This window comes from Glycine soja, chromosome 6 (genome assembly GCF_004193775.1).
Source record: "Glycine soja cultivar W05 chromosome 6, ASM419377v2, whole genome shotgun sequence".
Lineage (NCBI taxonomy): Eukaryota > Viridiplantae > Streptophyta > Magnoliopsida > Fabales > Fabaceae > Glycine > Glycine soja.
In genome coordinates this window covers 4,401,948-4,473,481 of record NC_041007.1, presented here as the reverse complement: position 1 = coordinate 4,473,481, position 71,534 = coordinate 4,401,948, and the positions used below count along the sequence as shown (strand labels likewise).

At 31.8% G+C, this 71,534-nt stretch overlaps 7 protein-coding genes and 1 pseudogene across 9 annotated transcripts in view; 6 read left to right on the top strand and 2 right to left on the bottom strand.

Annotated features, from left to right (window-relative positions):
* Positions 1–1,709, top strand: part of LOC114414893 (ankyrin repeat-containing protein BDA1-like) — a 2,512-nt gene extending 803 nt beyond the window's left edge. The window contains exons 1-3 of the mRNA XM_028379339.1: positions 1–522; positions 923–1,280; positions 1,359–1,709. The exon at positions 1–522 is cut by the window's left edge and continues 803 nt beyond it. Of these exons, the coding sequence (XP_028235140.1) occupies positions 1–522; positions 923–1,280; positions 1,359–1,693 (1,215 nt within the window). The 3' untranslated portion in view covers positions 1,694–1,709. The remainder of the gene's footprint in view (positions 523–922; positions 1,281–1,358) is intronic.
* Positions 1,710–3,911: 2,202 nt separating this feature from the next.
* On the top strand, positions 3,912–9,789 carry LOC114414887 (uncharacterized protein At1g32220, chloroplastic-like). The gene is made up of 10 exons (XM_028379332.1): positions 3,912–4,166; positions 4,559–4,652; positions 4,734–4,822; positions 4,975–5,030; positions 5,132–5,187; positions 5,769–5,829; positions 8,056–8,135; positions 8,535–8,577; positions 8,888–8,967; positions 9,449–9,789. Exons 1-10 carry the CDS (start codon positions 4,111–4,113, stop codon positions 9,623–9,625), a joined length of 792 nt encoding a protein of 263 aa, XP_028235133.1. The 5' UTR covers positions 3,912–4,110; the 3' UTR covers positions 9,626–9,789.
* Positions 9,790–9,914: 125 nt separating this feature from the next.
* LOC114414883 lies at positions 9,915–14,212 on the top strand (annotated as a pseudogene).
* A 1,375-nt stretch (positions 14,213–15,587) lies between these two features.
* On the bottom strand, positions 15,588–21,556 carry LOC114414882 (histidine kinase 5-like). Its single transcript, XM_028379323.1, has 12 exons — positions 20,248–21,556; positions 20,018–20,074; positions 19,593–19,820; positions 19,310–19,403; positions 19,009–19,215; positions 18,692–18,822; positions 18,400–18,449; positions 17,856–18,220; positions 17,604–17,707; positions 16,724–17,530; positions 16,454–16,621; positions 15,588–15,830 (listed from the first exon to the last, which is right to left on the bottom strand). Exons 1-12 carry the CDS (start codon positions 20,968–20,970, stop codon positions 15,699–15,701), a joined length of 3,066 nt encoding a protein of 1,021 aa, XP_028235124.1. The 5' UTR covers positions 20,971–21,556; the 3' UTR covers positions 15,588–15,698.
* Positions 21,557–32,451: 10,895 nt separating this feature from the next.
* Positions 32,452–38,194, top strand: LOC114414881 (ubiquitin carboxyl-terminal hydrolase 18-like). Its single transcript, XM_028379322.1, has 11 exons — positions 32,452–33,014; positions 33,225–33,438; positions 33,793–33,881; positions 33,967–34,052; positions 34,136–34,298; positions 34,439–34,562; positions 35,044–35,201; positions 35,801–35,885; positions 36,148–36,360; positions 36,476–36,537; positions 37,188–38,194. Exons 1-11 carry the CDS (start codon positions 32,785–32,787, stop codon positions 37,966–37,968), a joined length of 2,205 nt encoding a protein of 734 aa, XP_028235123.1. The 5' UTR covers positions 32,452–32,784; the 3' UTR covers positions 37,969–38,194.
* A 3,422-nt stretch (positions 38,195–41,616) lies between these two features.
* Positions 41,617–44,004, top strand: LOC114414879 (F-box only protein 13-like). The gene is made up of 2 exons (XM_028379321.1): positions 41,617–41,887; positions 42,432–44,004. Exon 2 carries the CDS (start codon positions 42,443–42,445, stop codon positions 43,682–43,684), a length of 1,242 nt encoding a protein of 413 aa, XP_028235122.1. The 5' UTR covers positions 41,617–41,887; positions 42,432–42,442; the 3' UTR covers positions 43,685–44,004.
* A 10,944-nt stretch (positions 44,005–54,948) lies between these two features.
* LOC114414878 lies at positions 54,949–61,609 on the top strand. Of its 3 annotated transcripts, none has more exons than XM_028379320.1 (3): positions 54,949–58,869; positions 59,003–60,313; positions 61,224–61,609. In XM_028379320.1, the coding sequence occupies exons 2-3, from the start codon at positions 59,196–59,198 to the stop codon at positions 61,270–61,272; spliced, it is 1,167 nt and encodes a 388-aa protein (XP_028235121.1). In that variant the 5' UTR covers positions 54,949–58,869; positions 59,003–59,195; the 3' UTR covers positions 61,273–61,609. The 3 variants fall into 3 exon arrangements, with proteins under 3 accessions (XP_028235121.1, XP_028235120.1, XP_028235119.1); XM_028379319.1 differs by having other exon boundaries at positions 58,956–60,313; XM_028379318.1 differs by having other exon boundaries at positions 54,949–60,313.
* Positions 61,610–64,378: 2,769 nt separating this feature from the next.
* On the bottom strand, positions 64,379–69,363 carry LOC114414877 (3-ketoacyl-CoA synthase 10-like). The gene is made up of 3 exons (XM_028379317.1): positions 68,856–69,363; positions 66,760–67,388; positions 64,379–65,209 (listed from the first exon to the last, which is right to left on the bottom strand). The coding sequence occupies exons 1-3, from the start codon at positions 69,264–69,266 to the stop codon at positions 64,642–64,644; spliced, it is 1,608 nt and encodes a 535-aa protein (XP_028235118.1). The 5' UTR covers positions 69,267–69,363; the 3' UTR covers positions 64,379–64,641.
* Positions 69,364–71,534: the final 2,171 nt, after the last annotated feature.

Below are 71,534 nucleotides of genomic sequence, written 5' to 3'. Positions count from 1 at the left end.
TATGTGTTGGAGCACACAGATTTCATGCCATTTGTTGATACTCCTTTGCATGTTGCAGCCGCAGCTGGGCATGCAAGTTTCGCCACTGAGATCATGAGACTCAAGCCTTCATCTGTATGGAAGCTGAATCAATGTGGCCTTAGCCCCATGCACCTTGCCTTGCAGAACAAGCATTACAGAATGGTGTGTCGCTTTGTGAACATCAACAAGGACCTTGTTAGAGTCAAAGGGAGGGAAGGTCTCACTCCTTTGCATATTGCTACTCAAACTGGGAGAACTGATCTTGTGGCTAAGTTCTTGTCGGCTTGCCCTGGTTCCATTGAAGATGTGACCGTCCGAAGTGAGACTGCGTTACACATTGCTGTGAAATATGATCAGTTTAAGGCCTTGGAGGTCTTGGTTGGATGGCTTCAGAGAAATTGCCAAAGACTTGCTGAGGACCGGGAAAAAAGGGTTTTAAATTGGCAAGATGAAGCAGGCAACACCGCTCTCCATCTTTCAGTTCTCAAAGGCTTCCCACAGGCATGAGGCATATCTTTCGATTCTTATATTTTACTTCAAAGAAAAAAAGAATGTTTTCAAAAGACCTGAGCTTATTTAATTTGGATTTACAAAATTAGCTTTAATGACCCTTTTTATAAGCTTTAGATTATTTTTTTCATTATGACATTGGTGTCAAATACCACCGGTTTTACTGATAATTATCTCCGTTGGAGAATCTGACTGTTTAGTAGGATTTTTCTTTTTAATCATATTTTTTCTATTCAAAAGACTCAAATTTAAAATTTTATTTAAAGAGACGAAACCTAGTTCCACTTGGATTAACAATTTCTAGGTTAGTTTATTTAATCATGGTTTAATATGAACCAAAAAAAAATCATAGGTTAATTTCAATATGGTGCTTTTGATATGCTTTGTACAGGCAGTTAGGTTGTTGATAGACCGCAACATAGACAAAAAAGTCAAGAACTTTGAGGACTCAACAGCGTTGGACATAGTGGAGATCAATCAAACTCAGGCTCACTGTGCATTGATCAGAAATGAGTTGGTTAGAGGAGGAGCTTTACGTGGGTTTTCACTAGCCAATGTTCCACTCCTAGAAGAAGAGCTAAGAGCAAAAATCACATTCAATGAGCGAATACCAATCTATGTTACTCGTCTCAGAAAGCGAATATCAAACGATACACGCAATGCTTTGTTGGTGATTGCTATTCTCTTCGTAACGAGCACGTACGAAGAAGCACTTAGCCCCCCCGGTGGAGTTTACCAAGGTGAGGCTAGTAGTGTCACAACCTCAAAGAAAACTAGGGCATCATTGCATCAGAGGGATTATGCAACACCATAAATTGTAGGGAAAGTGGTGATGAAAATGCAAACGTTCTTCTGGTTTTGGTCCTTCAATGCATGGTCCTTTTATCTATCAATTTTGATGATATGTTTGTTAATGCCACGAGGGCGCATCAGCCTTATAGTTACTTTCTCACTTTCTATCTTTTTTGGGTGCTACGTGTTCTCCAAGATGGTTATATCACCCAGCCTCAAGTTAAACACTGCCACTGCGGTTATGCCATGCATATTTATCGTCTTCTACAGTTGGGGAAGTTCGATATACATTAGGTTAGCCAAAAAACTTAAAATGTACGGTTATAGACAAAAAGACGCGTTGAAGTTTTCCAGAGGAAATAGATGGTAATAATGACGTAATTAAATGTTGTTGTTGTTCTAACACGCATTGATTCAAGTTCGGGGATGCTATTGTATATTGATATTAATTAACAATAATATGTGCGACGACCGTAGTGGGGAGAGTCAGCTTAGATTATGATAAGAAACACTTGTCTTTAATTTGTATATAATAATTATAATTATTTATTGCAATTGACTATTAGTCTATTACTTTAGAAATCAACTTTCATTTGTCCATATTTCGAGAAAGAATAATTTTAATTTTTCATTCTCATTTTACATAAGAATGAATGAATATTATGATTTACATTTTAAACCACCATGAATATGGCATCTATAGGATAATTCTCATCTTGCCATACAAATAAAATAAATGAGAGACTAGGACGTTTAACTCTGATATTATAAAATGATTTTGAATAATCTAACCGGTTGCATTGTTGTTAATATACACGTCTTATTATTACATTTTGCATTGATTTTTAAAATAATGAAACAAGAAAATGTTTATTTTCATATATATTTATATTTTCAATAAAAAAGGTAATAATTATATATAATTTGAAAATTAAAAAAATTAAGAGCTAAATTAAAAATCATAATTAAATGAGGTGATGAGACGAAAGACATTTAAATATTTAAAAATTATAAATATTTACTTATCAGAAAATATAAATATTTAAAATTAAATTATAAATGTCGATTAAATAAATTTAAGTTATCAGTTATAAAAAAATGAGATAAATTAAAAACTTCATTGAATTGATAACTATAAAAAGGAAAATATTACTTTAATTTGATATAATTTTTTTAAAACGTGTATTATAAAAATGAAAAACATATATCTTTTATAGAAGTAAATCATGCTCAAATTGAATAAGATTATTATAGATGATAATCTTCAACAATTGAACATAGTTATATTTCAAAATTTAAACTCAAAATAGTTGGAATTAACTATATTATTTTTATGCTATGAATGTTTTAATTTGTGTGAACAAATAATTAAGTATTTAAGAACTTAACTTATATGGTAAGTACTAATCATTAATATGTTTGTTGCAATTAATTTGATAAGTTTCATTATAATAAGTTAAAAATATTCGTAAAAAAGATTACATCTTCTTATATATACACTTAATTAACCAAATAGGTGTCATTTTTAACTTGTGAATTTATATAATAGGTTGTTGAAATAACATTGTAGAAACTTTTAAAAATGTCTCCTAATTAAATTTTGTGTATCACTCTGATATTAGTAATTAGTATACAAATAACTAATCATTATATATAATCCTAGGTACTAGTTATTAATTATTAGAGGAGATTCCTGCACTCCCTTCATAAATATATACTGAAAATTTTGAGGAGATGAAAAAAATATTGTAAATCTATACAACCTAAGGTAGGGAATAACAAAGTTGGAGAACATCATGCATTCATTACAAAACTTTCCTAGGCTTTTATTTTATATGTTCTTTTATACACTAGCTGAAATTTACAAGGTATTGTTCAATACATTCTTTCAGTTTTTGGAAAGTCACAGGTTTTGACACAAATGAGTCCATACCATTTGCAAAACACTCTTCAGCACTCTCTGACAAAGCATTTTCGAGGAAATTTATTCCAATATTAAATTGAAATCAGCCAAAAGATGGTTTAGCATTAGTTTTGACCAAAAGCAACTATTTGGTAACTAGCAGAATTTGAATTAGTACACAGGAACTTATTAGCAAAATTGAACAAGCAGGAAAATCAAGGCTTCTGAAGAAACTATTAAGGATGGAAATATTTTTGTAATAGTCTAATAATACCTGTATAATTAATTGAATATACAACTTACACATGAAAGTTATTTGCTGACATGAGAAATACTAATAACAAGTAAGAACACAATCTCTAATACACTCTTTTGAACATACTTTTTATCATTAGCTGAAATTTATAGGAAATCATAATTTTGTGGGTTACTTTTCTTATTTAACGAGCCAAATTCATGATTTTGTAGTTTACAATAAATTTGAAACAACAGAAAAGAGTATGTTAGAAATGTGTTGCTACTCATCCTTTTGCTGATATACTTATAGAAGTTTATAATTAAATGAAAGTAGAAATATTTTTACATTATCATGCATAAACTATTTAATTTTAAAATAATATTTAACTGAGATTTTTATTTTTTCACTATGTTTGGGTGCCCCAGCAGAAGTGCTCCTAGCAACACCCGGAACTAGAATGTTTGAACAGAATTGGGCTTACTTGGTTGCGCCTGGTGCCCATTCCAAGTTTGGTCCTGTGTTCTGGGCGAATGCGAAGGCTCATGTCACGCGGCTTCTAGAATAAAGCCACTTTCCAGTGACTTGACTCTCTCTATCTTTCCTTTTCCGCCGTTCCTAACCCTACAAGCTTCGTCTCGTAAAGAAAATGAGGACAGTGCTTTCGCGCTTGATCCATTCCACGCCTTCCATTTCCAGGATCAAGTATGCTTTCTGTCTTTTCACTTTTATTCCCTTTTTTCCTTTTTAACCGTTATGTTCCGTTAGCGTGTAGTTTTTTGTTCTATGCTCAATTCGACGTGTGCTTGTTGTTAAATATGTTGATTTTATATTCATATACTCATATTATGACTTTTTATATATATATTTTTTGATTTTTGGTAACTACAGTGTTGCGCATAATATGCTATGTGGAGGATAGCCGGTGCAAATTAAGTGTGTCATGAGTTTAATATTTAATTATTTATTTATGGAACTCACTGTCAAGTTCAGTACAAATGTGATTTGAATTTTATGTTGATTGTCTTCATGATTTGTAGATTACTCATTAAGTCATTGCATCCTGTTTTCTCTTTTTTCTTTTTCTTATGTTGCAGTGCAGTGTCAATCCGCGGGAGAGATCTCTTCTTTCCAAATGTCTGCTTTAAAGTTGAAGAAGCAGTTAATGTGCCTCCACCCCCAACGGAAAAGGTCTTCTACCAACATAACCGTATGTGAAACATTTTGTATATGCGTTTTCTAACCTATAACTTGTGTTGAATGTTATTAAAGGTTGTTCTGTTTGGAGGCGATTGGTTTGTTGGATCACACTTTTTTAGAGAAGCCCTAGAACGTGGCATGTCTGCTGGGAGTCCTAGCAGGTTTTTTTTTTTTTTGGTATTTGTGCAACTTTCTGTCTATCATGCTTTATGTATTGGAAACACTTCATTGTTACCTGCTTTTCATATTTATTATTTAACACTTTTCTTCTTGTAATGTATCTGCGTTGTCATTCACTGTGTTTTTCTCCCAGGTCTGGTAGGTCATCCCTGCATGATTCCTGGGCTAGGAATTTTGCTTGGTATCAAGGTCTGCCTTTTTTTTTTTTCTTTTTGGCATTTTCTTGTAGACTAAATCTTTCTAGGATATTATAATTGTCTAATATATCTAAACTGTCTTCTAAAAATTAGGGAATCTCTTTTCAACTGCTTCATTGAGAAAACATCTGAATGGGGCCACTGCTGTTGTAAGTTTCCCCTTCTCTTGTTATATTGCCTGGTAAAAATTTAGTTGCTAGTTTCCCTTTAGTTTGTTAAATGCCCGGTTAATATTTTGCAGCTAAGAGAAAGCCCAAAGCAAAGTTGGTTTTACTTTCTTCTTTTTTTATTATGTTTCTTTTGCAGTTACAAGATGTTGCTTTAGATTTTAAAGAACTTGTTTGGTGAGGGTCCATTCTTTTATCAGTTTTCTGTGGCAATATATCTCACAATTTTATGTCCCATCTTGGGGTCAGCTAGGTAAAGGTGGTTCGAGCCTAGCCTCTATCACTGGTGAATTTAGAGAATGTTGATGAGAATGATTATTTAGTTTGGTTTGATAGTCTTGATGCTAACAGATTGAAAGGGAAAAAAGGAAGTGAGTGTTTGTGATACTGTGAGATAATTTGGGTTGAAAGTATTATAGATTTTTAGTAAGCATGCTGCATGCATGGCACTAACTAACCTAATGTGTCTGAATTTTGTCGCTTAGGATACAGAATTTTATATGTAAATATTTGTTCCCTTGTGATGATATGCCTGTGGTGCTAACTTGTGTTTCTTTTATAAGATCTCATTTATGGGTGGTTTTGGCTCCAACATCAAAGCTATTAGAGCAGCTTCAGATCAAGGTAATTGAGGAATTCACATTTCATCCATATTCTTTTGAATCCAATTTTTCAAATGTCACCATCATTATTTTTTAGTTCTACTGCTTAGAGTAGCCAGGGCAATGCCCATACTAATCTTTCTTTTTGAGCTTATAACAACTGCAACTGAGCCTTATTCCACTAAGTGGGATTTGTTGAATAGATCAAATGATAAGACTAGGCTTAACAAAAATTTGGAAAAAAAAATTGTTCAATTGACAGACAGCTTAATTTTGACTTAAATATATAATCCCTTTTAAAGATTAAAAAAATACAAATTTCCATGCTTATGTTAGGCTTGTTGAAATCACAATATCTTGATAGTTGATGGTGTTGCAATTCACAAGTTCTCCACTAATACTAGTCTAGGAGACTGTTATATGCAGCATTAATATAATTTAGTCTTCCACAAACGTATAGGCGACAGGGGTTAACTGTTTAATCCACTTTAGGGGAATCACAGATACAGATTCATACAGTTGTCTTTGAGAAAACATTTTCTTACCAAAAGCATTCTATACTCCCAAAAATTTTCAAATGGAAGTGCCAAAATTGTAAACTCATACTGAAAACTTGTTAATTTTTTGGGATTATTATTTACCTGAGTCAATATATCAGCTCAATATATCCTTACCTGTGTCAGTATTGCAGTGTAAGAGCTTGCAGGAGCAGCAACAAGTCTGTTTTTCCCCTGATAGATTTCTAGCCACCCCTATGCAGATACAGTCATGAGGTAGTTATAGCCATAGAAGTACAAATACAGCACAAATCTTCTATCTGGATAATTTTGAGAACCCCCGAGAAAAAGTAATGAAAGGAGTCAATGCTGTCCTAAACTAAAACATATCTCCTGTTGTCTAATGATTGACACAGGACAATTAATCTATTAAAAGCAATGCTTTTAAAACTGAACCAGTGATTGAACTGGTGATGGCATTGGTTTAAGGTTCGATGGTTCGACTGTAGTTAAACTGTGGTTGAACCGGTTTTATATTTTTCAATATTATATAATATTTTAAGTAATCAAGTAATATATAATTAAAAACTTAGGATCTAAAAATTTATAAATTAGTATAAATGATTAAATTATATGTTTCATAAGATAAAAAATAATAATAATTTGAGAAAATATTTGATACTTATGTGAAATATTTAAGAATGTATTTTTATTTATCTTAAAATATTTTAGATGAATAATAAAAAAAACAAAAAAAACAATTTAAAAAGACCGGTTCAACCCTAGTTTTCTATACCGGTTTAGAGATGTTCCGGTTTTTTAGAGTCTCTGGACCGGTTGAACTGGTCGGTCTGGTCTGGTTTTAAAAACTTTGATTAAAAGTTACTACAAATTATAAGAAATAAACTAACAGTGGCTAAGAGGAATGATGGGAAAAGGATGGATGGTACTGTCAGTGGTGGAAAAGAAGTTTTCTTAGGTTGCTGTCAGCCTGTCACAATTGTCCACCTTATTATAAGAAAGAGTTGGTGTAGCAATTCGGGCCACAACTTCAGGTTTAGTTTTTATATGTTTATGGATTTGATACTTAATCCAGGAATTGCTATACTTGGTTTTAACTTGTCAAATGAGGAAGACTGTTGTCAAGCCATACAAGGCATTGAAATAGGATAATATGCTAGAAATTGTTGTCCCATTAGTTTAACATAATTATAAGCTTTCTGTTCTGTGAAGCCTCTAGCACTTATTATCATGTGTATGAGCTTTTCAGTTATAAATTTCTGTCTCTCTGGCAAAGAAATAGTGCAATATTCAGATGCTATTCTTGTATGTTTTTTGGCATAGTTTTCCAATTTGGGACATGATAGGTGTATAGAATGTTGCTTCATTTCATGTAATTGTAGACCTAATAGGGCAGTTGTCTTGTCTCTGTTATGCTTTTCCTTTGCCAATATGTCTATATATTTATTTTTTGTGGAAAATGGAACGAGTCTATTGACCGAAACTGGTGTTTTGGTTGAATGAATTCTAACATGAATTTATTTTGTCTCCTATTCTAAATTATTGGGGGTGATATTTAGCCAGTGAGTTGATATATTGGAAACTATTTTCTGTTGATCAGTTTACAAGATTTAAAAAAAAAAATAAAAAAACTGGAATTGATTTTGTTGTCCAGCGATGTATTTGTTATTGTTTCCTCCTGTAGAGTTCTTTGGCACTTATTGTTGGATGATTTGTCCTTGGTCCCACAGGTGTTAAAAGATTTGTCTATATCTCTGCTGCTGAATGTGGTGTAGTAAATGACTTACTGCAGGGCTATAATATAGGAAAGGTAATATGTCCAACTCTTTTATCATGAGGGTATTTTGAGGAATGAATCAGTAGTTGATGAACTTTGCCAGGAAATATGTGATGGAGGAGTATCATCAATTTTTAACATCTTGTGGGTACATTCACTCTTCAATAGTTTTGACTTGTTAATCATTTAAAATTTACAGTATTCAATATGTGATTGGCCAGTTTTCTTCTTCTCACTGCTAATAGTTATAATTAACTTCTTCAGTCATCAGTTATTGTCTTTGTGATGTTCTGAATTCTCTCTCTTTGAGCTGCAATCTTTATCATGTATACATGCTTCTACTTCTATGAAAGAAAAAATTGTAAAGTTGACACTGAAATATTTTCTATTATAATCTCGTGAAATTTTTATATAGTGGCTTAATTGATGCAGAGAGCTGCTGAAACAGAGCTTCTGAACAGATTTCCATTTGGAGGTACATATTCAGTCTCTTACATTGATTCCTAGGAGGTCTGAATTAAATCTAGGCTAGTTTTAGAAGTTGGTAAATTTTATCTTTTGGCTTGTAATGTGTTTGCTATCCTAGTTGATAATAGGTGATACTGTTCATTTCGCTTGTTTTTTAATCTCTCTTTACTAGCTATTGCAAAGATGTTTCCATAGTACAAGGGATGAAGAAAGTTAAGTTTTCCATCTAACAAGGAGAAAAAAAGTGAAGTAACTCATTCTTGGAATTATGGAGTATTATGCTCATACATGATTGGACTATCACATACCTTTTTCAGGAGTAATTCTGAGGCCAGGATTTTTATATGGGCCAGGATTTTTTTATGGGCCTCGAAGTGTTGCATCTCCATTGGAAATGGTAATTTGATGTGACTCTCTAATATGACGTTGACATTAGTTTTTTCCATCCAGATTTGCAAATAACTTAGTTCCTTTGATGAATTGACATTAGTTTTTGTATATAACCTGACTGAGCCCAGTATATGTATCTGTAATGTTTTCCCATCTTTTCATTCTTCATTTTTATTATTAGTTTATAGAGGGGATTAGGGATTTTCCTGTTCAATTATGGTTGTCTAAACTGTTTACCAGTTGATTGATTGGTTTTGGGTGCAAGTGTCCTGAAATTGAAGTTTGAATTTCTCTTCCCGGCAATCAAAGTTCTGACTTTTCTTGAGTATTTGTTTGTTTGCGGTATACATTCATGGCATAGCTCATTTTACTTTTATTAGTTTTTTGTTTGAATGTCTAAATATTTGTCCTGAATATCAGCTTAAAAATCGCCCCAAATTTGTCGTTTCCTATGTTTTTTTTTTCTGTAATTCACTTGAGTGTTGTAGGTTCTCCAAGTTGCTAAACCATCGAACCAGATCCCACTTGTTGGGCCTTTGTTGACACCTCCTGTCAGTGTTACTGCGGTGGCAAAAGTTGCTGTTACAGCTGCTACTGCTACTGATCCTGTATTTCCCCCGGGGATCATTGATGCCTATGGAATACGACGTTTACTGTCAGAATAAATCAAACTAGAATTATCTTTCTTTTGTTTTCTGGGTAAATCTAATTTGGGGCGATTTGCTTCTGAATATCCGTGTTTTACTATTATTGTTAAACTGAGAATATTTCTCCATACCAAATCCTTGAAAGAATAAAATCTGAAAGTGCGTGCGTGCATGTAGCCATAGATCTACCTTTCCAATTTTTTTAATTTCACAATACATCAAGAATTTTTTTTTTAGTTGTTAATTTGTTAGTTTTTTTTTAGCCCGAGTCCATTGATTCAACTACTCCATTGAGTAAGGTAGACTACATTTGGTAAAGTGATTGGGAGTTGATTAGTAAATTGATCCGCGTTTCCTAATTCATAAAATCTGACTGGAAGAGCATGGACCCTGAAAGTAAGAACAAATATAAAGCAAGACTGGACCAATTCCAAATAGAACTCTTCCTGTCAACTATTGATTCAACAAGTCTATCAGTAAATGATCAAGACTTAATCTCACTCTTTACATCCAAAAACTTAACCTTAGTTTAGAATTGGGGCATAATTAGGGCACTGTACTACAAGTAACAGTCTTTGGAAGACCCGCATTATGAACACAACAGTGCATATTGCTACTCAAACTGGGAGAACTGATCTTGTGGCTAAGTTCTTGTCGGCTTGCCCTGGTTCCATTGAAGATGTGACCGTCCGAAGTGAGACTGCGTTGCACATTGCTGTGAAATATGATCAGTTTAAGGCCTTGGAGGTCTTGGTTGGATGGCTTCAGAGAAATTGCCAAAGACTTGCTGAGGACCGGGAAAAAAGGGTTTTAAATTGGCAAGATGAAGTAGGCAACACCGCTCTCCATCTTTCAGTTCTCAAAGGCTTCCCACAGTCATGAGGCATATCTTTCGATTCTTATATTTTACTTCAAAGAAAAAAAGAATGTTTTTAAAAGACCTGAGCTTATTTAATTAGGGTTTACAAAATTAGCTTTAATGACCCTTTTTATAAGCTTTAGAATTTTTTTTCATTATGACATTGTGTCAAATGCCACCGATTTTACTGATAATTAAGCTCCGTTGGAAAATCTGACTGTTTAGTAGAATTTTTTTTTTTAATCATATTTTTTCTATTCAAAAGACTCAAATTTAAAATTTTATTTAAAGAGACGAAACCTAATTCCACTTGGATTAACAATTTCTACATTAGTTTATTTAATCATGGTTTAATATGAACCAAAAAAAAAATCATAGGTTAATTTCAATATGGTGCTTTTAATATGCTGCGTTGGACATAGTGGAGATCAATCAAACTCAGGCTCACAGTGCATTGATAAGAGATGAGTTAGTTAGAGGAGGAGCTTTACGTGGGTTTTTGTAACATTCCATTTTATTTTTCGTAAATAAAATTTTAGAGAATAATGATGTTTTATAAGTAAATAAATAAAGAAAAATAGTCATAATAAAATAATGGTTTGAGAGAAAATAAAAAAAAAGTATTTTATTATTCATTTGATCGAGAATAAAATAGTTTCTTTTTTATAAAATAATAAAAATAAATACGGTCTCAGTAAAACTACGATCTCGGTTTTGTTAATTTTCATGAAATTTTTATATGTGGTTCGCGATTCAGTTACACACACCTTCACCGTTGGGATTTGCGAGATAATATTCACGGAGAGAGAAAAAGAAATCGCACCAAGACAGTATAAGTGGAGGCTTCAATTCCTTCTCTGTCTCTCTGACGTTTGGGAACTCTATCGAAATAGTTAGAGGAAAAAACTGAAGAAATCTCAGGGAACCGCTAGAGATGCTCCTATCGCTGGCTGAAGACACGTGAGTCCGTTTAGAGGTAAGGGATGAGTTATTCACAATTGGGGATTAGTGAGAATATGTATATGAATTCTTAGAGTATCAATTGGAATGGGTTGTGGGGTGTTTCCGTCATTTTTTATTCTATCCTTATAGTTTTAATTGTGAATTATATATGTTTGACAAACCAATTGTTGTGAAATTGATATGATATTGTGTTGAGCGTGAACTCTATAAATCAAGCATTTTTCTAATTAACATAAATTAATGAAATAAAGTAACGAGAAATTTAGAGTGAGATATTAATTTTGTATTTTCTCTTTTTCTTGTTTTTTAGTTTTTTATATATAATTTAAAATTAATATCATAATTGAAATTGACCAAAGTGTTCATATAATTATTTAGAATTTGTGCATTGAAAGCTTACTTTGAAATTTGATTCAATATGATGTATGCTAGTTTATATATATAGAAGTAGTTATATATTTATTTATATTAATAATTTATGTAAATAATATTTTAGAGTTGTTATAGTATGATTCCAAAAATTATTCAGTGTTGGAGTTTGAGAATATTATGGTTAAATTTGATGAACATGTGTATGTTGTATCTTATGAATATCATTATAAATGTTATGAGATGATTGATGTGATGTTATGAGATGTTAAAGTGTGGGCATGATATTCGATTTTGAATAAGTGGATGTGTTTAACACTTGATGTTACATTAATTATATTGTGAGCTATGAATTATACCATAACCCAACCAGTGTTTATGCGCAGTGTTAAAGAGAAAGTGTAGGTTCCTAGTTAGGAACCAGTGTTAAATTGTAGCGCAATGTGTTAAACGTGTTTGAAACATGAGTGTGAGGTCGTGGTATTGTGTAATTCATGAGCAGTGTTTATAAATGAAATATGTGATGAATTGTGGAATAACATGTTGCTTTGAGATTATAATATTGTTATTAAGATTGAGTATAAGTGTAAAGTTGAACATGTATTAATTTGTGAGATACGTGTAAACATGTGATGGTGGATTGTGATACTACGAGATCTGAAATTGTGAATGAATTTTGGTTGTGGATAAGTGTGTAGTTAACACTTGATGTGAAATTACTTGTGTTGTAAGCTATGAATTGTACAATAACCCGATCAGTGTTATCTTGAGAAAAGTGTTGATGCGCAGTGTTAAAGAGAAAATGTAGGTTTCCTATTTAGGAACCAGTGTTAAATCGTAGCGCAATTGTGTTGAACGTGTTTAAAACACGAGTGTAAGGTTGTGAGTATTGTACAATTCATGAGCAGTGTCTGTATGCAAAATTATTTTAGGGGTTGGACCCGAATCAGGAGGGAGAGGCCCTGACGGACTCTTCGGAGTGTAGGCCTTGGAGGTCACTGGGTTTGAGTGCTCCTTTAAGCCTATGTTGATCCCATATGGTTGAAGCACTCTCGCAAAACATTGTGACCCTGACTGATCTCCCTATGATCTTACTTAGTGAGAGTGACCTGACAAACTCATTGTGTGGTGTGTCTTGTTATGTACTCCTAAGCGTCCCAGAGTGGTTTTTCACTAACATGGTACCACATTACATATAGGATTGAGTCTTAGCATAACTGTTGCATATGCTTGTTAATTGTTTATTATGAAATTGAGGTGTTATTATATCTTGATCGAAGTGTGAGATTCTTGTGTAATGTGATTGATGATTGAAAAGTGAGTTTTGAATGACAAAGTGATGAAATTATGTGAGCTATGTTTAAGCAAGTGGTATCTCATTTATATAATATGTATATTTAATTGTCTTGTTTCTCTATTAGCTAGGGATGTGATAACTCACTCCCTGTGTGTTGTTGTGTTTGGATCCTGTGATGATCTTGAACTTGTGTTCGGGGGAGCAGATGAATAGGTGGATGATTATGAAGAACCTCATGCTAGAGGACACGGGAACACAACGCTCTAATAGGATGTGACATTAGGATATAGGTTTTATATTAATTGTATGAAGTCTTAGACGGTCTTGTTTGAATCGAGATGACTTTATTATATGATGTAGAAAAAAGTGAATGTGAGACTTTTATCCCTTTGAAAGGCTTGTATTTAATTTTTTTTTTTTTTAAAAATACTTTTAATTAATATTTGAATTTTTATTCCTTTGTTAGTATATATGTGAGGGGTAGAAGGTGTCACAGTTTTCACTAGCCAATGTTCCACTCCTAAAAGAAGAGCTAAGAGCAAAAATCACATTCAATGAGCGAATAGCAATCTATGTTACTCGTCTCAGAAAGCGAATATCAGACGATACACGCAATGCTTTGTTGATGGGTGCTATTCTCTTCGTAACGAGCACGTACGAAGCAGCACTTAGCCCCCCCGGTGGAGTTTACCAAGGTGAGGCTAGTAGTGTCACAACCTCAAAGAAAACTAGGGCATCATTGCTTCAGAGGGATTATGCAACGCCAGAAATTGTAGGGAAAGTGGTGATGAAAATGCAAACGTTCTTCTGGTTTTGGTCCTTCAATACATGGTCCTTTTATCTATCAATTTTGATGATATGTTTGCTAATGCCACGAGGGCGCATCCGCCTTATAGTTATTTTCCCACTTTCTATCTTTTCTGGGTGCTACGTGTTCTCCATGATGGTTATATCACCCAGCCTCAGGTTAAACACTGCCACTGTGGTTATGCCATGCATATTTATCGTCTTCTATTGTTGGGAAAGTTCGATATACATTAGGTTAGCCCAAAAACTTAAAATGTACGGTCATAGACAGAAAGACGCGTTGAAGTTTTCCAGAGGAAATAGATGGTAATAATGACGTAATTAAATGTTGTTACGGTTCTAACACGCATTGATACAAGTTTGGGGATGCTATTGAATATTGATATTAATTAACAATAATATGTGTGACGACCGTAGTGGGGAGAGTCAACTTAGATTATGATAAGAAACACTTGTCTTTAATTTGTATATAATAATTATAATTATTTATTGCAATTGACTATTAGTCTATTACTTTAGAAATCAACTTTCATTTGTCCATATTTCGAGAAAGAATATTTTTAATTTTTCATTCTCATTTTACATAAGAATGAATGAATACTATGATTTACATTTTAAACCACCATGAATATGGCATCTATAGGATAATTCTCATCTTGTCATACAAATAAAAGAAATGAGAGACTAGGACGTTTAACTGTGATATTATAAAATGATTTTGAATAATCTAACCGGTTGCATTGTTGTTAATACACATGTCTTATTATTACATTTTGCATTGATTTTTAAAATAATGAAAAAAGAAAATGTTTATTTTCATATATATTTATATTTTCAATAAAAAAGGTAATAATTATATATAATTTGAAAATTAAAAAAATTAAGAGCTAAATTAAAAATCATAATTAAATGAGGTGATGAGACGGACGAAAGACATTTAAATATTTAAAAATTATAAATATTTACTTATCAGAAAATATAAATATTTAAAATTAAATTATAAATGTCGATTAAATAAATTTAAGTTATCAGTTATAAAAAAAACGAGATAAATTAAAAACTTCATTGAATTAATAACTATAAAAAGGAAAATATTACTTTAATTTGATATAATTTTTTTAAAACGTATATTATAAAAATAAAAAAACATATATCTTTTATAGAAGTAAATCATGCTCAAGTTAAATAAAATTATTATAGATGATAATCTTCAACTATTGAACATAGTTATATTTCAAAATTCAAATTCAAAATAGTTGGAATCAACTATATTATTTTTATACTATGAATGTTTTAATTTGTGTGAACAAATAATTAAGTATTTAAGAACTTAGCTTATATGGTAAGTACTAATGATTAATAAGTTTGTTGCAATTAATTTGATAAGTTTCATTATAATAAGTTAAAAATATTCGTAAAAAAGATTAAATCTTCTTATATATACACTTAATTAACCAAATAGGTGTCATTTTTAACTTGTGGATTTATATAATAGGTTGTTGAAATAACATTTTAGAAACTTTTAAAAATGTCTCCTAATTAAATTTAGTGTATCACTCTGAGATTAGTAATTAGTATACAAATAACTAATCATTATATATAATCCTAGGTACTAGTTATTAATTATTAGAGGAGATTCCTGCACTCCCTTCATAAATATATACTGAAAATTTTGAGGAGATGAAAAAAATATTGTAGATCTATACAACCTAAGGTAGGCAATAACAAAGTTGGAGAACATCATGCATTCATTACAAAACTTTCCTAGGCTTTTATTTTATATGTTCTTTTATACACTAGCTGAAATTTACAAGGTATTGTTCAATACATTCTTTCAGTTTTTGGAAAGTCACAGGTTTTGACACAAATGAGTCCATACCATTTGCAAAACACTCTTCAGCACTCTCTGACAAAGCATTTGCTGTCATCTGCATTAAGATGAGATATGAAGACAATTATCATTTACTTCTCAAAATTACTTTTGTAGAAGAGGAAATTTATTCCAATATTAAATTGAAACCAGCCAAAAGATTGTTTAGCATTAGTTTTGACCAAAAGCAACTATTTGGTAACTAGCAGAATTTGAATTAGTCCATAGGAACTTATTAGCAAAATTGAACAAGCAGGAAAATCAAGGCTTCTGAAGAAACTATTAAGGATGGAAATATTTTTGTAATAGTCTAATAATACCTGTATAATTAATTGAATATACAACTTACACATGAAAGTTATTTGCTGACATGAGAAATACTAATAACAAGTAAGAACACAATCTCTAATACACTCTTTTGAACATACTTTTTATCATTGGCTGAAATCTATAGGAAATCATAATTTTGTGGGTTACTTTTCTTATTTAACGAGCCAAATTCATGATTTTGTAGTTTACAATAAATTTGAAACAACAGAAAAGAGTATGTTAGAAATGTGTTGCTACTCATCCTTTTGCTGATATACTTATAGAAGTTAACGTGCATGTTCAGGGTTATAGTCTAGATAAAGAGTAGTCACACTTGAAGGAATTACAGGAGACAAAGTAGTAAGTACTTACCGCAACAATGGGGACCCGCTTTGTAAATGGTACATAACATTCATAATCTGGATCTGGTAGACTTTCCTCAATTCCCGAACTTCTTGCAGCATCACAATTGCCTGTTTCCTCAAAAGTCCGAATCAGTTTTGTTGCTTGAAGACCATCCATAACTGGCATGCAGACATCCTGTGAAGTGCAAGTACCAAATGATTAGTAGAACTTATACCAAGCTCAGATTTGTATGGCAAAATTGCTACAAGATAGCATTCTGAGATCCCTAGAAATTACCATCAGAATCAGGTCATAAGTGTGGCGCTGAACTGCACGTACTGCTTCCACTCCATTGTTCACAACATCTATGCTATGGCCTAATTGCTTCATCATGGACTGTGTCACCATGACATTAATCTTGTTATCTTCAACAAGAAGGATCTTAGGCTTTATTGTGGATTTGGTTACTTCTGATGTGCTGCTGCTTGTAACACATTGAGTAGTTGTGTTTGCCTTCCCTTGACCCTGACATGTTTGTTGGGGTTCACTTGACTTTGTTGCTCCAGCCATTTCTCCGTTTGACACAGTAACTTCAGAGGAATCTGCATAACCATTAAAGGACCAAGCACGAGCCTTATCTTGATGCTGTTTATCTCTTCTAACCAAACTTTTGTTCTTTGTTTCTAGGCTGTGACCAGATGAACTAGCCAATTCAGACGTCTCCGGAGCATCAACCACAGAAGATGCATCATCAACTGAACATGTCCCTTTTGACATGATATCATTGGAGGGGAATGAATATAAACTCTCAGAAAATCCACCAAGTTTATGTGAGCTGGTGTAGCCAATTTTGTGTGTTAATAACTTCTGTGTCCTGCTAGATCCATTAGAAGAGAAAAGAGAGCCCAAAGTGCGTGGTTGGAATTGGAAGAAACTCTCTATTGTATCATCAGATGCGACATCATTATTCTCCAAATCAGAAAGCTCATCCGGATCATCAGAATGATCACAAGCGATTGAAACCTTGTATGGAAGAATGAAAGTGAAAGTAGAACCATAGTGTTCTTTGCTAGAAACTGTTAGTTGACCCCCCATCAACTCAACCTATTCCAAGTGCAAAAAAACATTAGCAATTTAGTTAGTTAAGAAAACAAATGAAATGTGATTTTCAATTTACCAGTTGTTTGCATATTGCTAGTCCTAGCCCTGTGCCACCATACTTTCGAGTGTGGTCTGCACTGACTTGCATGTACCTTTTAAATAAGGTTGGTATAGCATCTTCTGTCGCATTACAACATGGAAAAAATATTCATCTGATGAGTACTTTTTTTCTGTAAGAAAAATCACACTAGTGAATGCAAAATAGATTTCTAAAACATCAGGGTTTGTGATGAATAAAAGATGAGGTTCACCATATAGTATAATATACCTGGTATTCCTATGCCTGTGTCATATACATCACAACGTATCCACACCGTTGTTTCAGCTGAATAAGGTTGCTCCTCAGTGTCTCCATTCATTGAGCATTCACTTTTGGCCGGAGATCCACATTCGTCATTGAATGCATGGTTTTGACTGGGATGGTCGTCATGTTTTTGACAACCATCAAGAAGATTTCCATCATTGCCACTTTGAGGTTTTGAGAGATGTTTCTCTTCTTTTACACCATTCACTGACATAGTTGATTGGTTTGGAGTCATCATTTGGATGTCTTCTGCTTTTGCAAAATTAGGCTTTGGCACAACGTAAAGGTTTATTCCAACTCTGCCTTCATGGGTAAACTTGATGGCATTGCTGCAAAATATTAGCAATAATGAATGTAGAGCAACAGAACTACTTTCATTATAGATTTTTTCTTTTCCTATTATACTTTATTTGCATCAAAAGAATAAATGGAAATGAAAATTTGGATCATTTACGTGACAAACTAATTGGAAATAAGACTACCCAATTAATCACGTGAAGCTTAGTACCTAATTAAATTTGTGAGAATTTGCCGCATCCTTAAAACATCACCAATGACCTGCAATTATGCAAGAAGCAAATGAGGTGCAAACAGTTAGCACAAATCAGATGAAATCATGCTTTGTATTAAGTCATGGTCTCGAGTGACACATCTTTATGCTACATTGCTACTCATACACCTCGATAGGTAAATATGCTAAATATGTGACAATAGTTATGTTGAAATAGTCCAGCATTTAAGGACAATTAATAATTCTATATATGTGACAGCATAGAATGCAACCATTACCGAGTCCCCACCTCAATAGGTACATCATCTGCTACATGTCCTTCTAAGGTTAATATTTTCTGCAATGAAACCACAGCGGTCTGGAGTACATGCTTGACTACCTCTCTTGGCCGGAATTTTGTAGCTTCCAATTTCATCACTCCTACATAAAAACAGGATTTTGGAGGATGTGTAGAAACTTAAAATATCAGCACCTAAAATGAAACTTAAAAACAGGATTTTGGAGGATGTGTAGCAACTTTTTTGTCTTAATCATAAGCAACTTCCAAGTTGCTCTCCAAATAATTAAAATTAGTCTTTATATAATTCACAAGGATAGATTTGCAACCTGACTCGACCTTGGAAAGATCAAGTATGTCATTTATAATTTGAAGAACCAAATCTCCAGAAGATAGCATGACATCCAGGAGTTGTCTTTGCTCCCAATCGAGTTTTGTGTTAGAAAGAATTTCAGCCATGCTAACAACCCCAGACAATGGAGATCTTATCTCATGAGACATTGTTGCCAACATTTGTTTTGCTCGCATAGTCTCCTCTATTAAAAGGAGGAGGGGAACATAATAAGTTGTCTTGTAGTAAGAACAAATTGAAGTAAATTTGATAAATGAGATTTTACTGAATGATTAAACCTGTAATGTGAATGGTTTTATTCAGTTCTGTTTCCTTGGCTTTCTGAACAGCAATCTCTTCCCGAATCTTTGCCATCCTTTCTCTTTTTCTCACCTGCATTTTATTAAGAAATATAAATATTCTCTATATAAGAACAAGAATGCAATTACTACAACAACAAAGCCTTACCTACTAGGTGAGATTAGCTACATCGATTACATGCCATTTGACTCGGTTTAAAAAAAGAATGCAAGTTAAACTGATTCAAAAAAAAAAGACAACAACAACGACAACAACATTTACCTGATCTGTTATATCCATTCCCATGTAATTTATTCCAATTGTCTCCCCTGCTTTGCTAAACACAGGCTCTACATATATCAAAAATGTCTTTGACCCAAATAGTTCTGTCTCAAAAGTGATTTCCCTTTTTGCAGGTAATCCTTTTTCCAAAACTTCTCTCTTAAATTCTTGAGCTTCCTTAACACCAGCTCCCGTGAATATTTCAACATCGGTTTTTCCTATGATATCCTGAAAAAGATGAGTAAGTTAAAAAGAGCTAAGATATTTCAGCATGCTTAAAAATCCCTTGCAAAACAACTAAAAGAGAGGAAACAAGCTTCTTCTGAGTTTTCAGCAGTTTTTGATAGAAAACAATTAGAACAAAACAAATTGATGCAACGTTAACCATATAACTTTGCAACCAGAGTTTCAACAGCAATCATTACCTCCTCGTGTAAACTTGGAAAATGATTATAGATAAAGCAATAGCGCAACTCTTTGTCCTGGAAGAAAAAATATCAAGCGGATTAAAAGAGCCCTCAGTATGGCAAGCAGTAACTTCATGCTTGTTACTCTACTCAAAAGAGCACTCAAAATCTCTTAATCAAATTCAAGTCGTATAAAATATGCTAAGATTATTCCATAAGAAAAACTCAATATACTCGCAATCATATACCTGATGGCCAATAACAACAGGTGCATTTTGGAGTATAAAATGCAAGAAATTATCTGCTCTCTTCAGGATCTGGGAGAGTTCTTCCACAGGAGAGGACTGCCTTTCAATGTTTGCTATTCTTTCATGCAACTTTTCTTCAAGTATCTCTTCTCTTTGGATACTTGCCTCCAGCTGCTTCTCTGAATGCAACGCTCGCTGTTTCCAGTACATGACAGTGTCATACTCAACATCAATCTCACTCCTCTTGTTTTGAACCACAACATCACTTTTCCTGCAAGGTATATCTTGCCATATACCATCATAAACTTCATCCAATATAGAAACTGGACGCTTATCTCCCCCATATTGTTCTTCCTCGAATCGATGCTCTTCCAATATCTCCAACTTCCTGAGCTCAGCATCCTGCCTTTGCTTGCTTAGGTTGTCAAGTTCTTCTCTGAGAAGACGCACGACATTGGCCTGTTTGTACTCCCATTGCTTCATTAGATATGCCAACTGAGAAGAGCCCTTTTCTGTAAAATCTGTAAGCTCCATGAGACGCTTGAAATCAACTATAGTTGGCTCCTCTATGATTGTAACCTCCTCTAACATGTCTTGGTCCCTTCCAGCCTTTTCTATATTAAACTGCTTCCCAACCTCGGTTCCAATATCTTGAGGCCACATTGAAGGAAGGGCTTCAATGTCCATGTCCTCTATAGAATCATTCTCCATCTCGCCGAGCATGAAAGTACTATTGCAAGTTCAATATCTCTTTGGCCTTTTGCATCATAAGAGACACCAAACAGCACACTCGGATGGAAGCCCAAGCACTGCAATATGTTAGGAGAAGATCTGTCTCACATAAGTTTGATACTGAAGTCCTGGTTGAATAAATTTCTTCATAACCACTTAATTACAGAAGAAAAGAAGATAAAATGAATTGAGTTTCTCTCATAAGCTAAATTGAATTGAGCTTCTCTTGTAAGTTAAAATCAAATTATATGCTTAACTTATATAGAAGTTCTTTCTTCTAACTTCTCCAAAAACTGTGGTGCATAGATTGATTTTAATTTACAGAAATTCAATTCAGTTTGGAATTGGAAGAAACTCTCTATTGTATATAGAGAAGCAGTTAGCATATGGAGGTTGGAGAGGGCAGCATGTGTTTATAAATATGTGAGGTACAAAGGAACAATCTTTAATAAAAAAAGGAATCCCAGAGAGGTATGTGCAAAATGATGGAGAAATTTTTGGCTTTCTTAACTGTGGTTGTGTTTATTTCCTGTCTTGTGAGGCAACAATGTTATGTTATGTTAACAAGGTGGAGAGAGTTTTCTTTCCTATGTAAAAAAAAAAAACAAAGTCTCATCTCAGGTGTTAGTTAATTAAACAACCATATACTAGTAGAATATTTTATGATGTTGTTGTTCTTTTTCCCCAAAAAAATGGATGTCTATGGGGACACAACACGGAGTTTTTTAAAATCCTGACGAAGCCGTTGCTGTTCCCCGCCCTTTCCCAAGTGATGTGAGTGATGCTGCTGCGGCGCGTGGACCCACGCGTTATGGTTTTACAGAAACAACTCACATGTTGGATACACTTTTTTCATGACCTCAAACTCTTTATTAATTCTGCCTCATATTTAAGAAAATTTCAGAGTACAGTTCTCTCGTTAAATATAGATCGTTCTCATTAAACCTTACACCAAATGTCAATTGCGGATTTCTGCCTCATATCCATATAATAAGTTTTAAATTAAATGTATATCTTGATTTTTTTATAAGGTTAAACATAATTTTTCCTTTATTAATTATTTTTTTTTCAAAAATATTTTAAATTAGAGTCAGTTCTAAAATAATGTGACAGTTAAAAAATCATAATTCTTTAATGTTTTTAAAGTTTTTTTAGAATAGTTTAAAATAATAGTTGAGGACAAATTTAATATTTTCAATTAAATTAACTATTTTTCATTTTAACAAATTTGTTAATCATACCTTAATATGAATCGAAGGAAGTAATTAAAAATATTGAGAATTACAAAATTTTATGAATCTTACTCACTATTTTGAACGCTTTGCCTGTCACTAGAATTGTTTTTGTCCATTTAAAGTATATACATATGCGTGTTACATTTCTCAAGCCCTCTAATTATTTAAATATTTTAAATCAGATTTTGAACAATAAAAGTATGAAACCCTCAAAATCTCGTTGTATTCATTTGAGTTAAAATTGACCTTTTGGACGGAATAATTTATATTCAATTTCTAGCGTGTGTAAAAATCTTTTAGATCAGTGAAAAATAAATAATAAAATTATCAATATAGAAATTAAATTAATAAATATTTAATGTTTGAAGAATTATCTATACAATTTTATTAATTTAAAGATCAAATAGGTTATAAACTAATAATTTAAAATAATTTATATTATTATTTAATCATAATTATCATTTATAGTAAGTTTGTTAAATTTTATGATAATTATTTTTTAAAATATATCAACAATAATTTATGATTAAATGATAATGTAAAATTATTTTCATACGAACTGATTATTAAACTCTAATTTAAAACTACTTAGGAAAAAGGATAATATTTGAGAGATCAAATAGATTATTTATTCAATTTCTTGTTGGTGAAAAGTATAGGTTTCATAATTTTTTTCTTTCTTTCCTTTCCATGATGTGTAAGAGAGATAAAGAAAGAATGATGAGCACATTTAACGTGAGAAAGTTTTAGTGAAAAAATTATAGGTAGAGGAGGAAAAATTCATTACATTGAAAATTAATACAAGAAAAATATATAGTAATTTGTATTTTATAGTGTTTCGTTTACTATACTGACACAAGTTGACAACTACATAAGTTGTAGTTAATTCATACCAACAAATGATAATAAAGACAGTTTTCAATTTTAATGAAAACTATTTCATATCAATACCATAAAAATAAAAACTAACTACTAAGATAATTATTGTCATTATTATATTATCATACATGTAAAACCAGACCAAAAGCATAAACCGGTAAACATCCATGCCTCAAAATATTTCTTCACCAAATTGGTCTCATTGCAACCATTACAGGTCAAGTCAAGAATTTGAGTCACCAACTCTAATAATATCCACCTTGGCCTGAATTCTAATGGAAGAAAACAAAAGCAATCTTCGTAATAAATTGTTTTTTTTAAGAAAAAAAAGACCCCAAGGGTGCTAATTTTGTCCAAACAATGCTCAAACATGACCATAAGAAGCAGTGTCTTAGTCATCATACCAATGAGATTATCATGGGTGCTAATTTTGCTGTAACTTTAGATGGGTATGCTTCTCAAGAACAAGCATTTACTTTTTGATGTTTATCACAAAGCAAACCAAGTGACAAATGCCCTAGCCAAGCACAACTTAAACATTAGTGTTGACTCTAAGAATTTTTGAATTTTTGCCAAATTTTTTAATCTTTATGCTTGTTAGCCGACTCTGCTGGAATTTTGTTTAATAGAATTTCTTGCTTGGGGACTTAGGTTCCATTTGTCAAAACAAAAAAACTAGTAACATGTGTATAGGATATAATTTATAAATAGAAAATGTTAACCAATGTCTCAACGAGACACAATTAAAAAAATATTAAAAAGATATTTTTATTAAATTTTAATGTATTGTTAATAACAAATATTATTAATTTGTTAACTAATGTTTTTAATAAGACCCTCTATAAAATCATAGAATACTAGTATAATTTTTATTATAGAATATTTAAATAAGAAAATGAAATGATAAATTTATTTTATTATTAAATGAATCTGTAAACCGAATGACTATTTGTGTTTCGCATATTATGAAAAATAAAACATTTTTTTAGTCATCCCTATTAAGTTCAAAGTTAAAATAAAAAAAAGGTGGAAACGGGCTTTTCTTAATTTTGCCATTAACAATTGAATTTATTGCAAATCAAACACTTTATTAACACTAGTTTAATAACAATTTGTTCATTTTTTGTTTAGAATGTGGCCAATGGGTGTTAGATAATGTCATAGAGACAGGCAAATGATAATATGAAGGAATATATGGGGCCAAAGTACTGCTAAACTGACCAGGCATAATCCAGAAATTCCGGGAACAAAACCTACATCCATCGTGCAAACTTTGGAAGCATTTGTGGCTAAAACAGTTTACAGACAAAATCAAAATATACACATAGCTGTGGCCTCGTATTCTAAAATCAATACAATTTGCTCTTAAAAGTGATATTCAAAATCTAAACCATACTGCTTACATCACTTTATGATAGAGTTTGTGTCTTATTTTTATCAATTTCATCCGAATTACTAGAATTGCACCCCATTCTTACTAGAATTGTTTTAGATAAAAAAAATATTAAAAAAAGACATTTATCTCCCATTTTTATCTATTTAATAACTGACAAAATATTAACTAACTTATATAATCATTTAAAAAAGAAAGCACTAGATTTTTTAATTCAAATTTCTCTCTCTCACTTTTATTTCGATAAACACATTGATTTTGATACAAAATGTATTAAGATAAAATATTAAAAAAATATTTTAATAAATTTTATATTATTTTACTTGTGTTACCATTATTTGTTAAACAATATATAAGATAAAAGAATTATCTTGTAACTTATGTCTTTGTCTAATATTATTCTTTTTGTCATATACAGTACCATAATCTCCATAATCTGGACGAATCCAATGAATCCTAAAGTGTTTTGTGTAATTACACAAACACTCACTTTTTTTACCATTATTTTTGTTTTTTCAGTAAGGGATATAAGTGTAAGATTTAAGGGGATGTAAGTATAATCTTTTCAAATATATAAGGGAGTTCAACTATATTTTAAATCAAATTCAATTAATTAACTGTTTATTTGCAATAGGAGCGTGTAGGTGGTCATGGTTAGCTATCTGGTACCGATGGAGGGGCTCAACTATGCATAACAACTTAATACGAAGAATTTGGTGCAGAAGAAACTAATTAATGGATATATCATATACGTAGTGGAAAACACCATTCCGGTTTTTCATGCATAAACTAGTCAACTTTCCCTTTGTGCACGAAAACGCAAATAATTTATCAGGCTTGTGTCTATCGTTGTCAAAACATAGGAAATAATGCCAATATCATTCTCAGTGAATTCTATTCGTCCTATGCTTAAAAAGGCACAATATATACCATACACGTATAACAGCAACTTGGAGCTAAAGATTGTCCATACACGTGAAAACAATTTGGATTTAATAATAATCCAATTCACTTTGTTTTGGGAATCAGGCGCACTAGCTGGCCTGCGCGAGGGAAAGTAATTTGACCCTAAACTAATGGTTAAGATATACAAGTTTATTTTAATTTATATATATATAAATTTTTTGATTCATTTTAATTTTAAATTTCTTATTGTAACTGTTTTACTTCATATGAAACAACACTCACTAACTCATATGCATATAATTAATTTATTTTGATCAACAAAAATGCATTTCCGTTTTTGTTAAAAGGTGCAAATTCAATACACAATGGAAACGTGATCATGTTGTGTATTTTAATCAACATAATCATATTTTTTGTTTTATATTTCGTTTCAACACAATGGAAACGTAATTTCATTGTGTATTTTAATTATCAAAATTACATTTCTATCAGCATTATTTTTTAAAACTGCATAAACTAAACAAAAAAGGAGGTGGAGAGAGAAAAAACACGAAGTGAGGATAGTAGTTCCCGAATCCTTTTTGCGGTCCTTAGGTGCATTCTGTTTATGCCGAAATATCTGGGCCAAGAAGTCCAATAATATCAGGGGAATTGCTTTGCTAACCCAGCAATTGCTGATGCACCCAGCGCTTTTTCTGTTTCTCCAAAATTACCCCGGAAAATTTACGGATCCATAATCCGTATGGACCCATTATGGATTCGCAATCCATATTGGCAATGCCCATATGGATTTTTTTTAATTAAAAAAATGTTTTATGAATTAATTTAAAATTAATGATCCATGCAAGATTTAAAACTTGTGACTTTCAAGTTATTAACACGATGCTCTAATCAATTAAGTTAATAGGTCAATTATATTATAAAATAATTAATGTCGCTATATATAACACTAAAATTTCTAATTTATAATTAATGCACATGTAAACTTATATAATAATTTTTGTGACAATCTGTATGTTTACGTTATCAATACAACACTCTAACCAACTGAGTTAATAAGTCAGTTATGTTATACAATAATTAATATCGCTATATATAATACTAAAACTTCTAATGTATATTTAACGTACATGTAAATTTACATAATAAATTTTGTGACAATTAATTTTTTTCTAATATATTTAATGTACCAAAATTAATTGTCACGAAAATTTATTATGTAAATTTACATATGCATTAAATATACATTAGAAGTTAATGCACTAGAATTAATTGTTACAAAATTTATTATATAAATTTATATGTGCATTAAACATACATTAGAAATTTTAGTGTTATATATAGCGAGATTAATTATTTTATAAATAATTGGCAGGTCAATTGGTTAGAGTGTTGTATTAATAACCTTAAAATCACAAGTTTGAATCCTGCATGATTCATTAATTTGTAAAACATTTTTTTAAAATTAAAAAAAAATCTATATGGGTCTATATGGATTGTGAATCTATAATGGGTCTATACGTATTACGGATCCATAAATTTGTCAGGGATAATTTTAGAAAAATGTGATGAGTGCACCATTAATTTAATGATTGTGCAAAGCAATTCCCGAATATGGTTTTGCTTCACAAAATGTGGCAAAATGATCTTATAGGGTTGTTTTTAGAAACATATTCCCCAAAGGGGTCTGTTTCCAAACAATTTCATGGGGGTGATGAGAATCCTGAAACTGGCCAAATACAGGCTAAAGGTCTAAGTGGATAAGGATAAAGGCCCAGAGACAAAGGCACTACCAAGACTATTAATTGTTGTTAAAGGCCCATACCAAATATGTTATAATTTTTATTTATTATAATTTTGGCCCAAACTGTTTAGAAGTCTCATTTCTATTTTTATCTTTTTGTTCAGATACACTATAAGTATTGGTTTTTGTTTTCAATAAAGAAAACTTTTAGCATTTTCATAAAATTTGGTGAGAGTTTCTCTCTGGGTTCCTTGTTGAACCAATCTCAGACTTATCAAGGTAATACTCGTGACGTCTACCCTGACTTATCTTCCTTCACCGGAAGTGGCGTCTACCCTGACTTATCTTCCCTCTCCGGAAGTGGCATCATCCAAAAACTCTGCAATCTGTATCAAGCGATCCACTCCTAGTCAAGATCACATCGGGGGGGGGGGGGGGGGGGGGGTCTGTTTTGCAAACGTTTATCGCCAACAGGAATGGCGAAACACGTTATTTCGTCATTTCCATCGACGACATATGTATTTCGCCATTGCCATCAGCGAACTTGTCACGTCGTGTGCAGTGGATTTCGCCAGTCCCATTGGCGAAACACATGGGCGCCATCCTTATTCATGCATGTCATGCATGCATGCACATGCATCAGCGTTGCCATGTGAGTGCCGCCAACACCACTGGCGAGACGCGCCATGTGGACGTGGATGCCGCCAACATGACTGGCGAGACGCGTTGATGCTGCCAGTACCCCTGGCGAGACGCGTCATGTGGGTGCCGCCAGTCCCACTAGCGAGACACAGTCGAAGCATAGCACGGCACAGTTGCTTTTTTGCATGCAGGGGCACAATTGAAGCACAACACGATTGTTTTTTCTTTTCAAAACCTTTGCAGAAGCTTTTCAGATGCAATAAGTGTCCTTTACTTCTTTTGAACGTGGGAGGGTGGAGGAAAATTTAAATTTCGTCTCCAGCCTGTAGCCTGTGCCCTCCCCTTTATATGAGTGTGCAATTCAACATAAATAAGATACACAGACAGACTTAAAAAATGTATTTGGTGGTGAAAAGCTCTTCAAGGGTTCTACATTTTCTAGCTTCAAACCGCTGGTGACCAAGACTTCAATCAGGTAATATAAGTTAAATTTTGATATTATTGTTACTCAACAATAATTTGTTTAATAATTATTTTATAATTGAATAGTTATATTAGTTACTAATTCTGTTTAAAATAAAATATAACTGAATTCAACAGATGAGACTTGTGTTTGATTATAAATTCTAAGCATTAGTAGGTTTATTCTAAACAATATTGTATGTAAATATTTTCGTCTCGAATTTAAGTATATTAGGTAAGTGTGTTTAATTTTTCGTAGTTATTTTTAGTGTAAAAATAAATTAATGTTATATCATAGATAATATATTAGGTAGGTGTGTTTAATTTTTCTTAGTTATTTCTAGTGTAAAAATAAATTAATGTTATTTGTTAATAAAAAATTATAGATAGTATATTAGGTAGGTGTGTTTAACTAATTTGTGTTTAATTTGTCATAATTATTTTAGATATTAATTATGTTTAAAATAAAATATAATTGAATTTAACAGTTAAATCATAGATAACATATTAGGTAGGTGTGTTTAACTAGGTAATATAAAAAGTAAAGTCATTCATTAAATAAAAACTGGAGAATTGACATTTTTATTCTTTTTTATTTGTTACGGGTTGTAGGCTAGCTTGCTTATGTTATGAATGTGCATTTTTTACTAGTTTGGTGACTTATTATTATTATTAAAAGTAATTCATAGATACATAAAAATATCTTTCTTGCTACATCGTGTTTTCTTGTGTTGCTTTTTAATTAAAAGTGAAACTTGATTTCCAAAATTGATGTTTATATTTAATATAAAATTATTATGTTAATTAATGAGATAAAACATTTAATCAAGAATTTAATTCTCACATAAATTATCTTATTTATTATAAATGATGAAACTAATTATACAAAATTTATATTTAAAAAAAGCTAAAAACCAGGGAGCACCCATGGTGGAGATGAAAGGGGCATGCATGCACGGTGGAAAAAATAAATACTTGGAAAGGAAAAAGGGAAGGGGGCACCATGGTGCATGCATGGCATGCATGCATGGAAATAGGAGGGAGTATGTTTTGCTAATGGTACTAGCGAAATACATGTACACTCCACATGTTAAAATAAGGTATTTCGTCATTGACACTGATGAGACATTTTTAAAAACAAGCCCTCAAGAATTTCTTTACAAATATACCACTTTAAGGAAAAAATTATTAAAAATAATCCTCTTACGTCATTTTATCACAAAATATACAATAGGCCGCCAATAATTTTTCATTATTCCTTACCTTTGCTCTTCTTTTTTTTCGCTGAATAATTTTTTTTCATTACTTGTATGGTTAGATTCAATACTTCAAAGTAAGCCATTAACGCTGTGAATTTTAATCTAATAAATTATTGAAACCTATAAAAGCTGGTAAATACCTTTCGTAATAGTATTTTATATCCCCATGTTAAAATTGCTAATTATTAACATTCATTTTAAATTTGAAGCAAAATAATTGACAAAATGTCTAATTTCATTTACAAAAATATCTTGGTTCAAATCTATTTGAGGCGAGTGTGAATCTAATTCAATCAAATATTTAGACCGGATAAAAAACAAGCACTGCTTGCCTCATAAACACTCCTAGGCATTGGATTGTTTCCTCTCTCAATAATAAGTAGATATCATCACAACTAATCTATCCGAGATTTAGGTAGTAATTATATATCTAAGTAGTTGGAGAGTATAGTTTGTCTTATTAATTTTTTTTTTTATTTCTGTCCACCCATAAGATAACAGCTTGTTGGAATTTTCAAAACCATACCTGCCATTTGAAGCTTAGATAAATTTCTATGTCATCCTCAGCATCCACCTTATTAATTATTATGGATTGAAAAATCAGCTAAAATACTATTTTGAAATGCTTGTCTTCTATTTCTTTTACAAACTCACCGAATTATATCTTCTCTAATGCATCTACAAATGCTGTCTTTAAATACATCAATTAGTTTATCTCACACAAGTCACAAACAGGCGTTGGTGTAACTATTGACAAAATATTTTAGTTCATTTTATTATATTTTTAATATTTTAAAAATGAAAAAATATAAATATATGTATAATATGAACTTAATCTTTCTTAAATGTTATTTTATTTTTCATAAATATTATTTTGCAAACGAAAATTAAAGATCTAATCGGTCTTGAGTTTGGTTGAATTGTTTTAGGTTGCATTTGTTTAAAAGTTCAACAAATCCAATCAAATCTAAATTAAATTCAATCGGTTTGTCCGATTCAATTCACCTGCGATTACCATATTTTCAAACACAATTTAATATTATTTTTATTAGTTAAAATTTATTGAAATGCATGCAGTACTATTGAAAGCTAGAGGCAATGCTGTTACTAAATGTTAAATATGGTAAATTTTTCTATGAAAAGTTAATAATGATCCCTCTTTTTTTTTTACAAAAAAAAATAATGATTAAGATAAAAAATTAATTTATAGTTACATGATCACTTAAAATTAAAAATTATCTATATATATTTAAAATAAAAAATCAAATTACACCAATATAATTTTAATCAACTATTATATCATTCAGTAATTTTTAATTATATGATATTTTATTAAATTTGATCCCTCCTCTTCTTTTCATTCACATATATAAATGAAAATTGAAAACATGATACAGTCACTTTTTTAGCTTGAAAGCAAGTAACGAGTTGCTCTTTGTATTCATTTACAATCATTCTCTTTTTCTAAAATTAATTTTTTAGTCTTCTAATTTAATTTTTAATTCAATTAATTATTTTAATTTCTTTATATTTAAATTTATTTTTTAATTTTTTAAATGAATTCAACTTCGTCATTTAATATAAATTATAAAAAATCATATTTTTTAGTGATTCAAAATCATCAGTGATTTTAAATTATTCTAAAATACATAATTTTTTCAAAAAAAAAAATGTGATATTCCGAATCAGTTTAATTGATTAGTTACAGACAGAACTTCAGGCCCAAAAAATTATGAAAAGGCTACCACGACAACATAAACAATATACACATATGACACGAGGATTTGAAGAGGCGTGTGGATGATGAATTCATAATCACAAGCGAACGTGGGAAACTCACGTGTAGCGATTCCATACGCCAAATCTTTAGGGTAGGAACTTGGAATATCTTCCTTTCCTCCCACCTCCGTTATCTTCAAGGAGTACAATTTTTTTTCTTTTGTTTTTCATATTTATTTACTAGTTTTAAAAATTTATTTTTGAATAGTACTATTACTTATTCTTAAGAAAATATTTTTCTCATATTTTATTTAATTGTTATTCTCATAATATGTTATTTTTCAATTTTAATTATTCAAAATTTTATATTTGCTACTGTATTTCGATTTTCACATTAGAATAAGTCCATACACATACCCACGCACACACAATTTACTTCGCCTCTTTCATATGTGCTTGAGTGGATGTGTTAGGAAACTATTTTATTTAAATATTAGAGGGGACGTGAGTTTAAAACACCTCAGCTACCAAATGCATAGATGAAGTGGTGTAAAGTTATTTGAGCCGAATAAGAAATATTGTATCAGGTTCAAATTCTGAAAATATAATTATATCAAATATTTAAATATATAATTATATTAATCTTATTCAATTTATCGAGTATGATTGTCTCCAATATGATATTTATGTCATTTAAACAAAATAAAAACACCTCGAACATATTTGGATATCAAAATTTAACAAAATAACATATTTAATAATATTTTACAAAATGTACTAAATTATAATCTTAATACAGTAGTTTTTTATGGATTATTTTTTTAAAAGTTTATTTTTGATACCTTATATCGTGGAATAATTAAATTTTATTTTAAATGTAATATTTAAAATAATTATCATAAGCATCAAGTGTTTGAATTAAATCAAACTAACGGATAAATTGAGATTATTTTAGCTTATCTCTTGAGTTAAATTTTAGATATATAATTATATTAAATATTTAAAATAAGAATTTTTCTCCTCTACAACGATAAATGTTAACGAGTAAAATACAGTATATTGCAACCAACATTACAACAGTGTGTTTGGAAACACATTCCTAACACAGATTATCAGCTTAAGAAGCTAAACGGCGTACGCAAAAGCTACAATTGAAGATTGAAAGCTTATGTTAAAACGTGGAGTATCCTTTAAAACGAGTATCTAAACAGAAAGCAACGAATATTTTGTGTTTGGAGAAAGGGGAAATAAAAAAGAAAGATTGAAAGAGCCGGCAAAACAAAACAGAAAACCGCAAAGCACGTCACTCACAACGACATAAAAAGACCAAGAAAACTTAAAGAAACAAAAAGCCCAATCCAACCTTATTTATATCGAAAAAACAACTCAATCCCCACTTGTTCTGTTTCGGAACTAAACAAGAAGAAAGAATCTGAACAATAATACTGATACACACAACACTAACACTAACAAGAAGGGAGGAAGAAGCTGAAAACCCTAATCTGCAGAGATGAGATGAGATGAAAATGAAAAGGCGTGGAATCAGCGCGGCAAGGAACATCGTAGATGCTTGTCTTGGGAGTGTGGGATCTCAAATGGCTCCTCCAATTCGTATTCTCCGCGTTCGTCTTGGCGATTGGACTGCACGCGCTGCTCAAGAACACCGCCTCCAAGTACTTCGAGATTGAAGCCACTTTCCACGCTATGCCTGGCCCTCTCACCGACCATTCTCTCTGCGCCGTTTGTCGCAACCCCGCCAACAAGAAATGTTCGCGATGCAAATCCGTTCGATACTGGTTCGTATGTTTGTTTCATTTGCTTTTTGTTTGTTGTCGGGTTTTTTATTCGAGGTTGACCGATTGGGTTGACTGGTTTGGTTTATATTGTCTTTTTATTATTATTATTATTATTTGATGCTGTTGTTTTTTTGTTCAGTGTGTTTGTGTTTCTTTGAGCTGAAGGGAATTGAAAGGAGAATTTACTTTTGGTTGATTTTTATTTTTCAGTTCACAAGCATGTCAGCAGGCGCACTGGAAATCCGAGCATAAGATGAGATGCAAGGAGTTTCAGGGCAGCGCCAGTGTGATGAATTTGGATCAAACTGAAGTAACTAATCGTGTTTTCAAAGCTTCTGCTGCTGTGAATACAAGTACATCTTCAATTGCCCTCATTCCTGAATGCGGTCGCGGAACATCCAGGACTATCAAGCAGCCTAAAACTGTAAGACCCTGTTTGATTACTACTAAAAAAAATTATTTTTTCATTCAAAAATTTGTAAGTAGTGATTTTTTTTTTTCCTAATCAAGTATTTTATAATCCAAAATACAGAAACAATTGGGAGATGTTTTCTCATCCTCTTCTGATTTCTTTTAAGTGCCTTAGTTAGGAGATGACTGATTGTAGTTATATTTTAGAAAATAGAAAACTGTTATTTAAAACAGTAAACAAACAAGGCCGAAGTTTTTCTCTCCTTTTTTTATATTGGTAAAATTACATGATACATTCCCTACCAAGTTGAATCTTTATATATTTTAGTTCCCTTTGTGCCCAAATAATTCGTTTTTGGTTTTCCAGGTTATTTATCCGTATGATGAATTTGTCAAATTGTTTAACTGGGACAAGCCAGGATTTCCTCCTTGTGGGCTCAAAAATTGTGGAAACAGGTTTGCCTTTTATTGCATGCTACCATTGATAGATTGCAATGAGAGGGTTCGGGTGAAATTTAACTTACATTGCAAACTTGTGCAGCTGCTTTGCGAATGTGGTTCTCCAATGTCTCTCATTCACAAGGCCACTTATTGCCTTTCTATTGGAGAAGGGTCATCACGGAGAATGTAATGTCACAAATTAGACCTTTTAATTCTTGCTGGATCTTGGCTATTCCTTGTACTTACCTTGGTTAGATGTGCCTTTTCAGGCTGCCATAGCGATTGGTGCTTTCTGTGTGAATTTGAAACCCATGTTGAAAAAGTAAGGCTAAGTTCTCAGGCATTTTCTCCAATGAATATTCTCTCTCGTTTGCCCAACATCAGTGGCACACTGGGTTATGGAAGACAAGAGGATGCTCATGAGTTCATAAGGTTTATTTGTTGTTGAAGCAATGTTATCTGACTTTCTATAGTGAAATTTGCATTGACTATTTGGAATGTGTCTATCTTATATTTAATTTGGTATGACACTAAAGGTTTCTTCCCCCTCCAATATTTTAATGCTGTTGCAGGTTTGCCATTGATGCTATGCAATCTGTTTGCCTTGATGAATTTGGTGGAGAAAAAGTTGTCCCTCCTAAGCATCAGGAAACAACCCTTATCCAACACATTTTTGGTGGCCACCTTCAATCTGAGGTTAGATGACTAATCAGACTAAAATTGAAGTTTTCTGGTTTGAGTATGGACGCCTTTTTAGTCTGTGGCATTTTGTACATAATAATGAAACATAGTGACAAAATGGTACTGTTGGCAACTTAGCATGAAATGAATAGATGATGCTTTATGTGTTTACTCTTCCAATCTCATGAACTGAAGAAGTTAGTCCATCCTAAGAGTCCCTAAGAATAATGGTTTAAAACTCTTTCTTTAGTCAGGATGGAAAATACAGTATCTGTAAGTTAAATCATACTGTGCTCTTCCAATGAAGGCTGTCTTTTTACCTTTTTTCTATTATCTTTGTTTGGTCCATCTCATACAAATTGTCCAAGAGATTCACTTTTTCTCATCCTTTATCAAATTTAAAAGATAATTTTTAGCTCATTGCTCAATTGGCAATTATTATAGCAACATACTGCCATCTGTCATGTTCTTCTTTTTCCTTCTCAAAAAAAAACAGGTGATTTGCACCGAATGTGAAAAGAATTCAAATCAATATGAAAATATGATGGACTTGAACGTTGAAATTCATGGAGATGCTGCTTCCTTGGAGGAATGTCTAGACCAATTTACTGCCAAGGAGTGGCTTCATGGGGATAATATGTATAAATGTGATGGGTAAGTTTGCTTGGAAAAATATGTATAAATATTGTAAATTAATTATTAATATTATACAGAAACACTGCTCTGGAATTGATCGTTGTTAGAATATTAACATGTAAATTATAATACTAACATGAATGTTAGAATATATAGTCAATCATCCATATTTGTGCTCATTAAACTGGAATTACCAATTATCAACTATTAGGCTAGAGATTAGTTTTTGGTCTGCTGAGATTATGCTCTAGTTGATTGTAAATCAATCAATAAATGACAGAACAAATGTGTAGCCTAACAGATACTTCTTTATTTAACCTTAGTGTTTTTTAACTGAAAAATACTTAAAAAATTAATTTAACAGCTGCTTTTGTCCAGGTTATACCAGAATTCTTAGTCAATTTATTTCCTATTTAAATGTGTCTTAGTTATTTATCTATCTTCATTTTGGTGTGTGTATTATGTGACCAAGGCACTAAATTTGGGAAGGGATTTATATAGGGAACTTGTATGGTAAAAAGTTGCTATGTCATGAATATAGAATTCAAACATTTGCATTTGATAATGTGCTTTTGAGTCAGGCAGGTTCTCTCTTAACCAAGTTATGCTGTTTGCAGGTGCAAGGGTTATGTGAAGGCATGGAAACGTCTCACAGTGAAACGAGCTCCAAATATTCTCACAATTGCGTTGAAAAGATTTCAGGTCTGAGTAATTTGATCTAGATGATCTTGCCAAGTTGTTGAGAGATGTTTTAAGTAATATAAATATCAGTTCGTATGATTTGTTGTAACTTCCCTTGTCTTAATGTGCCTCATGTAAATTGTATGGGTGTTAGTTTACCATAACTATGCACCATACTTTATGATTACGTTATTTTTTTCCTACTAGTACTTGTAAACGCTTGAATGGTTTTTGAATTTGTCAACTTTTCTCATGCTTTTTCTGGGGCATTGTGAACATGCAGAGTGGGAGGTTTGGAAAACTTAACAAGAGAGTAACTTTCCCTGAGACTTTAGATCTTAGCCCTTACATGAGTGAAGCTGGAGATGGATCTGATATTTATAAGCTATATGCTGTTGTAGTACATATTGATATGCTGAATGCTTCATTTTTTGGCCATTACATATGCTTCATCAAAGATTTATGTGGAAACTGGTATAGAATTGATGATTGGAAGGTAAGTCTCATTGTGTCTCCATGTAGCTTTGAACCCTTTCCTTTTTGTTTACTTAAGTCTCTGTGGTGTTCTTGAAGTTTAAGTATCCTTATTTGGGTTGAATTATATTTCTCAGGTCTCGAGTGTGGAATTAGAAGAGGTGCTTTCCCAGGGTGCATACATGTTGTTGTATAGCAGGTATTCTTGTAATCATGAGTTAAATAGGTAGTCACTCAGACATTATTATTCCAAAATATATGTGCTCTCCTATCTTTCATGGGGTGCCTAAATGATGAGATACCCTTTGAACTTAGGCTAACCTGATTTCTGTCATTTAAATTTTCTTTCAATATAATAATATCTGTTTTGGATGTTTATTTTGTTTGACATTTAGCATTTTAGGTTTAATTAAGTTCTCTTTTGGTTAGTATTAGGCTTAATTTTTCAGTGCAATCTGTCTTAGGCTTATTGCTTGTTTTGCATTTCACATGGGAAACCTGTCCGCTCCGCTTTGGTGATGTATTCTGCTTTAACTACTTTGCTTACATGATTTGAGATTGTGTGTATACTTTTGCATTCCCATATGAGTTTAGTTTTACTAGATTGGACATTTTCTTTGCTTACAAGTTACATGATTTTTGTCTTCAATCTTGGAAGCTTGTTTAAAGTAGTTCCATAGCTCTATGCCTTGTCAGATTATTTATACCATCTTTGTCTGAGGTTTGATAAAGAACGGTTCCAATAGTCAAAGCAAGGGCAAATACATTTGGCTTTTGTGCACAATAGTTTGTGCCAAATACTCTCTAATGGAGTGTAACGCCCATGTTACCTCATTGGCTCCTGGACAGGGTTAATGCTCGACCATCAGGACTTCAAAGTATTGAATTGTCAGAGACAGCAGAAGTTCAAACAATCAAATCAAAGGTGCAGCCTGGCTGGACTGAACAAGCTGAATGCCTCTCAGATATGAAAAGCGAGACTTACAGTTACAGTAGAGGATATGAGGCTTTTCCATCTGACAGTAGTCCAGAGTTGAAGGTTTCTTGCTGTGAAAGCGTGACTGAAATGAACTCTGAAATTAAAAGAGAGCAGTCTAAGGATGTGGACATTATTGATGTTGCTAGTGAGTCTTTCTGTAATGGTTTTGAAACATCTCATATGCATGATTCTGAAGCTGTCAAAGATTTGGGGGATATAGATTCGGATGGATCAAATACATGCTCATCTGTTTTAGAAGAGATTTCAGTCTGCATGGAAGAGCAAGATGATAATGATAATGATATGGCTAAGTCCAGTCCTTGTCCACATTTGCCAAATGGCTTTTCTTGCTTTGATAAGGATTCTTCTGTTTCAGTGGATTATCAAAATACAAGGGAAGATTCAGGCCATAAAGATGTGACTAAATGCAAGTTAACATCAAATGGCTTTGCAAATTATAGCAATGGATATGGCAGTGCAAATAAATATGATGATGTCCCAGTGGAAGATGGTGATGGATCTTTTTCCACTGAAACACCCTCAGCTAAAATGCATCAATTGAAGGAGAGATTGGCTTCTGAAAATTCTGAAGTTGACAAAGGAAATGGAGTTAAGAAAGTGGAAATATCAGCGAATAAGTTAATAATTTAGGTGCAGCTGTTTTTGTCATTTGTTCATATCAATTTGATTATCCCATCATCCGAAAGAAAGCGGTGAGGTGGGAAATTTGTCTGGGGTTTCGTTATTTGCTGGAACCTTGGATCTTATCGTGACATTTCTACGTGGATTATCTAATTTTATCAAGTAAGAATATAGCTTCTTACTCCTGATTTCTCTCAACTCATCAAAATTTTCTTAGTGTTTTCCCTTTAAAAAATTATCCTTAGTTTGTTAGTATTTATTAGTTTCTCTTTAACCTCTATTTGCAATTTGGGATCCCAATCTAATTTTTCGCACGCCATGCTACCTCCCCCAAAATATGGCAATTGGTAATGATTGTCGGAATATATTAGTTGTTAATTTTAAAAGTGAATTATGCTTTTTGGACTTGAGGCGCATTTAAATTGTATTTTTTAATTATACAAATGTTATTTTTTGATAGATGAACCATTTGAGTTTTAATGTGAAGGGAAACAATGATCATGAGTCAATTTTAATTTTTTAAAAAATATAAACATGTGTTAAATAATGATAATATTATATATTAAAAAATAATGACTCACCCTTTGTTAACCCAAAAGTTAGGGTTCTTCATTACTAAAAGACTTCATTATTTATTATCAATTTTAGGGTTCTATATTACTAAAAGATAGGAGGTTTTAAACAGTCCTAGTAACGAGTTTAGAAATTTGTTCAACATATATGATTATATTTTAAAAGTTTTAAAATTAAAAATCTATTACAAAGGTTTAAAACTTCCGGTTAATTTTTTTAACAACAAAAGAAAATTCATTAAGAAAGATGATGTAGGGTAAAGAGGCACCCAACCTTACAACATCATCATCCTTTACATACAACTCCCAAACATAAAACAATACCCTTAAATCCTCTAACCCATTTCGTATACTTTCCTAACCAATAACATATGCAAAACTATAAAATGTAAGCCTTCTGTATAAAATAAAATATGCCCCAGAATCTAGCTAAACAAAATATATTACTATATGTCCTCCAAAAACCAAGACCAAAACACGAACGAATTGTGCACCCAAAAGCTGCGATTAAAAGGTGTGACTCGAGTTTACCATCCAGCTCGAGTTTTCCATCCACAAGCTGCACCAAATTATTATGCATCCTATAATCTTTGATATTATCAGCCAAAACATGAACCGAACAAGCATGATCCCGTGTTGACCATCCACTGGGCATAAGAATACTGAAATGATTGTGTCTTACTTTTCAGCCAAAACCAAGACACAAAGGCAATCTCTTGCATCACAGTTTTTCTATCGAATACCCCTTCTTTGAAAATGCATGAGTTTCCATGTTTTCACACTGACCATATAACAGCACACCATATATATAACCCACCATCTCTCCAATTCTGCCTTGGATCCAGCTACTATAAAGAGTGCTTCCAGAAATGTTATTCTATAGAATTTGGTATAACAGTTACAAAATTTCCTCCCTTCCACATAACATCTACCCCCTTGTTAATTATTATATTGAGAATTACAGAGAGAGAAAAACCATATCTACAAATTTTGTCCATCTTAAATTTAAAATAAATTTAAGGTAAATATTTCTTTTTAAGACTGTGGGGAACTGCAATTTCCTTTTTGCTAAAAGCTCCTGAACTCTTCTTATTATAAGTCCACTGTATGGATTATCCGTATTATCTGTATTAACCCAGTTTCACAAAAAACAAATTTTATAAAAAAAATACTGATGATGTTTTATAAAAATAAATAGTTAATATAATTTATATAACCCTGTTTCATTTTATAATATATGTTTGAAGTATATAAAAATACATGAATTAATTAATAAAATATTTGACATTTATGGATTATTACCCGTTCTTCTGGATGAAAATGACAAATACCTGACTAATTTCTATAAAAGTTATGCATAAAAAAAGTCTATATATACAAGTTTATCTTTCTGGTTACATCAAAAGATAATTTGCAAAATAAAACAGAAGATAAAGACACTGTACTATTATTTCAGTTTACTTCGAAAAAGACAAAGAACATAAATTCTGTAAGATATTGAAAGGGACTAATAACTGAAACATGTTTCCGATTGTGAGAAGGCTTTTGTTTCAATTTATCAACATAATATAAAAAAGTTAAAGCTTTTTTACACAACAGTAATATTTTAAAATTACAAAATAAAATCCAAAGAAATAATATAAATGATTTTACATTATTTTTTAATTAAAAATCATTTATAATAAATTTGTTGACTTTAATAAAATTATCTTATAAAGCAGATTAACGATAGCATATCATTAAACTCAAAAACTACTGCTAACTAGACTTATTTTTATAATGTTACTCTAGATTCATTAAAACTTTATTATTTTTTTTATTTGAATGTTGATTGGGGTGAAAAAAGAAAGGGGCCATAGACAAATGAGGATACATCATGTGAGGAATCGAGACAAGTGCATTGCAGGCTTTGGGCGTGTGAGCACACGAGGTGCAAAAGAGAAAGAAAAAGATCCCAATTAACGGCTTTTATTATAGTATTTCGAATCCTCTAATTTGAATTTAATGTAATATAATCGAAACTGGTTACATAGGAGAAAGAGCATTGACTTGCAGGTCCGTCCGATGAGAGGCAAAAGAAGACAAAGATTCGCTTAACGAGGAGGAGCCGGAAATATAGTTAGAGGGTCGCTCGCCACTTTCTTTTTTGCTTTGGGAGCCGAAAAATGAAAAACCAATCACACAGACAAAACAAAACCCACCACCCTCCTTTGACAATTTTCACTTACTCACTCATCCTTTCTCTTTCTTTTAGGCATTGCCTGACCCTCTTTCTCTCTGTAGCCACCAGTTTTTTGTTTGTTTTTTTCTTATGTCTCTGTCATGCCATGTTTGCACTCTACTCACTGTTTCCATTTTCCAACCCCCCCGAATCCAAGGCCTAATTAGATTCCTTGGAGAGTAGAGTCAACGACTTCCCTTCCCAAATGTTTTATTGATATTGAGATCCATATAACATAATACCATACTTATAGGAAATATTAAAAGAAATAACTACTTATGATTTGATTTAGGACACTGATTCAAAAAATTATTATTAGAATGTATAAAAATACATTTTTTATAATTTAATAAAATTTCTCATTTTAATTCCTTAAAGAATTATGTGAGTTATATTAAAGTGAAATTCTAACTCTAACCGAAAAATTACATCAATAGTACTTATGAAATATTTATGACCATAGAAAAACAAATCTTAAGATGATATGTTTTTTTGGTTTTATTCTCTAATTGAGAATAGAGTTTTACTTTAATAATTTATATAATAAATACTTAATCAAAAGGTGAATTGAAGATGTTAAATTTACAAGTTAATTGTGACATTTTTGTTTTTATAAAAGATAGACTAATAATATGATTTATTAGATGATATTAATGTGATGATTGATAATGAACTTTTAACATCTAATAATACTCTTTAGATTGAAAATGGTGTAAATTTACTGCACAAGTTTCCAAAGAAAAACTTAAATTCTAAGTTTAAAATACAGAAGAAATGCGTCTAAATTTTGTCAAGGATTTGATATTATATGTACACGTGTGTACATAGAACACAAGAGATTAGATTTGACGCTGAGGAGACCTGTGTGTGAATGGGTGTGGTGTGTCATCCAATCCACATCTAACGGTGTTAAGTGTCAACCATCCAACTCCAACGAACGAAGCTTCCTACCTTACTTCCTACTGTTTCTGTTTCAGCCTTTTCAATTCCCCCATCTCCCATATTAATATCAATCCAATCCAACCCCATCTCTATCTCTTGATTCTGCAACACTTTCGTTTCGTCACTCTGTTGTTTTCCCATCCACAGTACTCTCTACAATACAAAACCTCCACTTTCAGTTCTACAATATAAGGTACCCTTCTCTTTCTTGCTTGCTTATGCTCATCCTTTCAGTATGTTTGTGTCCTATTGACTGTCATTTACTTCTAGTTCCGGTGTGAAGGTCCATGATTGCCTTTTTTGTTTTAAGTTCAAACGACAGTGTGAAGGAGGGTATTACTATTATACCGATTGAAGGGGTGTTTTCATGCTTAAAAGGTCTTTTTTAACTGGCTGATACATTTATGTAACTGTTTCCTAACTCGGCAGTGTTACAATTTTTGGTAGCAAAGCTGAACAATTGTTATGTTGAATTACTGTCGCTAGAGTGGGGGAGGTTGGGGAGCAAAAGGGTCCTGAATTCCTGATGTTCCTGTTTTTTGGCCTAGCAGATTCCTTTTAGATTATTAAACTAATTCAAGGCCACTTTTTTTTTTTTTAATATATGGTTCAATTTGGAAATCTTCATTCCCTTTTTTTGGCTTCTGAGATTAGTGATTTAGTACTACTATATAGGATTTGGAAATGGAAAAGTTGATTGCTTGGTAACATCTTATTTCTTTGTTGTTTCTCCACAGATTGTTCATCAATGGAATGTAATGATCAGCGTGTAAGTGTAAGCTTGAAGAGAAAATCACCAGAAAATGGAGATCATGTACTCTTCAACACCTTTTCTCTGGATGACCTTAATGAAGATCTCTTTGAAAGGATACTTTCATGGCTCCAAACTTCCACATTCTTTCGCCTCAATTCTGTGTGCAAAAGATGGAAATCAGTAGCTGCTTCTGCCAGTTTCAAGCTTGCCTGCTCTCACATTCCCTCAAGGGAACCTTGGTTTTTAATGGTTGCTCCCAACCTTAACCAATCTGTTATCTTTGACTCTGCTGAAAGCACTTGGAAGAGACTAAATCACCCCTCTCTTCTGCAAGAAGAATCTAACCAAGATTGCATGCCAGTTGCGGCTTCCGGGGGCTTGATTTGCTACCGTAAATCATCAGGAAACTTCATTGTAACCAACCCTGTGACTGGATCTTGTAGAGAACTCCCTCCACTGCAACTTGCCTCACAAAACCAACCACTCGATGCCATCGTGATGAGCACAAGTTCCAAAGACCAAATCTCCTTCAAAATTGTGCTAGTCTTTGGTGAACTTCCAAATCTCTTGTTTAAAGTGTACAATTCAGGTTCTAACTGTTGGGAGGGTGAGACTGCATTGAGGAGAAAGACTGAAGACAATTCCATGGAATATGATTCCACTGATGACAATGTTGTGTACTTCCTCAGCAAGGCTGGAATTGTTGTGGCAAGCAACATGCAGAGAAGCCCCTCCAAGCAATTTTCATCTGTTATTACTAATAAAAATGATCAAGAGATTGTGTATTTTCTTAGTTACTCAGGGAATGTAGTAGCTTGCAATTTGACATGCAAGTGCTTCTCTGAGTACCCCAGGTTGTTGCCTGTTTACAATGAGTATTCCATTGATGTTGTGGAGTGCAATGGGGAGATGCTAGTTGTTTTGCTATCAGAATTCTTGGAAACCACAACCCTTAGGGTGTGGAAATATGATGAGGCTAATAGAGGGTGGCATCAGATTGCAGCAATGCCTGCAGCAAATTCTCATGAGTGGTATGGGAAGAAAGCAGATATTAACTGTGTTGGTGCTGGTAACCAAATCTTCATATGCTTGAACTCCACTGAGCTATGCACTTATGTTATGTGTGATTTGGAGACCAACAAGTGGGTTGAATTGCCAAATTGTTGCATAAATGGACAAGTCATAGACTTTATGTCTGCCTTTTCATTTGAGCCTCGGATAGAGGCTTCAGTGTGACAACAAAATGGCCTTGACTTTGATGATATTACCATCCCTTTTCCGTTCCCTTAGGACAAATTTTCCTGTCGGTTGTATAGTTATTGCTAACTGAGATATTTATTTTCATTGATTATTTAGGTGTATATTGTTTTCAGTGATGTCTTAACAGCATTGCCATGTTGATGATTCTTTTCATTTCTCTTGGCTTTACCTCTGATTTGAAGCATATGTGAGTGAATGAAGTTGACGGGGTACCTGCTTTTCTTCACATGGGAAAACAGCTAGATCTCTATATGTAGCATATATTGTTTGGAATTTTAAGAGTTGATTCAAAATGATAAAGAAAAGTGTAGTTGCAACCAGACGGAACCAAATTTCATACGTTGACTAAATCCGTAGGGAAAAAACAATAGATTACCTGTGTTAAGGAGAGGTCGTAGGATTTTAAGAGAGAAAAAATATTAAATGATACCATTCAATGTGCTTCAACAATTTACGACTATATAGGAAGAAGTTATGCCATTCACAATTTCACACCCGACCCAAATCATTTCCACTGTCTCTGCTAAACAATGTTGGCCGGAATCCAGTTTTCACCAGTATGTGTTATTGTCTTTTTCATTATCTTGATAGTATTGTTACCATACAGTGCGCCGCATTGCTTTTGTTTTTAATTAATTTTTTTCTTCTTTTTCATTAATCTTTTACCTGTTGAAAAAATTTTAAATAAAAATTGATGAAGATAATTTAATAAATTATTTTGTAAAATCATAATAATCTTAATGAATTACTTAATTTAAAAATCTTAAAATTTACTTTAAACTTAAATAAACATTTGGTGGTGCTAAAGTCGTAATAATTGTATTTGTAACAGCACCCAAATTGGATAGTTTTTCATCCCTTACCCTCGTCCACATTGCACGTGCAGAGGGCATCAGGGGTTGAGGTCGCACACGGATCTGGGTTATGGTGTTTGGGTTGCGGTGGTGATGGTAGAAGCGCGCCGACGGCGACGCTGCTTGAGACTCGATGGCAGAGCGAGGTGGGGCATCGAGACTTGGTTTTGGATGGGGGTGGGAAGGCAAGGGTGACAACGGGAAGGGGAGGGGGTGAGAATTTTGTGAGGGGGTAAAAGAGGAATTTCACCAATATTGGTAGTGCCAATAATACTATTGGTAGTGGGAATAGTATTTCTCTAATATTAATATTTGCAGCATTTTGTGAAACTTAGCAGGCAGGCTTTCATTTTAAACCCAATGGGCCTAAAACGCTAAAACCCACAGTTTCGCCAATGATTGAAATTTTTTTATTTACTGGAAACACGATATCAAAGATTTATAATAATTCAACTAAGTTAGATAATTTGGTCTTAAGCTCTCAAAGCTAAATCTAAATAACTATTCTATTTCCAGTAGGGATAAGGCATATCCTATACCAGAACTTATATCCTGTTAAAATTCACAATTCTTCAATTCAAGCGTTTAGATTTTGTCCAAATTCTACTTTACAAAACTTGGAGAACTAGTTGGGCAAGAAATTTAAGACATTCAAATATTCAAAGAATATTTTAAAAAAAATTCCAAGAGCTAGCAAACGTTACTGGTAACAACAAAACGATATAAAAGAATAGGAGGACGAGGGAAGGAACCTTTCAATTGCCCATTGTTGTCAAACGATTGTGTGCATATTTTTTTTATGCTGCTATGTGTGGGTTTAAATGAGCGGTTGTAATCTTTTCCCTAGTGCCGTAGTCTTAGATTACAACATCTTAAAACCAATCAGTGAAAACCAGTACAAAACCAATGTAGAAAACCGATGATTTAGGAAAATAATTAAATTTAAGTTTTTAAATTTAATCTAAAATATTTTTAAGATATTTAAAAACACGTTTAATAAAGGTAACAAGGTTATTTAAACATATAATTTAGTTATTTAAATTAATTTCCTGTTTTTATAAGTTAACTAAAGATGGGAAAAGAAAATTAGTGAGGTCAGCGGGTCAATCAACAGTGCAATACAATCCTCATTGTGCGGATTAATAGAAAAATTTTAAAAAGATGTGCTGAAATTTGAAATTTGGGAAATTTTCCCTTATTTAAAACAATAGAAAATCAAGGAAAGAACAAATTTATTCTAGTTTATTTTTTTACTCCGATTAAATCTTACTAGTATTTTTTAATACTATCAAACATTTAACCTTATATATCCATAATATAAATGGTGTCTCAGAACATAACATAATCTTGTGCAAATCCATATCATTCTAAATCAGCAAAGCTTAGCTAGCTAGGGACGAATATTGATAAAGCAAACAATAACTAAATATCATTAATCAATTAACTAGATAAAAAACATGATGAGCAATACTAGTATGCAATTAAGCACCCATCTAACAGCAACAACAAACTAGACCCACCACCTTGTCTTCCTTGCTAGCTGATTCATCTCCCAACAAAGCAGCAACCTCGTCACGAGACAACCCATCAATCTGCTCGATTCTAGCCAATTCATCATGTCCTCCATACACTTATAGGTTTTTAATAGATTTAGTGAGTGACTATTTACTAGGTTACTATATTAATTAGAATAAATAGTTATTTTGGTTTCTAAATGTGTAATTTAATAATAAATGTATTCTTGAAATATAAAAATATAAAATTTAATCTCTGAAAATATATGAAGTGTGACAAATATATCTAACTATTAACTTTCATTCATCACCGTTAATAAAATAGCATATATGACACAAAGGGGTGAATTTATCACTGAAATAATTGACAACGTGGTTATGTTGATTAGATTGGATGAAAATGTCACTAATATGTCATTTTTTGACATAAATGTCAATAAGATATCATTTTTTATTGGAGAAAAATATCAATAATTTATTTCGGATCTAAATGTCATTATGTTCTGATGGATCAAAATGTCAATAAGTTATCATTATTAGACGAAAATGTCATTAATTTTTTTTTATCTAAATATCAATATGTTTCTATTAGACTAATTTGTTAGACTCAAAATTTTGTTTCATTTAAGAGTAAAATATAATTTTAGGATAATTTTTTGTCATTTTTTATCGTTATAAACATAACATTATAATAATCATTTAAAAAATATATATTGACAAATATAATTTAAAATAAACATAATAATAACGATAATATTGATTATAAGTCATAATTTGTCAGTCACAATAAAAATTATCCAAAATAAATATTCTACCAGTTTACCAAAATAAACATTCTAATATGTACCAATCATGACGCTAGTTATGTATTTTTCATTTCATTTTTATACATGTAGCATATTTTTAAATTAGTCCTTTATACATTTAGTACATTCTTAATTTTATTTCCATGAAAATTAAGAATGTGTTACATATGTATAAAAAGTAAGAATCAAATTAAGAATGTGTTATATTTATAAGGATGAAATTAAGAAAATATAACATAAGATTAGTTTAAAAATGCCTAAATGGCATTTGCTCATTTAGGGATCAATTGACTGAGTTTTTTCGTAATCAAATTCAGAATTCACAATATGCATAAGGACTAAATTATGTGTTTAACCATTTTATTAAATATCTGAAACTATATGAATATATAATTGATTTGAATGGAACTCTATTTGATTTCTTTAAACAAGACGGATTCTAGGGTTGGAAAGGTCATCAAATCCCCCACCACGGCAAACACATATATGGGACGTTAGATAAGTGAATACACATAAAACTACGATGGGAATGCATACACTGAAATATCTATAAAAGAAGAAGAAGAAGAAGAAGAAGGAAAAGACGCTTTTCCTCTTCCCCTTCCTCAACCCCTTCATCTCCGATCCCAATCACTCTACTCTGTCGAAAACAAACATTTTTATTTTCCTCTCAATCAAGGCACTTATTTGTTCTGCACAGAATTGTAATTTTAATTAAAATAAAAACAACAATAAATTTGTCTACACCATTGGAGAACAGAACCATTTGGATGAAGCTGTAAATTTTCGCTGCTCTCCATCTCGGAACAGTACTAGTGCGACGGCAAGGCAAGGCAACCCTAAAAGCACTATACTTACGGCGTCGACAGTGACGCACTACATGGTGTGAAGGATGGATCAGATCAGATGCGGCCGTCAATGCGGTGGCGAAGTCGATGCAGAAGGCGATCCAGAGAGGTGGCCGGTGAGTTGGGACTTGGAACTTCCAAGGGAAGACTAAAGGGAATTTTTTATTTTTAATAAATATTTCAGCGCATTTGTCTTCATGGTGCTCTTCACTTGTCTTAGTCCTTAATTGTAAAAGTTTCATATATGTTTCTCATGGTGGGGTTTGATGAACTTTCCCACCCTATAATTCATCTTTAAACAAATTGAGTTTCCAGTTTAAACTTATGAATGAAAAAAAAGAAAGTATAATTGTTAAGAAAACTTTACTTTAGGTCATCACACAGTTCTTTCTATGGACAAAATCAGTACATATTAATTATATCAATAATATGATAATAAAAAAATATTTAAAAATATAAATACTTTTTCTTTTCAATAAAAAATATTATTTTTAGATGCTGAAAATCAACGTTAAAAATTGAAGTTGACATTTTTTTAACAGCAACTTATTATTATCTATTCAAAACCATAAATTCCTCACTAATGATTTGGGGATTAATTAGAGATGATAACTATATAATAAAAGAGTACTCATTTCAACATAAAAGTTTTTAATAAATTTCTAAACTTTAACACTATGTTTGGTTGATCAAGAAAAACAGAAAGAAATAAAGATATAAAGTAAATAAAAAGAGCAGAAAATGAAATAATTTTCTAGTTGTTTGACGTGGGGAAAGTGAAAAAAAGGAAGAAAAGTATAAGTTTTTTTTTTCTCATGTTTCATTTGATAGAATATAAGAGGAAGAAAAATGCATATTTATAAGAAGATAAACAATCACTACTTTGATTCCTAAAAATATAATTCATTGTCATTCGAGTTTTTGAAAATATTTAAAAAACAGTTTTGAAAAAGTTCCTAAAAGTACAATTTATCTATCAACTCAGTATTGTTGTAAAAAACATTTGTTAAAGTTAATACTCGTACCTAAGTAACATACTACCGTATATAACATATGACAATCAATTATTGTGATATCTAACGATCTATAAGTGACAGTTTAGTCAAAAACCAATATGATGGTAACTGAATCGTACCTCACTTGTCATCCACTTGGTAATAGAGACAATATTTTGTTGTTTATTTTTATTGTCGAAAAAAATATTTTCCTTTCACAGATTATCCACCTTTTTGCCTCCAGAATATAACTGTGACGTAAATGATCAACTACGCATTAGTTTGTTTGTTGGTACATAGAACCATAACACAGAAACAGAATACATACCGCGAAAAAAAGTCGGCTGCTATGTTGTTATCGATCATATATATATCCTTATGTGGAGAGGATGGGGTATCAAAAATCAAATCAATAGCTATCAAGAATGCAAAAGTTACCTTTAATGTTTGTATTTCACATAAAGATGGTTTTTTCTAGAGTTTGATCGGTTGCAACTTGCCATTTAATTTGAAAACCATGGCCTAAGAATATGAAAAGGGAGTTTCAACTTAGTACGTAGCTCACAGTCACACCTCTCTATCAATGTCAATGAACCTTGTTCTCACACCATTCCTCTATTGAGACTCCACTCCCTTTTATTATCATTATGAAAGCAAATGGCATTGCACGGCAGGAGGATACTGCTGGAAGAAGGAAAGGTGGCTGCAGATTAAAACAAAACACATAATTAAGTGGTCCCACCGCCATGCCTGCTTATAGTTGAAAGTGACCCAACAATTTGGGCGGTTAATTGAGGGAGACAAATGGTGTGAGCCTCTGCATTCCAATTCATAAATGACTATTATTTAATCTTTGCTAGCTATCACTCACACCACCATTAATTATAGTAATTGGTATATTTACTCCTTCTCCAACCCAAGTGGAGACCACTTTTTTATTTATGAGAGCTCAAGTTCAAGGGACCTTTCATTTTTGCCCTCCCATTATATTAACCTTTTTTTTTAACGTTATTTCCCCCCTGTTAAGTCTCTATTGTTTGTATCAAATTTATGGAGCTTGATGCCTTGCTGAAAAGTGAAATTTAGTGGAGGAAATTAGCCCATGTAATATTATTCATTAAATTAAAAAGTTGTAATTTTCTGAAGAGAAATATTGTAAACAATTGTTTAAAAACTATATCTATAGAAAAAAAAATCAAATTACACCAAAGTAACTAATTCTTTTAAAGTTATTTTTCATCATCGTCATTCATGTTTTTAAAATTTAATAATGATTATAATAAGTCATCAATCTTATTCGTTAGATCTTATAAAAATAAATGATGATGGAACAATTTTAGAATAATTATTATATATATAGAGAGAGAGAGATAGAGAGAGAGGAACATACCTTATTAGATCAAATATCTTATACGAGAGTAAGATGATTAAATTCAAATCGTATAATCATACCATAAAGGATCAAGATTTAATTTTCAAGTTATCACATTATATTAAATCTTGACCGTTCATGTTTAATTATATAATTCAGATTTAATTCTCTCACTCTCATATAAGATTCATTTCTTTCATATAACATGTCATATATATGTAAATCTTCTTTTATTATGCGGGTTTTTGCAAATTTTAAAAATCTATTTTTCTTTTCCCTTTATTTTCTTCACCTTCCTTCCTCCCCTTCCTTTATTTCTCATTTCATGAAAATCAATCAACCTAAGTTATGAATGTAGGTTGGTGAACTTTATTTCGACATTAGCTTCTGTCAATATAAGATGTGATCATGTTTCACTTTGCCCACAATTACATATCACAATCGCTTGTAATGTGACAAACACATGAGTTCTATCAATGGGATCCAAGATGAGCTATGATATCATTTTATAATATGGTTTTGGAGCCTAACTTAATCTTACAAAATAGACTTCTAAGATAAGTATTAGTCCTCACTTATATATTTTATTTTAACATTGTCTTTAGTTAATGTTGAATAGATATCAACTACAATTTGATACTTCAACATATTTTTTTCACTCAAGAATCATCATAATTAAGGTAAGTTTTCATTGATTAAATTAATTTTTTGGTATTTTGATTATTAAATATAATGTATATAAATCTCCTAAACTAAAAGTAAATTTTTGTCCAAGTATGTGTTTTTGCTACTAATAATAATAAGGATAAATTATCTTTCTAGTCCCTAAACCTTTTTGAATTTATGTTTTTAGTCTTTAAACTTTTTATTTATACTTTTAGGCCCCAATTTTTTTTCCATTCTTATTCTTAGTCGTTAGGTTTTTTTCATAGTTAGTTTTAATTATTTTAATGAACAAAAACTAAAGATAAAAAAAATGAAAGGAATTAAAAATGAGGGAAAAAAATAACAAAAAGATTAAAAGCAGATAAAAAAAATTCAAAACTAAAAACAATTTTTTTTAATAAGTTTAAGAACTAAAAAATAATAAACTTTAATAATAATATTTTAATTGTGCATCAATTTAATATATGTGATAGTTGAATGATTGTGTTTACACGAGACTTCAAGACATGGCCTCTGGTGAGTCCTTTCCTGACGTTCCCACGTGGCAACTTGAATCCGATTGGAGTCTGGAGGCGGAGGCAACGTGGCATTAATCAGTGGCATCACTTTCAGTAAAATAAATAAAAAGAAAAGGATAATTAGCGATTTGGTTTGGATTTGAGCGGTCACATCAATTCTGTCACCACCTGCACTTGGTCCCACCGGACGCACCCTCATTCAGCCAGCGCCCTTATATTTCTTCAATACAATAACATAATTATAAAATATATTAAATTACTTTTTTTCACTTAGATTCAATTTTGTATTTTTTAATTTTTAACTAGATAATTTTATTTTCAGAATTTTTAATTATATATCTTACCTTTTAAAATGGGTTTAACTTAATTTTATTTAAAATAAATTTTAGTCTAATTCAATTAAACTCATTTTAAAAAATAACTGATCTAATTAAATATTTTAAAAACAAAGAAACAAAATGAACAGATTAAACAAATAAAATAATAAAAATTTAAGTTTTTAAATAAGGTTTTTATTATTAGAAACTATAAATAGGGTTTTCTAATTTTTTAAAATAAATTTAGGTTAAAACGATGATTTTAGCTAAAATAAATTTCTTAAGTAAAATAAGAGATTAAATTAATGTATTAAATATGTTCTTGAAATATATCTGTTGACATGATGAAATTGTTCATTTAACTTTTATTTCTAAACCCTACAATTAAGATTAATGAACTTTAATAGTATTTTTTGTATTGTGCAAATTTTATGAACTTAAAATGAGTTTTGGAATTGTTTTATGATTATTGAGAACTGTTAAGAATAAGAAGAATTATATTTGGACCCTTCATTAATTTAAATATATTATTATTATTTTTATTTTTTTAATTCACTCTTTCTATCATATTAAAATATTTATCACACCTATATTTTTCATTTTTCTTTAAATTCTCACTAAGTAGAATAACATTTGAGATATTCAAATATATTTTTTTCTCAGAATAGTTACTTACATAGGTAGCAATTTGTACACAAAAAATATCACATTAATTGCTTCAGAGATAAAATTACATAAATTTGGTCCTTTTTTATCTGGTTCTCAAATTTAAAAACTACATAAATAAACTAATATGCCATTAGAAGTTGGAACTTAATTTCATCAAATGAAAAATATAGCAACTAGTAGAAGAAGAAGAAAGTGGTTTTCAAAATTAGACACACAATAAGGATTAAAACTGCGTTTGGAATAATAGAAAGAAAATAAAAAATGAAATTGAATTTGAAATTAATTTTTTTTATTTTTTTCATTTTTCTTCAATCAAATAAAAATAACGTTATTAATGTTTTTCTCTATATTTTTTTAAAAAAATTATTTTATGATTTAAACAAAACATTTTGAAAAAAAATATTCATATTTCAAGTAAAATATATTTCCGATAAAAACATTTTCAAAAAATAAACTTAAAAATATGAAAATATTGTGATAAATTAGTTCACAACATACCTAGCTTAAAAAAACAATTAGACTAATTTGCCCTTTTATTGGTATAGACTACATTGATCGTCTAAAAAATATAAAAACTACATTGTTAATGAATAAATGCATAATTCATAAGTTGTTTATCCATTTATAATATATTTTTAATTCCTATAAAATGAACATGTTTTGATTTTGATCTTATAAATATATTTTTTTATTTTTTCGTATCTCCAAAAATTTAAAATTATTGACTTTAGTATCTATCAGGAGAAGAGACTTCTAATTTTTTAAATAAAAAATAAAAAATTTAAATACAACTAATAAAAAAGAGTGACAAAATAAAAAAAGTAACAACAATATAGAAGTAGTGAAAAATGAATGTAGGTTAGATTTTCTTAAAAAAGTTTAACAGTAAAATTATCTAATTAAATGTAGATACCAAATGAGAGATATTTCCTTTATTATTGGTATAGATAAAATGAACAAATTTTGATTTTAGTACATAATTAATATATATATATATATATATATATATATATATATATATATATATATATATATATATATTAATTTATCTGAAAATTGAAATAACTATTTTTGGTCTTTACTTTTTTTAAGATAAATAAATAAAGTATTACATGATGACATTGTAGTATAAAAATTAGTGGGAGTTACCTAAGATGATAACTTGACCTTCTATTAAACAGTAAAATCGATAAACTAATAATGAGTGTGATATGGATAAAAAATAATTTAAATTTTATGAGGAATAAAAATCAATGATTTTTTTTTATAAAGAGTAAAACATTAAAAAAATTATTAAATTTTCATCGATTAATAATATTTTATGTAAAATCAAAAGTTATTGGCACATGATTCAACATTTGGGTTTCTAAATTAATGTTTGAGATTCAATCTCAAGTTAATATGTAAACGCAAATGACATACCACTTTATTTTCAAATAGGCCGACCTAATAAAAAGAGATTAATAAGGTGTCAAATCAGAGTATTAGAAACTATTACTATATCTTGTTATACAAAAAAATATTTGTGTAAAAAAAACACTTGAAAGATTGATTTATGTGAAACACCAAACGGGCCTTGACAAGTAAGTGCTTGTTCTGTTTTTATGGGCAACAAATAAAAATGAGAATAGAGAAGAGTCGGGGCGAAGGGGGAAATAGCGGGAATACAGGGGAGTGGTGTGGTGGCTGAAGGTGAAATTAAATGTGAATGGAATCGAAGGCAAGGAAAGTGGGAGCGTATGATTCGTGAAAAAGGCTTTTTTATCTATCTATCTGCTCTGCACCTGCGTCGTGTGCTGGGATTGGCTGAACTTGCCTACTTGCCTTTCCTTTCCTTTCTTTGGTTTTATCTCTGATCACAACTGCAAAAAAAAAAAAAAAAAAAAAGAAGAACGCACGCACCCACAGCCATCCATTTTTCGCTGTTATCCAAACCGCAACAACAGGCCTGTTTCTCTTATCCCTTTCTCTTTTTTATTCTAATAAAGCGAGTGTTAGGATTGGTAATTTTTATTTTTGCCTAATAACAATTTCCTACATCAGCAAGTTATTATTAATATTATTTATATATGAAGGTTATCTTGTGGGATGTATGTATCATGTATGGCGCCGTTGAAGTTGTTGCAACTTGTATTGTATTGTATGATTGTCTTTATGTGAAATGTCATGCCCCCTCCTTGTGATGGAGTTAAGAAGTTGCATTGCATTATTAGAATTTTCAACTAGTCTCTCAGGTGCATGTCTCCTCTCTGTACCAATTACGGGTTTTAACTATTAATACGGGAGTGTGGTCTAGTGTCTAGTGTAGCATAAAGTTCAGTTACACGGTGCTGGACTCGAATAAGAATGTTTAAAAATCTAGTATCCCAATTTGATAAATGTGTTCGGGTGCTTAGGCTTATCTACTATTAGCTTCTTTCCTATTTATAAGAAATAAATTATAGTCCTTTGTAACAAGCTATAACTTTTACCCAGCAGAAATTAAGTAGATTTGTGAGAATTTTATACACCTGACTCGTGGACTCAACTCATAAATTCATAAAAGTTTACTTCATATCAAAATATCTATAAATAATATATCAATTAAGCATTTCAGCAATATAATAAAACAAAATAATAAGTCATAAGTTTCACAATACTTAAATAATTAAATTTAATAATGCATCACTACTAGATAATAAGTTGCAGATGTTATAGTAGTGGTAGATCATTCTGGTTTAGGATTTGATGTTATTAGAGAATAAAAGTTTGATGTTATTAAAAGTGAATTTTTTTTTATTCGGGAACAACACACTAATGAAAGGTATATTAAACACTAGACAGACATAAAACAATCCAAAATGTATTATATTTTAGTCTAATTTTTTTGATTTGATGACTCGTTGATTCGATGGTAAACTTGAGAGTTTATCGAGTTTACTTAGGGTTTATCAAGTTTATCCAGAGTCTGCCAAAAAGAGAGTTTACACTTGAGTCAACTCACATAGGATAGGTGAGATCGTAAACTCATAAGAGTTAGTGAGTTAATTCGAGAGTTTGATAACCATGATTAGTATCATAGTCTCAGACAAGTGCATCACACATAATTAGATTTTATTAACTCATTGTGTAGATTGAAAAACTCGATCATGTATATGGAGAGGAAATCTAATAATTTCTCCTTACCTAGGTTTTTTCTGGTAGGATTTACCTCCTTGAAAGTGAGTAAGGATTAAATATTGTTTGAGAGAAAAAAAATTAACAGATCTAACACTTGCATGATTTGTTATGTATGTATTACACATAATATTTACTATTTTACAGTTGAATTTTTTCTTCAAAAATTAAAGTTATTTATTTTATCATTTAAAGTGATTGTTCACATCCGTTTTGACTAGCCAAATGATATAATGAAAAAATGTAGAAGCCACTGCCATTTTTAGGTAAAATAATGAAACTGAAAATTCTTACTAGGAGAAGGCTGACGTTAGCTAGAAGAGTACACATAGATACAGTTGAAAGGAGGAGGGAAATGGGGATGGAGTGTTTTTGTCTTTAATAAACTATGCGTTTGTCCAAGTACTCTGTTCCCTGAATAAACAGATGCTATTCAACTTGTTTAAACAGAAAATTTGGACTTTCTCTCCTGGCATGCAATATGTAGAAAATATAAGGCAAAGTTGTAACAGTATTATGAAGATTCTTCACTTGTTCTGCTTAGGCTCTTGCTGACGTTTTAGAAGTTTGGTCCCATAATACTTGCAGTTGCAGACAAGGTACCAAAATATCAATAATTGTTCAACGCCATAAGTACTCCCTCTGCCTTTGCCTATCCTCTTCCATTTCACTTTTTATGAAAAACGGTAGCTTTAAGACAGTAACCGTATGCGTTGAACATCTATCGGTATCGGACACAATAATTTGATTACTCCTAACTGTATTTTATATTTTTCATTTATTTTTTTAAACTTATATTAATATAGATGGGAATGTCACAATAATTAGATCGATGATAAATTTTATTATGTCTATAATGATTCTTACTAAAGTTAAATTGGTTTAAAAAGATATTTGGTAGGATTGTTTCGTTTGATTATGAGAGTCGATATTTTTTTGGAATGACAAGTGTGACCGAAGAAGTTTCATATTAGGTATAAATAGGCATGCTGAGAGACTTGTAAGTGAGAGTGAGAGAGAGATTATAAATTTAATGTCTTAAGATTTTGGGTTAGTTGTGGTGTCAAATTTATTAGTGTGGTTTTCTTGTGGTTTGTTGATGGAGATGTCCCTTGTGTTTATGAAACTTTTCCTTAGGAAGGAACAATCATGTGGAAGAGACACTCACTTAAGGGATAGATTCTTGGATGAGAAGTTTTAGTAAAGAAGTTTCACATCAGATAAAAATGGACAAGTTGAAAACTTCTAAGTGAGAGAGATTCACAAACCTAATGTCTTAAGGTTTTGGGTTTGATGTAAAGTCAACTTCACTTGTGTGGCTTGCTTGTGGCTTGTTGATGGAGACCTCTCTTGTGTTTATGAAACTTTCCCTTGAGGTAGAACATATCATGTAGAAGAGACTCATTTAAGGGACAAATTATTGAAGTGACAAGTGTTGAGAAAAAGTCCAGTGTTGAGTAGAAATGAGCAAGTTGATCAACTTATAAATAAGGACCCACAAATCTAATATCTTAAAGTTTTTATGGATTGAATGTGATCTTATGTTCACTTGTGCTGTGATGGAGATCTCTCTCATTCCTTGGCATGTTTTTTAGGATACACGTTGTCACATTGAATAATTCATGCCTATAACTTGCAAGAATAATTCACAAATCCAACTTGTTCCATGCTAGTTCATGTATATAATTTTCTTTTCGGTATGAATGCATGATATTTCTATTTCATACGACAAATACCATATGTTAGATATAAATCATAAATTTATTCATGATTCTTCACCTAACCATTTAAGCTTTTTATAGGGTTGATCTTTAATATTTGATGCTATAAAGGATCTATTGGCCACAGAGTTACATAGCATGCAACTATCCACATTGAATTTGTCTTTTCTGCAGTAAAAATGTGCAGTATTTTGTTCAATAATGTAGAACTGCAAGGAAGCTGAATTTGGCATGCTAAGGTTTGTATTAGGAAATTTGTGTTGTCAATAAATCGTTCGTTTACTATACTAATATTGCATATTTTATAGTAGCAGATCTAAACCCTACCATTCTTATTATTTCAAATATGCTAAATTTTAGTACAAAGTAAATTGTGCTTGAAAAGAGTTTTACTTACTAACATAAGCATTTAAAAGAGTTGGTCTATTAAAAATATATTTATTTTCCTCAAAAAAAATTTACACAAAAAGTTTGAGCTTTCTTAAAAGTTTCACTTTCTTTATGAATTGAAAGATAGGGACTAAAACCAATCAAACCTTCTCCATAAGACAATATATCGAGAGAAATGAATTAAAATCATTTTTCCTTTTACAATATTAACTCATCATCCCGTGAATCACTAAGAGTTTGGAGCCTTGATTCATGTTTTAGTGTTTTTTTTTTTTTCTGTTTCATACACATTTTCCAAATTAAGAGATGTTCTTTCTTGAAATTATATTTGGAAATGTGAAGCGAATATAGTCAAAGCTTTCGTTTGGACAATGGTGCTCCATAAGATTACTATCATCAACACATTGTTGATTCACAAATGTAACACACTTATTGCTTCTAACTCATGATTTTTGTGCAAGGCTCTTTCAAAAATAGGTTCTCATATATTTTGGGGAAGGTTTCTCCATTACTTGTGTTTTTTTTAAAGGATATCATTACCTTATGTAATTAGTAATTAATATTTAACTTGGTCCTGCTTAAACACACAAGGAGGAATGCAACGAATGAGAAATCTTATTATGAGAAATGAGAAATACAAATATAGACTGTTAGATAATATTTGAATGATAGAGATTAAAAGAAAAATACGGATGACTTTTTTAAGTGGTTAGATGACTACCAACTTTTAACTTTGACCATTTATGTATGGATATATGACTCAAACTTATAATTTTCTTTTTTAACCATAAAAAGGATTTTTATTTGAGACACCCCTATGTATATATTTTCAAAATAAAAGTTACATAAGGAATCTCCATTTTTACATTGTTTTGTTTTATTTTAAGATTTTAGAAAATATTAGTGTCTTTCTATTTTGATAGTTTTTCATGATATTTTTCAATAGTTTCTGAGAGAATAATGAAGCTAAAAACTACGGTAATATTATGTTCATGTTATTCTTTTGTGCATCTCGTTAAAAGGAAGGCTTACATTTTTAAGAGCCTTTATTTGTTCTCATACATTGTTATATTCTGTGGAAATGGTTGTTATTTCTCTGTTTATATTTCTCGTGCTGTAAATTTTCTTTGTACTATACAATTTTTCTAACAAATCTTCCAGTGGAATGTGAAAACTCAATTTGTTATGCTGATATGCTATAGAAAGCTATTAGAAAGACCTTGTGGTGTAGAAGAAAAAAGCTATGTAGGTATTCACGAAAGTGAAGCAAGTTAGTGTTACTATTGAAGATATGGCATGGTGAGACCAACACTCAGACGAATTCATTTAAAGCAGGTAATAAATTGGTAACAAACGTAGTTTTCCAAAACAAGGAAAAGTCCAATATTTCTTTGTAGACTAAAGTCCAAAATATTTTAAAGGCCCTAGGCTGTCCCCAACTATTTATAACGCTCATGAGGCCATCCAGGAGGACCAGGACTTCCTTCTGATCACTATCTGGCTCTGCATTGTGTACTTTGTTTGTCCCTCAGAATTGTAGGAGAAGACCCATTTGATTCCACCAACTTATCACCTTTCTGAAATCTTTTTAGAGGGAAGTTGATACCTAGCCACACATAGATGAGGTCGATCCTATTTAAAGTAAGAAGCGAAAAAAAGGAATGGAATTAGATAGGCTCAGTAAGCTTGAAGAACCTCCTCTCTCTGGTGCTTGCATCCGTGGTCTAGTGAAACAACTAACCACCTCTAGAACAAAAGACTTCATGAACCCAAAATACCAAAATTGTGTTGTGAACGGTGGCGTTTCCCATGGTCAAAATTCAACAAAACATGGCAAAGTCGCAGATACTCGTCAGGCACAACAGTCCTCACAACCCCAACAACAAAAAAAACAAGTTAGAAGGAGACTCCACACCAGTAGGCCTTATCAGGAAAGGCTTTTGAATATGGCAGAGGCTCGGAGGGAGATTGTCACCGCCTTGAAATTTCACAGAGCAGCAATGAAAGAAGCAAGTGAACAGAAGCAGCAACAAGCCCAAGAACAGCAGCAAAGGCCATCAGTATCTCTCCAGCCATCCCAGTTCCCAAGTTTTGACCAAGATGGAAAATTTAAGTCTAGGAGAAATCCCAGAATTTACCCAGCATGCACAACCAAATTTTCAAGTTACATGGACATGGATGATTTATCCCAACCTCCTCCTTTGGTTCCAAATTCTTACACCTGGCCTGCTGCTTCCCCAATTACTCCACCACCCCTTATGGCTGAAAACCCCAATTTCGTGCTTCCAAATCAGACTTTAGGATTGAATCTCAATTTACAAGATTTCAACAACTTAGATGCTACCCTTCACCTCAATAACTCATCATCATCATCCTCTTACTCATCTGCAACCTCATCTTCTCCTCCACAGGAACTTCCTTCCGTTGGAATATCACAGGGAGAGGGGTTTTCTTCATTGGTGGATACTATTGAATCCAATGCTGCAACCCAGGTCACTGGAGGCTTACACACAGCCATGGACGATGAGGGTATGGCAGAGATGAGATCATTAGGAGAGCAATATCAAATGGAATGGAATGACACCATGAATTTGGTCAAATCAGCTTGTTGGTTCAAGTACTTGAAAAACATGGAACATAGGGCACATGAAGCCAACACTGTAGATGTTGCATACAATAATTTTGACCAGCTTCTGGAGTTTCCAGCTTGGTTGAATGCGAACGAGAGCTGCTTAGAGCAGTGCTCGGTGGATTATTTTCAAGAGTCTTCCTTGCCTTGGTAAGTTGAACTTAAGTTTCCTAATTTTTGAAAATGAATTTTGTTTATGAAGTACTTTTTGTTTGTACCTCTTATTAAGGAAAAGGAACAGGGCAGTCTGCAGTTTGTTTGAGTGTTTTTTTAACGGGGGAGATTTAATTAGGTTTCACCTTTTTTTACACACAAAGATTCAATCTTTTCTCCTCCTACAGAATTAGAAGATCTACGTTACTGTTATTTTAATTCTTGGTGGGATAATTTTGTATATAAGTTTATTGTGCCTTTTCTTCTTTTGGATCTTACGGAGTCATTCAGTATCCCAAGTCCTAGTGAAACTTGGAGTGTGATGTGATCCAGTCAGCTCAGGCTGATCTGTAAATTGAGTTCAATTGGAATGCAATTGAATAGTAATTATCCTGGCCGGTTTCCGGTTTCAAGTTGAACTTGCTAAACTTGGTTATGGAGCACGATTTAGATTCAAGTAGTTTTCTTTTTGTTCAGTCTCTATTGATTTTTTTAGACAGTTCTTTCTTTTCGCATTTTAGCCAAACTCGGGTAGCTTGGGGGTGGGTGGGTTGAAAACCCTATGTGAAACCTTCAAATGGTTTATAATTGTACCCCTTAAAAGGCAATCTTCTGTCTGTGTTGGTGTATGATTTGTTCTTGGTCATATGAATGCTGTTTATTGTATATGTTTCCTTCTTCCTGGGCTTCTTGTAGGCCTAGTGGAACAGTCAATTTGTGAGGCTTGGTCCAGTGGATTCTTGATGCATGTCATGGACCATGTAATAGACTAATAGTATAGTTAATGTGGCGGCGTACATCCAAATAATGCTTACTTTTTTGGTTTTGGACTTTTCAATCTATATATGCTGCCTAATCTATTTTCTTTTTCTCGTTTTTTTCTTCTTCTTGACAATGCTACAAACAGCATGGATATTGGAGATATTGACAGTATGGATGACGATTGGTTAGCGTGACAACAACTACAAGGATAGATTGTTTTCTTTAAGTGAATTCCTATGTTGCTCTCATTTTTATATTTCTTTCGGTAATTGGGATTATCGGGCACTATCATTGTAATCATTTTAGTACCCCCCTCCCCATTTCACTGCTTTATTTATTTTTGGATAAATAAATAAGGGCTTGCAAAATATCAGTAGAGGCAAGAACCCATCAATGAGTGATGAACATTTTTGCTCCCATTGCTCCTGTTATCACAATGTATGTTGCGACATTGAACAATATTCAATTTGTAATTCTCTTTGAATTACGAGTGAAGAAAAAGTAAAAAAGAAAACAACGGTGGACATGGTAGATCTCTTTAGTCATTGTAGGACTTGCTTTATTACCCGAGGACCACTCCGCTCCATCTTCAAAAGCAAACCAAAAGGAAGTAAAGAAAATAACAAAAAGGAAAAGCTAAAGGCAAGAGCAACCGAGACAAATGCTGTGGAAAAACAGGCTAATTCAAAGGAATTTATGACCTCGGTTCATATGGTTGAAACTTGAAAATTTAAGTTTTAAGTCATTTAACAAGTTTCTTAAACCCAACAGCTCCATTTATTTTTGGTAAATATAAATGTACAATAATAATATGATATTAATATTTTGTAGTCATTATTAATTATTAATACTAAAAAAAGGGTGAGATATATTAGCAGGAAAATAACTTATATTCCCATTTGAATGCAAATAGTCACCTCTTAGCATGGACATAAGAAATAACAGAAGCATGTGTATTTCATATTTTTGAAAATCAACAATTCATGAAAATATTTTTATAAAACTTGTGATAAACATGAGAATGTGATATTTTCAACTCCACCTTCCCATGACTTATCATAATTGCTTCTAAAAACGAAGAAATGCTGTACTTATCTGATATGAAATAAGAAGTCCAAATCATGTAAAAATCAAATGAAACTAATTGGAAACATAGGCTTTAGGAAAAACAACAGTGTTAAAATAATCGAATTATGATTTCTGGTTGAAATGTAATTTTGTTTTTCTTAGTGATTAGAAGTGATGTTCGTCATTGTTGGTATATGTCATTGTTGAATTGATGCACTCATAAAGTATGAAGTTTAAATTGTGTGAAAATCACATGAAGCTAATTTTGTACCCCTTTAAAAGAAACAACAGTGACTTCGGACATTTTTTTGGATTGATGGTAGAGAATAGAGTAGGATGGATCAGGACATAATGCGACAGAATGGATTGGAACGAAATGAAATGTTTATATTTAATCACAATTTTAACCAATAATTTTTTAATCAAAATTGTTATAATTCTTCCCTTTATTCTTTAAAGTCAATATCTCCCTTTTAAATTCTTATGAAATCCAGGTCCGGGAATTTAAACAAAAGATGATGACCTTCAAATAAATCAAGAAATTAAAAACTAAAAAGAAAGCCATAATTTCATTCAATTTTCAAACTAATAAGGGATCGATCGTTTGTTTATTTATAAGCATAATTCGAGATAGTAGACAACAGAACGGCAAGTGCGATGCTGTTCTTGAGTTCATGCATATACACACTAGTTTAGTTTATGCTTCATTTGAGTGTTTATTTTTTTAAAATATTTTTTATTTTTAAATTTCTAAGATTTAAAAAATATGTATCAAAAAAATATTTTAAGATACCATCGCATTTTCACTTCTTTAAAAAAAGTTAAAAACGTGACTTGATTTTGAAAATATTTTCTAAACACTCAAACTAAGTGTGACTTAAGGTTCCTATGTAACCTTCCCATCAAATTGCAACTGAGCAATAAGAAATATCATGTCATTACTATTAGTAAGCACAACAGCACAATGTTTTCTGTATATATTACGGACCGGAGGGCAGTGATTTTGATCGTTCCATCAACATCTTGCAAGAGAATGAAGTTGTTCCATCGTTTTTAGTTCAACAAGAACATTGCTCATGACATCAGTTAAGCCCCCCACACATTGAAGAACTTCGTCACCAGGTCTGTCCTTGACATTTCCTAAGCTTTTTATGTTTCCGTATAGAATCCATGAAGGCTTAGTTTAGCATTAATTAATAACCTCACTTATGGTTATGATAATAATGGCATCTAGAGCAACTTGCCCCACTGTACTAAGGGGTCTCTTGGCAATAACCGTCTCATTGGTCTGGCCAGCTGTTAGTTGTATTAGTTGAAATTTATTAATTAAACAATTAGATTGTTAGAAATGTTTATCAGCTGTTAACAAGCTCTCAATGAGTTTTATAAATAGAATATGTAAACACTCCTATTTGCATATTTTATCACATCAATCAATACAATGAGATATTTCTATTGAAGTTCTATCTTATTCTTTTAACTCTGAATTTTGGCTTTATTATCTTGAAATCACTTATTATCTATTCTCAGAATTTTTTTTATAATATCAATGCCACAAAAGGAGTCTGATTTGTAATTGATAATATTAATTGATTTGGGTCAATTTGGGATAGCGATCGGAGAGTTGAATTGGTGAAGGTCCAAACATTCATTTATATCACTAAAAAAGTCTCTTCTTGAACGGTTAAGAGGTTCTTTCACTTTCAGCATGCACGGCCACCGTTTTTTTGAGTGAAAGACAGGTTAATGGATAATGCTTCCGTGTTCAATCAACCAATATCCATATATCATCACCCGGATATAAGCTAGCAAGTTGGTTCTTCTATAATTCATAATTCATAGTATAATATAAGCCCACCTAACTTAAAAATAATATCTATTCTCCTATTAGCATTTAGAATTATTCCCTATCTGTTTTCAAATTCTCCTACCAGTCCTAAGTACACTGAGTTGGATTTTATTGTGGTAATTTGTAGAAGTTTTACTAGTATATATCAAAATATTATGGTTCGTTTTATTAGGATCAAGCCAATAAGGTTGCTTTTACGATAGCCTCTAGGTTTTATGTTAGTCACCAAATTCTTGAGTATTTACCATCATATATTGATTTTATTATCATGAATGAAATGATACAAGTTTCTTTCTGTAAAAAAAAATAAAAAAATCTGTTTTCAAATTCTCCTAAGCAGTTGAGTTGAGGCAGAGCAACTAATTAAATAAAACATGAGACAAGTAGCATTGACTATAGGTAATAGCCATCCATGAACTTTGATATCAATCATCCTATGAAGAAACAGAGAAATTAAACAAGGAGGCATCCATATGCCTAATGAGGAATTAAAAGTATAGAATTTCAAGCCAGGAATAATTAAATGAGAAAGAAACAGAAAACAGATGTAACATTTTTGAAGACCAAATTAGTACTACCCTTATTGATCCTAACCATACCCTCACTGATAATAAGATTCATAACACTAGTGCCGTCAAATTCTGCTTCAGTTGTTGAGAGGTGCAGGATATCTGTTGATGCAATCAAGCCAAGGGTTCCTAGAAGGCTTGGTGACTCGGCGCATGGCGCGCCAAACCACACTGTTGCACTTGAAGCCAGAGCCAAATGCGAGTTGCCAAACACGGTCTCCTCTTCTAACACTCTCTTTTGCTTCCATGTAAGCCAACTCATACCAAATGCTGCTGCTAGAGGTGTTGCCAAAGCGATGCAGCGTCATTCTAGACGCTTCGATGTTCTTGTCACTCAGTTCCAAGTTCCTTTGAAGCTCATCAAGAATGGTCTTGCTTGCAGCATGCACACAAAAGTGCTCAAAAGCTAGTTTGTAGTCAGGAATGTAAGGCTTCTTCATTGAGGGTGAATTCCCACCATTTTTGCTGCCAAATAAGTGCCTCCACACAAGGGTGGCAAAGAAGAGAAGCTGCTCAGAAAAGGGTAGCACCAAGGGTCCTAGTGTGGTGATGTTGGTTTTTAGAGCATCACCACCAATCTCAATCAAGTCTTTGCTGATCTTTAGTCCCTTGAGTTTTTGCTCATCTTCCTCTTGGTAAACACACCTGTTTGTGTAGCAGATATTTATTATAAGTCACCAAATGTTAAATTAAGGAAATTATGCTGATTTAGTTGATGAATAATAGTAATTACTAACAATAGAAATGATGAAACAACTTGGCAAGTTCCATTTCTGTTATGTTTGATGGAGGGATCTGGTTTGTCTGCTGAGTCATTAAGTAGCGGTTGGAAGATGGAACTAAAATGTCAACCCTCTTAAAAATACACACTGACATCTAATGAATTTAGGGGATGGCTCAACTTTATCCAAATTTTGCAGCAACCACCAGTTTTGCCTAAAAAGCAATCTCGTTTTTCATTTAAGAATTGCATGACGATCGAGAATCAAGTTTCAACCCAAAATCTCATATAAATTACTCAAATATTCTACTATTAAGTCAACGTATACACAATATCTGACTTTTTGCTGGAGGATTAAATTTACTAATTAGATGTCATGATATAGAAGCACTTAAAAGTCCAATTAGGGCCTGAGTCATAAAGGTATGTCCCAACAACCTTATGCTGTGCCCAATTATCTATTAAAAATATCTAAAAAGAAAAAAACACAGAACTCTATATCATCTAAAATTCTAAGAACATAAATTGAGCTTATTTGTTCTTGGTGTCTTGTATTCATATGTCCACATTGAAAGTCCAGATGTTTCCTGAAAGTTTAAATTAATAATACTACATTAAGTCACATTCCCTTATAAAAAAAAGGGGAAATGTACGGCCGGTTTGTTTGTGATTTTTAAAAGAAAAATATTTTAAAAAATTATAGCGATATTTATTTTTTTAAAACAAAAACTTGAAAAATTATTTTAGTGTTTTTTTACCATAAACTAAAAATAAAAATTTATTAAAAGAAAAAAAATACAAAATTATATTATAGAGGTACTCTCTCTGGGCTTAATGAATATTGTTAAATAAAGTAATAATCATTATTTGACATCCTTGAGAGATACTTCCTCCCTAATTAGAAGGCCTTTTTAACTCATTTGCACTTAAGGCCTTTTTAACTCATTAACTCTTTTAAAAAGTAATTAATTTAGTTAATCACACTAAATCTATCAATTAATTGTACTAGCATTTTAAAATTGTTTTTTTTTCTATCTTTCTATCCATTTAATTGATTTTCATTAATGTTTGAAGAGAAAATAATTAAATAAATATATAAAAAATAATTAATGCATCTAAAAATTATAAAAAAATATTATAAAAAAGATGGATGGAGTATACATTTTTATTGAAAAGAGAGAAATACTATAAAAGAAAAAAAATAAAGTATATAAAATGAATAATAAAGAATAAAGAAAAGATAGATAAAAGAAAGTAGAAGCTAAATATAAAAATCAAAATTAAAGAAATTATGTATAATTATGAATAGAAGTTGTCAAGAACGAAATTAATAGGTGGTTTTAGATTAGTCCAATATCTGTCCCATCAAATCGAAATGAGTGAATCTATGAGACTTATTGATGACGTTGACACATATGCTAGTCCAACCCGAAGAAAACTCAACAAGCAAAAGAGCAAGTTACGAACGAATTACCTGAAGCTGCGGTCATCGGCACCCTTATGCGTGCGAACAATGTGTTCAAGACGGTACTTTGCGCGGCTATAGTCCCTTCGACGGTTGGAAAGCAGAACAGCAGAACACCCCATGCGGAAGAAGCTATTCGGGATAAGCATAGACCTGTCCTTCCCCTGGTACCAGTTGTACCCCACCATCTCCGTGCTCACCACCACCGCGTAGTTATTAGGGTTCGCCTGGAGAATATCCTTGGCCAAGTCCACACCAATGATCCCCGCGCTGCACCCCATTCCGCCGAGGTTGTAGCTCAGAATGTTCCCTCTCATCTTGTAGTGGTTTATGATCATCGCTGAGAGTGATGGTGTCGGGTTGAAGATGCTGCAGTTCACTACTAGGACGCCCACGTCCTTTGGTCGGACGCGGCTTTTCTCGAACAGCTCGTCCAGGGCTCCGAACATCACCATGGAGGCCTCGCCGCGCCCCTCTTTCATTGTCGCCGTGTTCTCCGTGGAGGCCACGACGGCCTTCGGGATGTAGGTCTCGTCGCCGATTCCGGAGGACATCAGCATCCTCTTCTGGAACTCCAGACTCGCTTCGTCGAACTTGCCTGATTTTCTTGCTACCTCCATCAACTGCTCCCTTGACACCTGCCATCCAGTGCAATGTACATTCATTCATTCATTAGTGCTTTTTCTTAAATTCTACAAAATTAACATTGATTTGTAAGCTCAGACTTATTCTCTTTCTTATATACACTTTTTATTTTATCTTTAATGATGTGAGATTTTCAACAACATTATCTCGATATAAACTTAACTTTATTTCACGAATTGAGTTTGCAAAAATTAAGAGTTTTTCAGTTTTTCTTTTTAATAGAAATTGCAAGTCTCCCACAGTCCCACTTGAAAACTAACCATAGCCAAGGTTAATTAACTCAGAATTTAGATGTATTTCTTTTAGTGTTTTTTGTATTGTTTTTTCATCAAAATTCTGTAAATTTCATTTCAATAATTCAAGTAGCAAAGATTTAGCTTAACGATCAGAGAAAATTATACTAAAATCTTCTGAGTTTCATCAATTTTTTCTAGCTAATTAATATTTTTTATTTGTTTTCACTTCAATACTAATATTTCTTAATTGTTTGAAATAAATACATTGATCCTCCTTATTGTCTAAAACACACATTACATTGTATACCCCTATCAAGAAAATAGTTATAGATGTTAAAATATATATATATATATATATATATATATATATATATATATATATATATATATATGAAATCTTGTATAATCTCAAAAAACCCTAAAAAAATGTTAGTATAATTTCTCGTAGACGTTATTATAGTTTATTAACAATTTTGTTTAATTTGGAAAACAAGTTTAAAAAAAACATCTAACAAATTACATCTGAGTACTGTTGACCATAAAACTAGTCCTTGGTCAATTATTTGGGTTTGAGAGATACTCCATCTATATCATTTAAAAACTTCAAACGACAACTAATATATTTAGATTAACTTTGTTTCCATGAAGATTTATAAATAAAATACTAAAAACAAGCATGTTTGGTAAAACAAAAATTTGAAGAAAAAAAACATTAATCATATTTTCAAAAAAAACTCCGACAGTTAAAAAAAAAACTATTTCTTAATTATTTTGGTCAGGCATAAAAAAACATTAACCTACGAAATTTTACCATTTAAATCACTTTACTTTGTTTCCATAAAGATTTAAAATTAAAACACTAATTATTTTTTAAAAAAAATATTGAGTTTGAAAAAAAATAATTATTTTATTTTAAATTATTTTAACATACTTTATAAATTGAAAAATAATTATTTTTTTAAAAGTAAGGTGAATGAAATCTATTTGGACTAGTAGTATAACTTTACTCTAGTGTGACAAAATTTAATACGGATCCGCACGAAATTTAAGCTAACCAATCAAATGGTTGTGTTTAAAAAAACGAAAAGAACTAGAATACCATCCACCAATCACGTTGAAAATTCGTTTGGGTATAATCAAGCATTTAATTTATGAATGAAATTTTCCATAATAATCCAAAGAAATTCAAATAAAAAGTATTCTTTAAAATGTAAGTAGTAGTACCTTGAGTTCATCATCGGGTTTATAACATGCAAAATCAATGAGGTAAATGGGACGTGGCCTCGACATGAAGTAGACAGACAAGGTGAAAACGAAGACCCCAAAGGAAGCAAGAACCGTAGCAAGGTCGTAACGCGCGTCTTCCCAAAGCTTCTTCCATAGGTCCTCTTTGCTGAGGCTTCCAACCTCAGCACTAAACACCACGAGAAGAACCGGTATGGTGAACAAGTATATGCCATGGTTTATCAGATAATGGTAACCCAATTTCACGTACTTAAGGTTCACCGATTGAAGAAAATCCGGTAAGCGCCTTCTCACCCTCACCGAAAACGTCAACGACCCAGCGTTTGGTCCTGACGATTCAATTCCACGGTTCACAATCTCCGCCGAGAACAGATCACGTTCATTAGCCATGGCTTAGAGCTAGCTTAACAATATTAATATTATTACTAGCTCTATGCTAGCCACTATATTATTATGAGTATTCTTGTTGATACTCACAATGTGTGTGGGATTGGGTACATATTTTTATACTACCAAATTGATAATACACCAGGTGGGTGGAAATCAGTTAATGCTAGTACCTAATTGATGTTTGTGTAGTTGAAACTTTCCAACAGCCTTAATTTCTTCATTTAATGTAAGTGGGTGCATGAGTTATAGTCCTAAAAGACGAGGGTGCACTGTTTCTAACTTTTTTTTCTCTTCTATCCCTAGCAAATAGCAATAGCAATAGCATCCTCCTCTCTCTTGTGTTCTTAGGAAAGAAATTTACATTTATATCGACGATATATTTGTGCCTCTACTCTCTTGCGTGAACAATGAATGTTAGATCTAATTGGTCACACCAGCTGGCTCTCCACGTGTACATGCAGTTGGTACAGTAGTTTAACTGCCTTCTGTCATGGTTAAATTTATGCAAAAAAAAAAAAAAAAATGAACTTATCAAAGATGTTGACAACATTCTCTTGTGTTTATAACTTCATTAACAAACTCTTTATATATTATCACTTAAAATTATGGTAAATCACAAAGTTATAAATAAATAAGAAATGTAATCACATCGCATGAATTTCAATAAATTTCAGTACGTGATAAAAGTGTGTTAAAAAATATTTTTTCCATCTCATTTTGTTTGATGATTAAGTGAAAATAAATTATTTCGTTTGTTTGTCATGTTTTAATATCCTTAATCATTTTATTGTAGAGTCAGAAAATGAAAAAGGAGTATAGATGAAAGAGAACTTAATTAATATAAAACACAAAAGATATATTAAGATGTTATATAATAGACTGCGTATGACATACTAGCTATATATGTCAAAATTAACTTTAAACATCAAATAAAATGAGACGTATGGAGTATGTTACAAACATTACTTTTGAACCCATTTAGCAATTGACTAGTTTTGTTTGTTTTTTTTCTCTGCCTAAGCATGCAGATTGCCACAGCTGATAAATATTGTGAAAAAGAATTCAGATCAATGTTTGATAAACTGATCGTTAAGGTCACTAGATGAAGAGCAATTAATATTAATTAGAGAAAATAAGCAATATTGTTAGGACAATTGAAATCACTGTATATAATGCAGAACAACAAGTGTATACAAAAATAGAGGTTGTGACACAAATATAAATGTTCATGGTGGTGATGCAGGGGGGATTCAATGGCGCCAGCAAGAGAATGAAATGAAAGTCACACGGTTGAGATTGGAAGTTAATAAGATGTTGATGGAGTAATGGTCAGTTGGTCACCATGAATAATTATATTTATTAGATATTAATTCATCAATGAAAAAGTTGTAAAGTTTTTTTCAAAAAAATATTGGTAAAATATATGTGATATCACGCTTAAGCTTAGGATATATAGTATTCAGATAAATGAATGAAAAATTTAGAGGGCAGCAGCAAGGCCCAGACGATAACCCCAACCTGACAACATCAGTGACATCACAGACAGTTTAAAGTGACCTGTAATGTAAAACAATGCGTCTTTAAGAAGCTGGGCAAAGGAGAAATTTATTATATGTTATATTTGGCTTATCTTTTTTTTTCATAAGTATATTTTTTTCAGAAATAGTCCTGTTTGAAGTTTGATCAAATATTAAATATAATTAAATACTACTACTAAATACAATATCTTTCGTAATGAAAATTCAAACATTAATTCATTTGTTGTAAAATGTTAGTCTCTCTATAGTATTAAACCCAACCTCCATTTATTTGGAGATATCCATGGGTGATGCATGTGATTTTTACTGACTCTGTGGTGTGGGTACCATACACGTACTCATAACACAATGATGGTTATGTTGCAGATGCAGATGCAGATGCGTAAATAGTTGTTCAGTGTACGTATTGGCTACTACTGTCCTGTATTGAAGAAAAAACTTTTTCATGTTACAACTTACAATCCAACATGACAAGTGGCTAACTGAAGGGAGGAAAACAAGCATGATTGCAACTGCATAACCCATATGCCTTAAATTCTCATGTGCTCTTGGGCCCAGACAAATTTTTTGCAACAAAAAAAACATTTATTTCGAAAGAGGGTTAAAATTTCTGTTCTTTTGGAAGTTACTCATCAAAGTAACTTTTTAAAATAATTAAAAACTTAATTTCTTTTTTAGTTTCTATTTTTTCCCCAAAAGTTTAAACAAATACATTAAAACTTTGAAAAAT

What these genes read in the sequence shown, in the direction of transcription:
- LOC114414887 (XM_028379332.1), top strand. Translation starts at nt 4,111, where the DNA reads ATGAGGACAGTGCTTTCGCGCTTGATCCATTCCACGCCTTCCATTTCC. An exon ending in CTCCACCCCCAACGGAAAAG is followed by an intron (nt 4,653 to 4,733) that starts GTCTTCTACCAA and finishes ATGTTATTAAAG; the next exon opens with GTTGTTCTGTTTGGAGGCGA. An exon ending in TGAATGGGGCCACTGCTGTT is followed by an intron (nt 5,188 to 5,768) that starts GTAAGTTTCCCC and finishes TTCTTTTATAAG; the next exon opens with ATCTCATTTATGGGTGGTTT.
- LOC114414882 (XM_028379323.1), bottom strand. Translation starts at nt 20,970, where the DNA reads ATGCTCGGCGAGATGGAGAATGATTCTATAGAGGACATGGACATTGAA. An exon ending in TAGCAATATGCAAACAACTG is followed by an intron (nt 17,531 to 17,603) that starts GTAAATTGAAAA and finishes CACTTGGAATAG; the next exon opens with GTTGAGTTGATGGGGGGTCA. An exon ending in AGCGGGTCCCCATTGTTGCG is followed by an intron (nt 15,831 to 16,453) that starts GTAAGTACTTAC and finishes ATCTTAATGCAG; the next exon opens with ATGACAGCAAATGCTTTGTC.
- LOC114414881 (XM_028379322.1), top strand. Translation starts at nt 32,785, where the DNA reads ATGCTTGTCTTGGGAGTGTGGGATCTCAAATGGCTCCTCCAATTCGTA. An exon ending in CTCAAAAATTGTGGAAACAG is followed by an intron (nt 33,882 to 33,966) that starts GTTTGCCTTTTA and finishes AAACTTGTGCAG; the next exon opens with CTGCTTTGCGAATGTGGTTC. An exon ending in GTGGCCACCTTCAATCTGAG is followed by an intron (nt 34,563 to 35,043) that starts GTTAGATGACTA and finishes AAAAAAAAACAG; the next exon opens with GTGATTTGCACCGAATGTGA.
- LOC114414879 (XM_028379321.1), top strand. Translation starts at nt 42,443, where the DNA reads ATGGAATGTAATGATCAGCGTGTAAGTGTAAGCTTGAAGAGAAAATCA.
- LOC114414878 (XM_028379320.1), top strand. Translation starts at nt 59,196, where the DNA reads ATGGAATTAGATAGGCTCAGTAAGCTTGAAGAACCTCCTCTCTCTGGT. An exon ending in CAAGAGTCTTCCTTGCCTTG is followed by an intron (nt 60,314 to 61,223) that starts GTAAGTTGAACT and finishes TGCTACAAACAG; the next exon opens with CATGGATATTGGAGATATTG.
- LOC114414877 (XM_028379317.1), bottom strand. Translation starts at nt 69,266, where the DNA reads ATGGCTAATGAACGTGATCTGTTCTCGGCGGAGATTGTGAACCGTGGA. An exon ending in AACCCGATGATGAACTCAAG is followed by an intron (nt 67,389 to 68,855) that starts GTACTACTACTT and finishes ACTGGATGGCAG; the next exon opens with GTGTCAAGGGAGCAGTTGAT. An exon ending in GCCGATGACCGCAGCTTCAG is followed by an intron (nt 65,210 to 66,759) that starts GTAATTCGTTCG and finishes CTACACAAACAG; the next exon opens with GTGTGTTTACCAAGAGGAAG.